At 42.5% G+C, this 72,089-nt stretch overlaps 1 protein-coding gene across 6 annotated transcripts; it reads right to left on the bottom strand.

The window, feature by feature from the left end:
- Positions 1-15,158: 15,158 nt before the first annotated feature.
- On the bottom strand, positions 15,159-55,846 carry LOC147628717 (kinesin-like protein KIN-4A). 6 transcript variants are annotated; one of them, XM_086813948.1, is made up of 29 exons: positions 54,909-55,345; positions 54,616-54,802; positions 53,495-53,641; positions 50,903-51,055; positions 50,523-50,782; positions 50,146-50,333; positions 49,836-49,960; positions 49,710-49,746; positions 49,456-49,547; positions 49,241-49,354; positions 45,059-45,172; positions 44,857-44,961; positions 44,499-44,727; positions 44,308-44,405; positions 44,020-44,118; positions 43,807-43,920; positions 43,529-43,645; positions 43,187-43,267; positions 43,030-43,101; positions 42,826-42,925; positions 42,708-42,739; positions 42,412-42,509; positions 39,206-39,283; positions 38,830-39,066; positions 38,468-38,630; positions 38,236-38,388; positions 36,203-36,568; positions 15,596-15,744; positions 15,159-15,498 (listed from the first exon to the last, which is right to left on the bottom strand). In XM_086813948.1, exons 2-27 carry the CDS (start codon positions 54,796-54,798, stop codon positions 36,356-36,358), a joined length of 3,402 nt encoding a protein of 1,133 aa, XP_086670074.1. In that variant the 5' UTR covers positions 54,799-54,802; positions 54,909-55,345; the 3' UTR covers positions 15,159-15,498; positions 15,596-15,744; positions 36,203-36,355. The 6 variants fall into 6 exon arrangements, with proteins under 6 accessions (XP_086670074.1, XP_086670077.1, XP_086670078.1 ...); XM_086813951.1 differs by having other exon boundaries at positions 44,499-44,718; XM_086813952.1 differs by having other exon boundaries at positions 15,596-15,717; positions 44,499-44,718.
- Positions 55,847-72,089: the final 16,243 nt, after the last annotated feature.

Genomic DNA, 72,089 nt, shown 5'->3' with positions numbered 1-72,089 from the left:
ATGATCTCTATGAACCAAGTGCAAGTCCCTTCCTTGATTCGGCCATGTGACCTACGGGTTCAGTCGAAATAGAAAGGATAATTAAGGCTCTTGATCCCATTAGATAAATTTTCATTAGAAGATTTTCCTTGAGGAATCGCCTGTGCTTTTTAGGCGAGGAAAGTTTTTCTGGTCTCGGTTTCAGAAGAACTGTTGGACTAGTCCCTTGCCTAGACATCCATGGGTGAGGCCCCGAGTAGGAAGCTAAAGGCCCAGACATCCACGGGTGAGGCCCCAAGGTGGGTACTTCCATTGCTAGCACTCCTGAGTTTGATACACAGAGAGGGCAGGGGTCTCACAGCTGGTATCAGAGCTTTGTTGAAATCTCAAGAAACAAAGATGATTTTTGTCAAAAATTTAAAATAAAATCTTAGAAAGGTGCATTCATATGTTGTATTCTCATTCAAATTAAGCTTCATTGATGAAAAATTATAATTGATAAATTGGATTTTATAGATGGACACCCCTTACTTATCTCGTATTCCCGACCTTACCCAAAATCAGGATATGACTACCTTTGCTTTCGAGCATATCCTCTCCTTCGCCCCTAGGACTCGAATGAGCAGGGTGAGTCTTGCTAATCATTTCCAGGAGTTATATTTTTCACACCCAGTGGAAAGACGACTACATATGTGGTACTTAGCGCAATATGTCCACGCTTGTTACAATCAACGACATAGAGGCTGAGTCAGAAAATCTCTTTAGCTATGGTTCTGTTGAGGATAGGTGTAGTTCGGGGTGTTATACTTTATCACCCCTCACCTCAAGATTTTAGAATCACTTGTCATATTTTTAGACTTCTCAACCGTTTTATTTCGAGGAGTAGGATTGTAGCACCAAAGGCAGCGTGGTAAGGGCACATGTTCACAGCACAGTATCGCCACTTCATGCATATGCAATTGAGGCATTGACTTTTAGGAGCCATGTTGCTCTATGTATATATTATAAACCTTATGTAAATAAAGAATGTTTTGTAAAAATTCTAGTTGTCTAAGTGATTATAAACACCATATATTGAGTTTAAAGGAATAAGTTCTGTTTTCCTAGGACATACGTCGTGGATCTATAGTAGAACGATCACCTTGTTGAATGAATTAATTTTGAACTTCTTAAGTCTTAGAATCTTGAGTCAAGTCAAATAGAAAATTTAAGGATATATCATTTTGGCAGAATCATGAGACGTGCGAATCATGGGTAGACATTCAAATCCTCACACAGATGAGGATGAGCTTGCCCTTGACGTTTGCAAAGCTCTACACAGGTCTCAGCCAGGTCCCTTCAACAAGGGTGAAGGGGAACACTTAGGCAAGGCTATAGAAAAGTGGATCAAAGCTATGGATGAGTACTTTGATGTCACAGGGTACAACGAAAAAAGTAAGGTGGCTTGCCAGGCTAAAGATTGTAGAAACACCCATAGTAGCGTGGCGGAACCACTGCGAGACAAACCACTCGGATAGGAGCACATTTTTTGGAACTTCGGCTCTTTCCAGGATGCAAAAAAAAGAGCTTCGAAGTGAGAACAGGTGTTTTGGCTGTCAAGGTTTTGGACACTAGCTCAAGAATTGCCCAACTCCTTCTATGACAATGGTCCAGGGAAGCTAAGGTCCTAGAATGCTAAGACCAACTCCTTCGCATCAACCTAATCAAGGTTCCTCTTGCCAAAATCAAGGCAACCCCAAGAAGAATGCTAGCTCAGCCTGCAGCCTCAATGCAAATTAGTCTCAGATCCCCTTCCCAGAATTGGGGAAGCCAGAGAGAGAGAGTTCCACCCCAAACAATAGCAGCTAGAGCCGCCAACAATAGCTCATGTAGTGGAGGAAGAAAGAGGACAGATATATACCGCCATTGAACATCAAGGGGAGAATCGTCAGTTCTCAGTCCTTCAAACTCCTGCAGAGTACAAGGGTAAGCACTTTAAGCTTTTGATTGATTCAGGCAGTACACATTCTTTTATTTTCCCAAGATGCTTGCGTAAGTTAGTCCTAGATCAAAAAACAGGGAAACCCATATGCAAATAGAATTGGCCAGTAGGAAGATTCTTTTCACACACCATGGGATTGACCATATTCAATTTAATCTAGATGGGAATGTAACAGACTGCTGCCAGCTTAGAGTCTTACCCTTGGGAATCTATGACGGAATCCTTGGAATGGATTGGCTCCATAAGAATCAGGCTGACATTCACTGTCACAATGGAACCATCTCTTTCCTCGACCTTCACACGAAAATCAAGTTCAAGGAACTGGAATTTCTGGATCCCTAGTTCTGCAGTTAGTCAAAGCTTCTAAATTGTTGAAGGGACTCTGAAAGATGTAAGTATCTATGTCGTTAAAATGAATCTAGTAGACAGAAAATCCAAGGCTAAGGAACCAGAGTGGCTAAGTGAGTATGCTGATATATTCCCAGAAGAGCTGATTGAGATGCCTCCAACTCGTGAAGTAGATCATGAGATAGAACTAACTCCCGGAGCTCAGCCAATAGCCCAGCGTGCATACAAAATGCCAGTCTCAAAAGCGAGTACCCTATTTCATTGGACCGCTATGTGTCAGAGTGCTTTTGATAAGATAAAGACAGCCTTAATAACCAACCCTTTTCTAAAATTGCTAGATTTTTCCACAGTGGCTTTGCCCTAGGAGGTGCACTTATGCAGGAAGGTCATGCAGTAGCCTATGAATCCAGAAAACTCAGAACGCATGAGAGAAATTATGTCGTCCATGACTTGGAGTTACTTTCAGTAGTTTATGCTCTAAAGCTTTGGAGACATTATCTCTTGGGATAGAGATTCACCTTGATGTGAGGACAGATCATCAAAGTCTGAAGTGGACCTTCACACAAAAGGATCTCAACATGTGTCAAAGAAGGTGGATGCAGACCCTACAGGAATTTGATTTTGAGATTAAGTGCTGACCAAGGAAAGAAATTGTGGTTAGCAAATGCACTCAGTAGGAAAGCCTCCTTTCTTGCAATAACATGGGTATTAAATCCATTGATCAGTGAAGCAAGAGAGAAGATCATTCAGGACAAATTCTTTGTCCCTATTGCTACCCTACTAATGCAGGAAAGCAAGACTCCTCAGGAAATAAGTCGAGTTCTTGGGCACGAATTGGACGAAGGATTCATGTATTACAATATCGACTATGCATTCCCAATGATGAGGAAACAAAGGAAAATGTACTAAGAGAATCCCATGATAGCCCGATAGCTAGACATCCAGGGTACATAAAGACCTACATGTCTGTAAAGAAGAGCTTCTTCTAGCTAGGACTCAAAAAGGATGTACTTGATCATGTGCGTCAGTGTTTAATATGTTAAAGAGTCAAGGAAGAAAGGGTTAAGATGCCAAGAAAACTGCATCCCTTAGACATTCCACAGATGAAGTGGAAATGTGTCAGTATATATTTTGTTACTGGATTACCGTCAGTGCAATCAAGTTACAACTCCATTTTTGTGGTAATTGATAGATTAAGCAAGGTTTTCCATCTAATTCCAGTAAAGGAAACCTACACTGCAATGGATGTTGCCAGAGTCTTCCTCAAGGAGATTTTCAGGCTACATGGCTTACCCAGAAGGATAGTGAGTGACAGAGATCCTAAATTCACGTCAAGGTTTTGGACTGTATTCTTCGAAGCAGTGGGAACTTCTGTAGATCTCAATACAGCTTATCATCCCAAGACAGATTGGCCAAACTGAAAGAGTGAACCAAGTAATAGAAGATATTCTTCGGTCATGATGTGGCAGAGAACCCAAGAAGTGGTTAAGCTACTTACATCATCTAGTGGAGTTTGCTTATAATGCCTCTTATCACCAAAGTATCAAGATGAGCCCTTTCAAAGCTCTATATGGACAAGATTGCCTCACACCATTAATTTGGTCTAACCCATTGATCAGGGTCGAGATTTCCAGACAAATGCTTGATGATATGGAGTAGCAAATGCAGACAATCTGCAAAGATATTAAGGCTGTCCAGGATAGACAAAAGCAGTATGCTGATAAGAAGAGAACGGAGAGAGTGTTTGAAGAATCAAATTGGTCTTCATTCGTGTACAATCGAAGAGAAGTTCCTTATCTCTAGGGAAGTACAAAAACTTATCTCCTAGATAGTGTGGACCATACACCGTTATAAAGAAAATAGGAGATCTAGCCTATGCACTTCTTCTACCTCCCCATCTCAAGGTACATAATGTGTTCCATGTCAGTTTACTTAAAAAGTATGTACCCAGCCAGAGTCATGTGCTAGATGATGAACAGTTGACTTCTCGGACTTAAGGTTAGATGGAACTCCAACCCGAAGAAATCCTAGATGTTCGCGAGAAGGCTCTCAAGAGAACACAATCCTTAGAGAGTTCTTGGTCAAGTGGAAGTTCTACCCTTTAGAGGATGCCACTTGGGAAGATCAACTGATAAAGGACTACCCCCACTTTGCGAGATGAGGACATCTCATGTTTTTCAAGTGGGAGAGGATGTAAGGTTCCTCCTCAGCCCCTAAAAGATGTATAAGTTCTCCTCTCAGTCCCCTGTAATCATCCCCTATTTCATAATGCAAGAAAACTTTGTTTTCTCTTATTTTCATCATAGAGAGAGAAAATATTCTATAGAGAGGTGAGGTAATATAGTTTTGAGATATTTTTGGATATAAATTTATCCCTTTTAAGATGAATTCCCAAAACAGAAGTTTAAAAAGAGTTTTCTAATATCCATTAGAAATTAATTGATTATGTGCATTAGACACCTTAGCCTAAGGGTACCCATTTTCAAAAAATTATGGATTAAGGTCTAAAGAGTGTTCTAAAGGGCCAATGGGGTTAATCCAAGTGTTGGAATAAGAAAAATTTAAGAATAAAAGAAAATCCACCAAAAATGAGTAAATTCTCACATAAGATGAAGAGTTGACAGCTCATGAAGGAGGCGCCTAGAATCTCATCATTACCCCCAATTTTTAATTCAAAAAATGAGAGATTTCATCACTCCTCTCTCCTCTTTCAAACTAGATAAGAAAAGTGGACCTAACTGGTCCAAAACTTATCCAAATTGGATCAAACTGAAGCTGGAAGCCTCTAGATCCCACTTGGACTTGGTTGGTGGCCTCCTTCTCCTATAAATAGAACCCCATTCCTTTGTATTTTCATCTTAGTATATTTACATGCTAGTGTAATTTTCAATTTAGTGTAAATCCATTATCCCTCTACCTTGCCTCTCCATTGTGAAGCTTTGGAGCTTCACTAATCCTCTTGTTCTCTTGGAGATTACCCTCTTCTTCTTGGTGGCCAAGCTTCTTCTTTGATGAGGGCTACACATCTCCCTAAATAATCAAGCCAAAAACAAGGGGTAAGCATAAAACAATGGTGTTTTACTCTCTTCTTGAATGGTAATCTTCTTCCCAACCTCTCTACATGCTTGGGAAGCATTCTAATCCATGGTTTCTTCTTAAAACCATGCCCTTATTGATTTATGTTGTTTAAATGAATTAATGTTAATCTCTTATACTTATATGTAAATTTTTTATTTGTAAATCTCTCTTTTTGAAAGAATACTCACTCATATGGTTAAACCCTTCTTGGAAGGATAGATCTTAGTTCTAATCTCATTTTCTTATCCAAACCTCTAGGCCAAATAAGCTAGAGATGTAGATTAAATATTTTTTATGATTTTTAATCTATTTAAAAATGAGATTAATTCATTTAAGCTTGTTTTGATGTTAAGAAAATTCATATTTATTCATTTTAAGATGTAAGAGAGCTTAGGATAATATTCACATATTTATTTCCATACTGACGAGATTACACTCATCAATACATATAGGCTATAGATAAAAGAAGTTTATCTAGAGAATGCCCACACTATAACTTCTAGTGAATTTAGAAAATGAGATTGTCATTGAATGTTGAGGTCAACATGCTAAGTGATGTAAGCAAAGCAATAATCTTGAGCCCAAATTATCCCATAAGATAATATATGTGAGGAATCACTAGCGTCCCATACCACCATGATACCACCCATACATACCTTAACAATTTGAAACTCCCTAGTATGCCATCTAGGAAAAATGAATAAAATCCTATATAAAAGGAATAAGATGGCCTTATCCTAGACTTTCACATACTAAAATCTATCTCTATATACCTGAGACTACATCAACGAATAACCCTTATATCGAGTACATCATTAGAAAAGAATTTTGAATTATTGGTGCCTTTCTGATAACTATCCAAAACACAATAAAGTTAGGGTAGAAAAATAACTCACCTAGATACATAAGCAACTAGGTATCCGAGTTGGAATATGTACAAAAGTAAAAGGAACATAGTCCAAAATTACGTGCAAAAAACGAAGGCAAATGCTACCCCTCAAAGCACATGATATTATCCAAAAGATCAAAAGATCCTTATAAAACCATGGATAAAAGCATAAAAGCTCCTCGAATCCATGAAAATCATAGTTGATCATAAAAATTAGTGCATGCCATCTAATGGTCATTAATCATGCCAAAAGAAGCATTAAAATTGGTGGCCAACTCATCAATCCGGAGTATATGAACGTGGTGTCGTTCAAGCAAAACTCCAAAGTAAGCAAGTGAAACACGTGTGTAACACTCATTAAAAAAATCCCTAGACACAAGTGATCTAGGCAGAACATGATGAGTCCAAAAAAAATTCTATCATGGGTTTGTTTTGATGTGATAGAATTTGTCTTAGGCTTAAGAAATTAAGCACAGATCACACTTAAACAAGTGCAAAATAAATTATCATGATAAAGTGTCAAAGGTGAGACACACTTTGAACGCAGATTCTAGCCATCAAAAGTATGGAACATGTCCAAAAAGAATGGCTAAACAATGGCAAAAAATCATGAAAATATCGTTTAGAATTAATCCAAACAAAAATAACTACTAATACTACAAGGTACAATCGTATTCATAATATGTGAATAACCCATATTTATCTAACGTCAGCACGAGAAAACGTACTTCAACATTAAATAACCCTCGAAAATATTAAATTCTTAAGAGAAAGAATTATCATGATTTTTTCTAATTTTTTCTAATTTTATATGGCCTCAAAATACGATAAATTTGAATTCCACCAAACCTATCTTATGGGATTCCAAATATTTTTTCGGAAAACTTTTTAGCAATTTAATTTACCAAAATACCATTGATAATTTTAAAAAAAACCAATTTCTAATATTTCTAAAAATAATTCCTAGAATATTCCTTATTTTTCCTGACAATCTCGTCGTTCATGAAATTTCCAATTCGCCCAACAATTCTCAAATCCAATGAAAATTTATAATTTTAATGGATTTTCTAATTTTTTGGGTCAAAAAATATATTTTAAAAAGAATTTGAATGGTCATGGGCGCCCGAATGGACACACCACATGCCAAACACCAACCCCACATTTTTCAAAAATTTAAAATAACCTTAGTTTAATTTTTAAGATTTTTTTGAAATTTTTAATTTACCCCAAACTCATTTAGAATACGAACGGTCGTAAAATTCAGAATCCCAACAGTTTTCTGGGAATACGGAAAGCCAACAGTTTCAGGAAAATGAAAAGACAAAAATCGGAATGTGAAAGGTCAAAAGTTTTTCCGGAATTTGAAAGGTCAAAAGATTTTCCGGCATTCGAAAAGCCAAAAAGTTTCGGGAAAGAGAAAGCCAAAAGGTTTCCCGGAAGATGAAAAGCCAAAAGGCACCAAGAAAAAATTTCTATTTTTTTTAGAATTTTTTTCCTCATATTTTAATTTTTCTCTAATTTTTAGGCTTTTTCCAAGCTTTTTTTGAAACAATTTCAAAAGCTTTTTTTGTAAATATCAAAACTCATTTTTTTTAAAACAACATTAATAAGCTTAGTTAAAAGCTTATAAAGTGATTTTTTAGAGAGAGGGATCTCTCTCTTCCCTCCTTCCCTCTCCATTCTCCTCTCTCCCTTCACACCATTTCCATGGCTCCTCTCCACCCCCTCCTTCTCTGATATAAGAGAGGAGGTTGATCAGGCTTTAATTAAACTAATTAATCTTTTTAATTAAACTAATCCTAATCATAATTAAATATTAATTATGATTAATATTTAATTTAAAAATCTCTTTTAACTTCACACCGGGGAGAGGAAAAAAGAAAGAAAAATCAGAATTGAGAGGCGGTAAGGGTCCCACGCACACGAGAGAGCATTTCATGCATCAACATGCTGTCCCCCTACTGCATTTCAATAGAAAGTCGGTAGAAATTTGATTGCGTACCCGTGGAAAAACCCGCAAAAATGTATTAAAAATACATTTTTAACCATAAAAATGCTCAAAATATTTCTAAAAATTTAGAAAAAAATTTCTAAAAAATTTTAGAAATTTAGGAAATCCATTCTACCAAAAATATCCACAATAAAAATATGTGGTGTTTTTGTAAAAATTTCTATTAATACTTATTTTAAACCATAAAAAATAGAAAAAAATAGCATTAAACTCATGGAATTCCCCTGCAACGTCGATTCGACCATTGAATAGTAGTAACACACATTCCAATCGCCATATCAATGATCCACGTGTAAATCATCAACACAAATCAGTAAAATAATATTTTTTATTTAGTAAATATTAAAATTTACTTCAAAAAATGCTAAAAATTACAATAAGAAAGAAAAATCAACAACAATCAACTAGAGATTGCTCTGATACCACTGTTAAAACCCTAAGATCTCTCTAGATAATTGTTATGCATAAACATGCATAAATCAAGCATAAACTTATCCACCCAACCACCCCCGAGCCTAAGGGATGCACACATGAGTTATAAATGAAATACATCATACCTCTACCTTGATATCCCATACCATCAAGAGGTATAACTCCAATCCAATAGCATGTAGCTATAGTGTGAAATGGTAGGTGAGTAGATATGATTCTCTACACAAGAGAGCATAACATAGCCTTGGCCTCAAGCCCAAGCCTCCCAGCCCTCAAGCTCCCCTTGAGTGTGCCCCATGCCCCTATTATATAGGAGGGCCCTCAAGTGACTCTTGACTCTCCATTTCCCATGTGTGACCCTTGGATGCCTGACCCTAACCTTAACCCTTAAGGTTAGTCCTAACCCATGCTCCACTAGAGCTTGTTCCCATGCTCCCATGCTCACAAGCCTAATGTGGGTTAGCCTCCTAGTATATGCACACATAATGTGCATATAACAAACAACAATGGTAGCTCTCTTTTTGCGCTTTTTTGTAATGATGTTATTTGTTAATTAATTTTAATTGTGAATGTCTATAATGGATAGATTTTGGGTGCTTGAACAATGGCCATGTGTGAACAAACTATGGTTCTATCCACCTTTCAAATCATAAATAGCCACTTTGGGGTTCAGCTTTCTCAACTCGATCTCTAAAGCTCCTAGCACACCTTTTTCAAACAAAACACCAAAGCTCCTAGCACACCTTTCTCAAATAGCACATTAGGGCTCCTAGCACACCTTTCTCAATAGCACACTAGGGCTCCTAGCACACCTTTCTCAAAACAACTCTAGATTTCCTAGCGACATGGAAAAATATAATGCTTTTATGCATTTCCTTGCCCACTACCAAGACTACCCCGAGTGAAGTGAATGTTTCTATATGTTCAACCACTCCATTGATCTTGCCAAGAGGATTAGTCTTATGCACAAAGACTATTAGCAAACCATCGAGTACATGGAGTGGTACTTAGTGTCCCAATCCATCACATTACCTCAAACAAGGTGAAGTGGGTGCCTTGTAACCTTCTCTGCTACATCAATAAATTTAAGCACCCCTTTATTCAGAGGCTTGAACATTATGGGAAGGTTGCTAAATATTTGGGTAGCTCTGCAACTTGTCAATAGAGGAGAGAGTAAATATCTTAATATTATCTTTTATCTCTCTCTTATCTACATAGAAGAGAGAGAAAGCTCCTAGATGGCCCTTTTTTAATGTAAATTTTGCCTAATGATGAGACCATCACAAACACCAAGGGGAGGCTTCCATAGGTCCCACACAACATTTTTTTACAGTATAGAAATAAAAAATATGGCTAGCCAGAAGAGTGCAAGTTTTGGCAAAACAAAACCATTATTTTGCCAAAACTTGCACCCTTCTCGTAGCCCTTTCTTTTTCATTTATACTGCAAAACAATATTATGGGGGGGCTCACGGAATCCCCCTATAGTTTCTTGTCCCTTTCATTGGTGTTTTAGAGGCTTAAAAAATTCAATATTGTCCATGAAAACATGATAAAATACCACAAGGAGACATGTGGAGTCCCCCTATAACATTTTTTACATCAAAACACAAAAAAGGGCTACTAGAAGGAGGTGAGTTTTGGTAGAACAAAGACACAAAACATTAAAAAAAAGGCTACTAGAAAGGCGAGAGTTTTGGCAAAATAGTGTCTTTGTTTTACCAAAACACTTACCCTTCCTTTTTTTGTGTTTTGATGGCAAAAAAAAAAATGTTGCATGGGGACTCCAATTCCTCCGCATGGTGTTTAATCAGGTTTTCAGGGTTCTTTTTATTGCAGGGCCACATGATGGTTAGTTTTCAATCGTTTTTATCATTATGAGCATTTATGTGAAGAATATTTTTCGACCCTTCCTTTAATGAGAACCTTGTTGCAAGATAAGAGAGAATGAGAGGAGAATGCAAGGGTCATACCGGTTTGCACCTCAAGCTGAGTAACTCTCTCTTTTGGAGAGCTAGGGTCCTCAACCTTTTCTCCTTTGTTGTCACCACAAAGAAGCTTTGCAAATAAGTGGGGAGAAAAGAAAGCGAGAGCTATGGAAGCTCAAAATCTACTTCAATGCCATGGTGAGTGAGAGCATGAGCGTAGAGACAAGAGAAGGGGAGAGAGAGAGAGAGAGAGAGAGAGAGAGAGAGAGAGAGAGAGAGCATACATCAACACCATCACTTACTCCGCACAATCCCTAATCATGCATGCATGCAAAAAGGAAGAAGAGAAAAGCATACAAGCGACTGTAATCATAAGAGTAAGAAGACTCAAACTTTATTATGAGGATGGGATTATCCGTTTTCTCATTAGTCAAAATATCTTATATACAAGGACTCATTTAGATAATGCCCGGATGCCCCAACTAATGTCCGGGGGGGGCCCAATGCATTAGTCTAGGCTAATCTCCCAAGCTAATCTCCCAGTCTAAATGTACCATCGCCGCCGGCAACAAGTCGTAAGCTATCTTTTGGCATTACATAAGTCGTAAGCTCGGAGATTTCCCATAATCATTTTACATGAAGCACATTGCACGGTACAAAAATGTGGCTTGAAGAAGTTGCCACATGAGTAATAATAGCCAATGTGGTTTAACACTTATATAGTAAGTACATTTTATACATTAAGATTATGGTAAGGCCAGCTTGTATGTTCAATGTTGTTTTAGAAAAGATAGGTGCCCAGGTAAGATAGAAAATCTCCTTAACGGTAGGACGGGTAGGCAAAACCATGTAACTGAAGCCTAGATGTTGTTAATCCATGCGCTTCCTCATCTTAGAAAGAAGTCTACACTCTTAATCAATTTAATTAAACTTGAGAGAGGCCTTAAACCCTCTTGAAATACAATGGAACCTACCATGGATCTAAAAATAGTCACTTTATCAATCCATGTTAATCTCAAAAAAAGAAGCCTCAACACTACTAATCTTTCTATTGTTGAACTGGAGAGACGCCTTAAGCCCTCCTTAATTAAAACGGAACTATCATGGATCTCAAAATAGTGTGAACATCTAAAAAGATAGCTGTCACAAGAGCTAAGAAATTTTGCAAGACTGTGATGATTGTTGCTCACCTTTGATTATTATAAAGTTCAGGTATGCAAAGATTATCTATAAAAATAGGTGATTATAAAAGAGAAAAGGTATGCAAAGGTTGTTTGTAAAAAAGTTATCGTAAAAGAGCAAAGGGTATGCTCACGTTGTTTGTAAATAGGTTATTGTAAAAGAGAAAAGAATGCAGGAGTTGTGGTTTGTTAGGCTTGATCTTGGAGCACTCATTTTTGTATGGTGTATGTATAGCTTGAATATTCAAATTTGAATTCTTTACAAGTAATGCCCAATCATGGCATGTGATGGACATTTGGAGAGCTTATGATGCTCCTAAGTCTAGGCAAAGTGTTTCTCTTGCCTTAAGTGTCAATGATCCTTATCACATTGTGGTCCTAACTAGCAAGCAAGAGAGCCATCATGCATAGATCGTGTCCTTTGCAAAGGGAACTTGAGAAACAACCTAATGCCGTATGGATCTCATATGCATTATGCACCATTAGGGAAAAGTTGCAAGACCCTTTTGAGCAACGTCTAGATGTAACATGTTCTTCTTTGCTACCCACACAATAGATTCCTCCAAGGAAGAAGAATCTTTGATAACATATTTTCCTTTAGGAGGCGGTAGAGTGGACCAAGGTAAGTAAACAACCCATGGCAATCTTGCTACTAAATTTTCAAAAAGCCAATGGCAGAGTGGATTCGGACTTCTTAGATGGTACTCGTGCATGCATGGGATTTTCACAAGATTGGATTAGACGCATCTCTTGCCTTTATTAAGGGGCTCACATCATTGTACTTGCTTGTAAAGCTTGAGGTAAGTGCTCTTGCAAATCGCACTCCATATGGTAGAGTTGCCCCTTAGCTCCACCATTGTTGCAAAAACTTTGAGCGCTTTTCTTTGCTCCAGTGCCACAGTTTCTAGATTGAGATTGCCACTACACAGAGAGGAAACACTACCAGCTATCTTGGATGCCAAGTTGGGAAATAGATGTTACACCTACCCAAGCAGCTTGCCCATGTGCTCATGAGCATAAAGAAAAAGCTCCTTCATTGGAGTTCCAAGAAGCTCAATCTAGTGTCTAGAGCCCTGGTGGTAAATTAGGTGTTGCTTGCCACAGCTTGGTATGTCACTTCTTATTCATGTTATGATCGTAGATGTATAAGACAATTGCATAAAGTGATCCACAACTTCCTATGGTCAAGGCTTGATGGCACATCATATACCATGGCCTTCGCAAGTTGGTGTTTAGAGTATTCCTTCCTAGTATCGAGCCCTGAAGGGATTCCTTATTATTAGATGTGTCATTGAACGCAAGGTAACTAGAGGCACATCACATGTTTTATTTTCTAAGGCAAATTACTATCCTTCGTCCTCCCCACTAGTTTCGTCCATCATCCGGGCTTGGAGCCCCAAAAGGATATTTATACGTCATAGGTTCCCAAGCTCAATAGATAAGGTTGACAAATAGCTCATTATGTGGATTAACCTTATCATAGATAACCTTGGAAGACCCCTAATGTAGCAAGGTATATGCACTAGCCACGCTATGACATAGTACTTGGGCCTGGAAGAATTTTAAGTGTCTTCCAGATAATCAAAGAGAGATATCTGCCCAACATCTCACAGTGAGTCACAACAAATGGATTGCATAGATTCATGCAGCTTACCTAACCACTGGATGAGTAACATCACTTATTGTTTGGGGTTTTTTCTAGGATAGGAGTGGAGTGTCCCTTTGAGTATTGGGATTCTTGAAGCCACGGGAGGAAGAGAGTGTTGTGTTATATTCCATTCAGTCTGGAGGATGGTGGATGGAGAGACCTTACTCATGCTTTGTGGTGCCTATGACTATATGGTGAGTGCCCTATCAAATATCTACATTGGGACCCTCGTGAATGGGAATGGACTAACTTGAGTAACCCCACGAGGAGCATGCCTCACACTATGCGTAACGTATGCTTGGGCAGACCTAGAGAGTTCCCACTCTTAGGCCTCACTAGAAGGCGTCTGGCAAAACATCCCCCATTTAGAGGAGACTCTAGCAAAGACTTTGGCACTCACATAGGAATATGAGCCAAATACCCTACTTTTATATATATATATATATATATACCTAGATGAATCCAAGAACATGCCCAAATTCATCTTTTAGGAAAGTGCATGTTATATACTCATGGTAGTCAACCCACAAGACTATATAACTATCAACTCCATTATGCATAGTATGGACTAGATACTACGACATCCCCACTAACGTCATCAGTGCCCAATAGTGGGTGTAGAGCTCTGTGTCAAGATATACTCTCTCACACACACACACACACACACACACACACACACACACACACACACACACACAAGAGCATATATTTACACAAAGGCCTTCGTACTGAGTTTCTGTCAAACCTCTGGAGATGCAAGGCAAACTCAGCCATAATGAAGCTTAGCACTAAAGGATGTGGCAAATAGAAAGAACTAGTACAACAAATAAGTAGTTGATAGGGCAAATGCACCGCTAAAGATAGAAAGAATAAGCACAATATCAACTGGCTGCAACTCGGACGAAAAATTCACAATGTGAAATCTACATGTCCTACTTATGGTTGTTTCTACACGATGGGTTGCCCACAACCAATTGGAAGATGTATGACATTACACCCCTATTTACAGGACTTTGGCACTCACACGAGAGTACGAGCTAAATATCCTATTTCTTATGGTTGTTTCTACACGATGGGTTGCCCACCGACCAATTGGAGATCTATTTTTAGCATGGACCCCCCTTGTGCTATTTTCTACACAGTGGGTTGCCCACCAACCAAGGGAGATCTATTTTTAGCATGGACCCCTCTTGTCCTAGACACCCAACTCCGTCCAAGATGATGTACATGAGAATAGAGGATCTCAGTATCTGTCGAGTGGGGTTTGGGTTTCTTGTCACGTGAAAGGTTGTAGGACCTTAGACTCGTTACTTAGCGCCGGCGCTAATTTGAGCAACCTTAACGAAATCGGGGGAAATGCATGCACCCATTACATCATATTTTATCGGGTTTAAGCCATAGTTTGTATTCTTTACTTAGAGACCTCTTCAAATAATTCGCTTAAAATTCAAAAATCAATCTCTCTCTCTCTCTCTCTCTCTCTCTCTCTCACACACACACACAGAGTGAGTGAGTGAGTGAGTGAGTGAGTGAGAGAGAGAGAGAGAGAGAGAGACAGAGAGACAGAGAGAGAGAGTGTGTGTGTGTGTGTGTGTGTGTGAGAGAGAGAGAGAGAGAGAGAGAGAGTGTGTATGTGTGTAGCGTGCGCGGCTGGCTTTTTCAAGAGCCAAAAACTACAAAGAAGAGAGTGAATGTCATTATACCAGGAAAAAATTTGGTATAGTCCATCTTTGGAATTACAGTGAAGTGCTGATGTAATTAAGGTATTGACAAGCTTTTTGAATGGCGACCAATGATGGTATTGTGGCCACATAAACAATTATTATTTACAAACTGACTTTAGTTGACTAACAAACAAAAAATGATGGTATTGTGGTCACCTGTATGATCTACACATCTCATTGTTTATTCACATTATAACGTTATGCTGGCAGTTTTAGATAGCAGAACCTTAATATAAGGCTGCATGCGTGCTTTGAGGACCTCATACATGCAGGCGCCACCTCTAGTTCTGGTTGACATGCCTGCAGCACCAATACAGATAACCAGTAAGTACAAAAAGACTAACAATAATTCACATTTGAACTGATTTTTGACTACACAAATGCAGCAGGCCCTCACTTGACAACATCCTCTCGCGGTTCCATTCAAGGCACTGTAAGGGAGAGTCCACAAAATGGCAGCAGTTAATGTTGATCATCAGCAGAGTTGCCTTGATTGGCACACCTCAGGAAATCCATCATCTTCATCAGAACCAAATACAAACACAACTGCCAGGACATTATGCACCATCAACAAAGCACAAAAATATCATCCGCCATGTCATTCATTGACAAAAATCACATGTCATTCATTGACAAAAATCACGATGAAATCCACTTTCATGTTGCCTTTCTGAAAGTGTAACTAACTTAATGTAATGATTTTTAGATAAGTCGTACACATGAATACATAAATAGGTTAGGTCATCTCTTTATCTAATGTGTATCTTGCATGAGGGAGAAGTAACTCTGATTAGGTGTTAATCTTTAGATTTATCACGATAAACTAATCCTAAAAGGCTTCCGAGTGTAAGGCCTCCATTACAGAGAACGCAAGGGAAGGTGGAGAAACATCAACACCCACAAGCTTAGCCTTGTAGGTACAGGAGCTGAAAGATAACAGTGTCAAGCTTCAAAAAACCTGGAACAAGCCACGACAGAAAATGCCGGCTTCTGGATAGATATTGAAGCAACCACTCAATGGGTAGAAAGTGCGAAAGACATAGCACTACCCAATGGGTGGAAGTGGCACGTAAACAACGCCCAAATGTAGACCAAAATGCCATCATGCAAGGGACATCAGAAGAGGAAAAACGCCGACAAACTCGTGCATTGAATGTAATGAGTGATTGGGATTCCCGCCAGAGCTTCCCCCAAACTTCAAAGTAGATGTGGAACAACTATCTAGGCGGATGGACGTGGATGGCATGCCATTCATTGCTGTGTGGCGGGCAGGGAGAGGCCTCTTTTACTTAAATTCAGGGATGCTCTTGCTTGTTAGGCTTTTATGACCTCACCCCTTGGCGAGTGGAGCACAGGAAGGCTGGAATGATACATGTTCACAAGGCACACAAAGCAGGGAAATGGACTGTCTATCATGATGGTCAGGTCATCATAACGGACAGAGAGAGGATGCAGTCTATGAGACAAAGGATATGCTTCACCTAGCCGCACGGAATTGCAATGGGACTTGATGGTCTGAAAGTAGCTTTGCTGAGACTTGCACTAGGAGTGCCAGAAGGAAGCAGGCTTGTTTCATGTGGATGCATATAGCTAAGCCAGACTCCCAAATATTACACATTGCAGTATGTTATTTTCCACCACCCATGACTGACTGCCAATGTATGGGATTTATTTATTTATTTATTTTTACTAGCCTTAGGCCCACGATCCTCCCATAATTATTGTTTTTTCACCGCCTGTAGGCGCAGGCTCATAGGTTCTTTTTATATCTACCCGCAGGCGATGCCACCACAAGGAAGCACCTTGTGGGATTTTGAACCCAAGACCTCCTGGTCCTAGTCAAGCACCTTCACCACTTGAGTTATCACCTCATTGGCATGCATGGGATTTGTTGCTGCTTGGACAGTCGCCGTGCCATTTTCCCCTTTATTTGCAAGGAGTTCGCCCAACATGGAGATATCCTCCTGTTGGGTAACTTCAATGCACGGGCAGCCGAGATGCACACAGACAACTGTGATGCAAGTGCATATGTATGACTTTCATGCAGACCCAATTATGCTTGCATACATAGACCCTATGGAGCTAGGGCTACAATGGTCATTTAGGAAACTAGGAACATCACTAGCTGGCATGAGTTTCTTGGGCATGGGAGCCATGCATGAGCTGTTGATCTACAATGGGATGTCCCGTTGGCCAACCTCAGATGCCCTGTCCTGCTTCCCCCATGTTGGGTTTCAGCGTCTTTACGTGTGTACCCGCTTTTGTCCGTGTGTGAACAACCCTTGTATGTATGTAAGAACACTCACACACATACAAGGTCTGTTGATCTACAATGGGATATCCCGTTGGCCAACCTCAGATGCCCTGTCTTGCTTCCCCCATGTTGGGTTTCGGAGTCTTTATGTGTGTGTACCCGCTTGTGTCTGTGTGTGAACAGCCCTTGTATGTGTGTGAGAACACTCACTGTAAGTGAGTGAGTGTGGGTGAAGGCTTTGAAGCCTATATAAAAGCATATACTTGGTATGAGCTTTAGTAATCAATCAATATCATCATTCAGTCGTGCAACACCTCTCTCTTGAGTATTGTCTCTCTCTCTCTCTCTCTCTCTCTCTCTCTCTCTCTCTCACCATCTACGCACAAGTGACAACATGGTTCTCAAGCATCAACCACCTTAGGTGCTCCTGGCTAACCCTAAAGTAACAAATGATTCAATGATATCAGATCAAGATTGTAGCCTACTGCCTCGAGCTTCTCGCCTGGGAGACCACCGTCGACAGCAGCTATCAGTCCCCATGGAGTATATTGCCGCCATGGTCTGCAGCTGCTGACACGTCAAAAAGCAACCTGGTCCCAGTCAGTTCTGTTTCTGCCGCCGTCTCCTTCCGACTCGCCGCCAGTAGCAGCATCCCCATCTCCTTCAAACAGTCATACTGTAGCTGCCTGGCCCCTTCTGTGGGACTGCTGCAAGTTGCACCAACTGACACCTGTACTGCCACCCTCGACTGCATCAGGTTGCCACCACCCTCAACAGATGCGAGTGCTGCTGCTCGTCACCTCAAACGATAACAGCCCACGACCTGCAGCCCTCGTTGCCACAGCCGAAAACCTGCAGCCCTCTGCACCATCATTCACTGCTGGGCAGCTCGTCTCCTCCCCGCTTGCTGGTACACGTGCAGTGCTCTCTATTGGAGAATGCACAAGCGGAAGCATAAATTGAACAAGAGAGAGAGTAGAGAGAGCTTGTGGACAAGATCACCTTTTATATTAGCATGACTCCTTATATAGTGTATGTGAACAGGCCGACAGGTCCACGACCAACTAAACAAGGAAAAATACCTATAAAATAGGTACAGCCCAAATACACTGAGATGCACTAATTCTAACACCCCCTCTGCATCTCATAGTGTGCAAGAGTCTAAAGAAGATAAGCTGATGAAGATGCAACCATGGACCCTCTAGCACCGCAAATACTGGAATCATCTTGGAGAGAGTTTCCCCGAAACAAAATGCCACCACGAACAAGGAGGAACTTCGCTTGGCTACAAATTCCCACACAAATGTGCAATGAACTCCAAGAATAGATGATGGGCTATTGGACACACCGCGCCCATAATCCCCAATAGTGGACAGAAAACACACCACGTCCCAAAAGCCTCTAATAATGAACTCGGAACAAATCTAGCTCATAATCTCTGCTACACAAAAGATAACCATGTCCTGCCAGATGTCTAATGCTTGGAACTCCGAATCACAGTCCCCAGGCACCAATAAGTGGAGCTGCAATCAGCCCCCTCTTCCGCCCACAAGCCTCCTCTAGGTAGAAGCACACATGGGGGAAACTGCATGTATACTAGAGAAGTACACCATCTAGGTCCTCCTGAGCCGGAAGCGCCTTGGGAGCCCTAGAAGTGGTACTAGAAGAATCTCTATCACTATTGTGTCGTGTCTTTGCCCTTTCTGTGAGATGAAGCCTTGCCCTTGGTCTTGTCCTTCTTCTTGGACAAACAATCTTTGGACACGTCCTCTTTTCTCGCAAGAGAAGCAGCGACTTCGACCCTTCTTCTAAACTGAGGAAAGTGCCTGGCCAGAACTGTTGACAGACACCTTCAACTTACCCTATGAAACGAGAACGGACTCTTCCTCCAAGAGTAGGAAGCTAAGATCATCAAAATCCAACTGAGTGGAAGTGACCTGACACCTCAGAGATCGAGAAATCACATCATAGTCCGGGGGAAGCTTGGTGAGGATAAGTGCAGCCAGCTGAGCAGGGGACAAAGCAACACCCATAGCCAGTAATTGGTCATGAATAAACTTGGACTTCATGAGGAACGACTTCATGGAATTGCCTACAGCAGGGAGTAACAAACCGTAGAGTTGCCCTTGCAAGGTAACTACCCTCATCGACGAATCTCGAGCAAAGAGATCCTCCAATTTAGACCATACCTTATGAGCACTGGTGAGAGTTTGCACGGCCGGTGAGACCTCCTCTGTGATGATCCACACAAGCACTGAATGCACCTTCGAATGCCGACTCTCCCAGTCTTGTAATTCCACAACAAATTCATCCTCTTGATCTTGAGTCCACCTTGTAGAGTTTTGAGGATGCTTGGGCTTCTTCTCAATGCCCTGAACAATATCCCACAAACCCTTGTGGATGAACCAGATCCACATTTGAAGCTTCCAATGGGCATAGTTGGGTCCTTTCAACTTGTTATCCTTGTTTGTACAAGGGGGGAGCCATATCCACAGCAACAAAGAACACAAATCTCAGCTCTCCAAGACTTCTCTCAAGTGCTTTCCAACGAAGAACTCACCAAAAACCGATGGCAGAGCAGAAAACACAGCCAAAACTCCAACGCCTGCCTCTTTTGTCACGTGCACACCCATCAGGTGAACAAGTGACATGGCATATCTTAGCATCCATAAGCATTAAGCAAGTCATTTAAGCATTAATCCAAGTATTAATCCAAGCATTAATCACATCATAAGCATGTGTTTGGGGCTTGTACAGCACCAACACCAGTTACAAGGCATATAGCGACATTTAGAGCATTCATTATATCAGGTCGGGGCTGTTGTGACCAGCCGACAGCAGTGGATGGCAGCCAACAGCAGTTAATGGCAGCAAACAACCTATTTTAGGCATTTATTGCAGACGTGAGGGGTACAATCCTCTGCCCGACAGCAGTTAGGTACCCGACAAGCGGCAGCTCACCATATATAAGAAGCGCATCAAATCAGCATTGGATATCTCATATTCAGCAGGCGATCTATCTTCTCTTCAATGTTTCCTTCCTAGGGAGCAAGGGAAGTCAACAATCCTTCCTAGGGAGCAAGGGAAGTCAGCAGATCAGCAATACGTTCATATAAACAGTAGCCAGCATATTCAGCACAGCATACAGTTCATCTCTTGCCTCCTACATAGAGGAAAGCCGCATCCAAGGGTGGACCTCAGCATTGGAGAAGGAATCATTCATCATCACTCATCAGCAGTCAGCATACCTCTCTCATTCTGAAAGGATATTCAACATAGATCTATTCATAGATCTCAATTGTAACCATTGCATTTAATATAGTTGCATTGCATTGCATTGACACCATTGTCTATCTCTTAAGCATCATTGAGTGAAGTTTAGTATTAGTCTCAGGTTGTTTACTATGGTCAATTCCCCGCATGTCATATTGGTATCAGAGCTTTACAAGGGTAAGCAACCTGAGCTCAGGTTCATTCCATCGGTCATTCAGTAAGTCAGCATTTTTTAGTCGCTTTCGCTCAGTTAAATCCAGTTCTAAAGATCTTGCAAGCCATCCTTAGGGTCTTTCCCTTAGGGATGCATCAGTAGCCCATCCATTTGCATTCTTGCACAACATATAGGTTTGCACAAGGCTTGCATTAGCAAAGTAGCCATCCTCGCAGTCAGTCTAGCATTTTGCACTTGCAAGGCATACAGGTTTTACCCATGAGTTCTCTGGTGGCGAAGAATGGCATCCATCATCAAAGGAGTAAATGGAGTTTTGGGCTTCAACTGGCAACAAGGGGTTCTCTTCCACAAAAGCTTGCTCCAACATCGCCTTAGGAGGTTCAGAGGTTTAGGAACAATGAAGATGGTGTGTGAAAGGATTCCATAGACAGGTCAGGGGTGACTCAAGTATTTCCAAGCAATTTTAGCAGCATTTGCCATTCAATTCCCACAGTGAAGAAGTCTTTGGCTCAAAGGATTCAACTCCTACAGTCGACCTCAATCCTGACAGAAGAAGGCAGAAGGGGGCAGTGATTTCAGTGGAGGAAGATCAGCAGAGGAGTCGAAAGGTTGCCAAGTGTACCACCCAGCAACAAATTAGCAGAGGGGAATGTCACATGCACACCCATCAGGTGTACAAGTGACATGGCATATCTTAGCATCCATAAGCATTAAGCAAGACATCCAAGCATTAATCCAAGTATTAATCACAGCATAAGCATGTGTTTGGGGCTTGTACAACACCAACAGCAATTACAAGGCATATAGCAACATTTAGAGCATTCATTATATCAGGTCAGGGCTGTTGTGAGCAGCCAACTGCAGTGGAAGGCAGCAGACAGCCTATTTTAGGCATTTATTGCAGTCATGAGGAGTACAGTCCTCTGGCCGACAACAGTTTAGGTACCCGACCAGCAATAGCTCACCATATATAAGAAGTGCATCAAATCAGCATTGGATATCTCATATTCAGCAGGCATAGTCACAGGGGACGGAGGGGACGGAGGCTTGGAACGCCGGGACGGCGAAACGGGACGGCGCAGGGACGGGGACGGACGGACGTCCCACACTGGAAGTTTCTCACAGGGGACGGCGCAGGGACGGGGATGGCGGTCGGGGACGGCCCTGTGCGGGGACGGCAGAGAGCCGTTGCGCCTGCCGTTGCTAACGTTTTTGGCCGTTGCGTCTGCCTGCCCGTTTCTAGCCGTTTATGGCTGTTGGGCCTTGGCTCTTCTAGCCGTTTATGGCTGTTGGGCCTTGGCTCTTTCAGGCTTGGCCCTCTCTCTCTCTCTCTCTCTTGCCCTTGAGGCTTTCCTCTCTCTCTCTTGCGGGCTACAAGCACACACAAGTTCACAACTCTCAAGGCTCAAGCTTTCAACTTTCAAGGCTCAAGCTTCTTGAATCTTCTCTCTTCCAACTTCCAAGTTCCAACCTCTAGGGCCTAGGCTCTCACCTCTCCCTCAAGCCTCTTGAATCTTGACTCTTCCAACTTCCAAGCCTCTAGGCTCTCTCTCTCTCTCTCTCTCTCTCTCTCTCTCTCTCTCATTCCTCAAGGCTCAAGAGTCAAGCCATCTTCAACCATGGCATCCTCCTCACGTGCCGGGGCTTCTCGTAGAAGGACAACGGGATGGACATCGTGGGAGGAGGTTAACTACACCACCTCCGTTCATGGAGGCGGTTCTCGGCCATGGGTATGCAAGCTTTGCCCGTACCGGCAAACGGGTGGCGCCGACAAAGTGCGAGCCCACCTCTTGCATGAGAGTGGGCATGAGGTGAGGTTTTGCATGAATGTCACGCCCCAGAAGAGACGGGAACTTCTTGACAAGCTTAGCGTCTACGAAGCGGTCGAAGCGACAAGAAGGACACCACGAGTGGCCGTGGATCCCGCGACGATGGGGAGAGAAACTTGTTGGGGTAAAGGCATTATGCCCACCCTTGTAGTGTGTACAAGCCCATAAGTTATAGTACATAGTACGCTCAGTACTTTTAATGTACTAAGTGCACTATGTGTACTAGTGCAAATATACATGTGTGATAGGAGAGTCACACACTCTCACTTGTTGAGTTGACTTATCCCCACATATGTCTCTCTCTCTCTCTCTCTCTCTCTCTCTCTCTCTCTCTCTCTCTCCCTTCTTCTCTGTGTATGTCTCCCACATGAAACCCTAACTCAGCTCCCTTCAACTAGTATCAGAGCCCTGGTTTTAGGATTTTGTTCTCAAGGGTGCAGAGCTGGAAATCGACTGTAGAAGAGCTGCAAAACGAGCCTACGTGTGCTGTACGAACCTGTGCGCTACGTGTGCAGAACTGGTCGCTGGTCGCCTGTGCGCACAGCTGTTGAACCACTCGTAGGCAGTGTGAGCAAAGCAAGGCGTTGGTAGCCACAAGGCGTAAAACCACAACGGCGGTGATGAAACAGTCGACTGGCGGAGCTTCGCTCGAGCTGCTGGTGAAAAGGCGGAGGCGGCGTCAGCAAACAGGCCAGCAAGCCGTTGGGCGTCAGACGCCTGGCCACAAGGCGTAACAAAGGAGGAGGTCCCGTCACGTGTAGCGGTGGCCACGGCGGAGGCTGTGCTGGCGCTTCTGCTGACTGCGCCCTACCCTGCCCCCCTACGCCGGCGCCTGGTAGCCCTGGTTGCCTCGCTTCTTCAGCCTGCTCTCGGCATTTTTCCCTTCGCAACCTTCCAACTCCTCGGCATTTCTCGCCCAGCCTCCTCGGCCGCATCCAATATGTAAGTGTCGCCCGACACATCCAACACCAACTTGTACGCCTGCACCTGCCCGACTACAAAGGTTTGCTGCAAGAGCCACAAGAAGCAGCACGAATACAGCTTCAGCACGAGTCTGCACAGCAGCATCAAATTTGACACCCCCCTTTTTCCTGCACAACAGAAATAAAAAATTCAGAGGTATTTGCTTCAAATTTTTTGGGGATTTGCAATTGAGTAGGTACAATCATCAATTGAGCAGGTACAGGTCCAAATTGCTCAATTTTTGAGCAAAATTGGCAAAATTGGGTGACATTGGTCACATTCAGAGTCAATTTGCAAGAAATTGGATGTCAAAATTTGGGGCTTTTGATGTAATTGTGCCATTGGGCATTCATACATGCTGTATGATGTGAGCAATCTCACATTCGGGGCAAAATTGCAGGAAATTGGAGTGCAAATCAAAGGGCTTTTGTGCCGATTGGGTTGATTTGCATGCAGGCACTGGCATTTGATGCTTTGGGCAATGTGTTGATGCCTGTCAAGCACTCAATGTGCCTGTAAATCAAAGGGCTTATATGTATTGGATGTATATGTGGCCAGGGGGAAGCATTGTGAAGACTCTGGATGCCTTCATGTGCGTTAATGTACCATGTATGATCAGAAATTGATCTTGAATCAAGGGGCTTTTCAAGATTTTATGCTTGTTGAGCTTGGCAAAGCAGCAGAGCAGGCAAGACTTTTATGCCTTGAATCCACAAAAATCCACTTGCAGTCAAGGGGCTTTTGCCCAATTTCTGTTCGGGACTGTTGTATGCAGTGGTGGGGACTGTAAAAGTCTGATTTTCACTCATTTGGACAGCCAGGAGAGCATTTATTGCTACTATACCTGCTGGTACAGATTTGGTACAACTTTGTACAAGTTTTGGCATGGCTGTACATTGATTTGAGTGAGGAAAAGGCTCATTTTCAGCTGCTGTACTTGCCGGTACAGGTTTGGTACATCATTGGTGAGCACTTAGTACTGTTGTACAGTACTTTGGAAGGGGAACAGAGCACATCTAAGGTGCTGTCCTAAATCTGCAGCAACCAGATTTTGGTGATTTTATCACATTCAGTGGGAGTAGAGTTGCATTTGTGCTTCCGTAGTGGGAGATAAACTTTGGGAGAACAACTGTGAGCACTTTGTGTGCTTTGGTGCAGTGTTTGCACATCTTGCAGGGAGTCAGGCATTGACAAAGGTTGCATATTGCTATGGCAACCACAGGTGAGAGCTCTTCATTGCTTCACATCAAGAAGCTTGAAGGCTCACATAATTATGACATTTGGCAAACCCAGTGCTATAATGTGTTGCTCCAGAAGAAGCAGCACAAGCCCATCAAAGAAAGGGGTGTAATGCCCGCTTCTCTTACTGCTGAAGAATGGGAAGACATGGATGAGCTGGCAAGATCCACTATCATGTTGTCTGTGTCAGACACTTTACTTTTCAGCATATGTGAAGAGAAGACAGCTTGGGGAATGTGGCAAAGATTGCAGGATTTGTATGCCCAGCAAAGTGCCTCAAGCAAAGTGTATTGGTTAAAGAAACTCATAGGTCTTCAAATGAAGGAAGGGGCGTCTATGACAGCCCATCTAAATGAGTTTAATGGTGTTGTCAGCCAGGCCATCAATCAAAAGTTGGCAATGGACGATGAGTTCAAAGCCACCTTTCTCTTATGCACTTTGCCAGAGAGTTGGGACACATTCAGGACAGCCACTAGCAATTCAAATGCTATGCTGTCATATGCAGATGTGGAGGGTGCTCTTCTTGGGAGATCCCAGCAAAGGGGTAAAAGCCAAGAACGGGGAAGGAGCAAGTCCCGCTCCACAAAGGACTTGGAATGCCATTATTGTGGCAAGAAGGGACACTTCAAAAAGCAATGCTACAAATGGAAGAATGATCAAAAGGAAAAGGACAAAGGAAAGGACAAAGACAAAGATGAAGCCAAAGATGCAAAGCCAAAGGGCAAAAGTGGAGTCAAGATTGAAGAAATCAATGTGTCACATGCAGGTGACAGTGAGAATGAAGTCCTATTCACGTCTTCACTTGATGCCCATTCACTTCTTGCAGGAGATGGTCATGGTATGCACTCATGGATCATTGATTCAGGTGCCTCCTTTCATGTCACAGGTTGCAGAGACTTGTTTGTCAGGTATACTGCTGGCAATGAAGGAGTAGTTTATTTGGGTGACAACCATGCATGCAAGATTCTTGGCAGAGGTGATGTGAGGCTTGTGTTTTCAGATGGCTCACAGCTTATGCTCCATGATGTCAGGCATGTGCCTGAGATCAAGAAGAACCTGCTTTCTACTGGACAGCTTGATGATGCTGATTATGTTACCACATTTGGTCGTGGAAAGTGGAAGATTAGTAAGGGCTCACTGGTTGTTGCCAGAGGCTCTAAGGTGGACACTCTTTACTTCATGCATGCAGGTGTTTGTCAACCGAGCTGCCGGAAATCTCTCTGTGGCATAGCCGGTTGGGACACATGAGTGTCAAAGGAATGGAGCAATTGTCTCGTTTTGGTTACTTGCCTTCTCTAAAGTTCTCAAGTTTTCAGTTTTGTGAGCATTGTATATATGGCACGCAACTCCAATGCCCCCACAAGAAAGCTCTTGGACAGAAAGATGCTCAGTTAGAGCTTGTACATACAGATGTATGTGAGATGCCTTAGCTTTCTTTGGGAGGGGCAAAATATTTTGTCTTTTATTGATGATGCCACACGCAAGGTGTGGGTTTATCCTCTTCGTTTGAAGAGTCATACATTCTCAGTGTTTGAGAAGTTTGTTGCTCTTGTTGAGAATCAAACTGGCAAAACACTGAAGGCTTTGCGTTCCGACAATGGTGGAGAGTATATGTCCAAACAGTTTCAGGCCTTTTGTGATGCTAAAGGCATCAAGAGGGAGCTCTCTACTCCTTATGATCCTCCACAAAAAGGGACAGCAGAGAGGATGAACAGGACCATTCAGGAGAAGGTCCGTTCTATGTTGTCACATGCTACGTTACCTCATGGTTTTTGGGCTGAAGCTGTTATGACAGCCGTTCATCTTATAAACAGGTCACCTAACACGAGGCTTGGTGGGAAAGTGCCAAAGGAAGTATGGACAGGGAAGCCTCCCTCATACAAGCACTTGAGAGTGTTTGGCTGCGTTGCGTACATGCACATACGCAGGGAAATACGCACCAAACTTGATCCGAAGTCTCACAAATGCATATTCCTAGGATATGGTGACAGAGGTGAAATGGGGTATAGATTTGGGATCCAGTGAATAGAAAGATTATACGCAGCAATGATGTCATTTTTTATGAAACATGCATGTATAAGGTGCCTGCAAGGCAACAGGAGCCTGGCAGAGTCATCTTTGATGATGATGGACATCATGGACAACAACCAAGGGCTGTAAATCAGCCATTACAGCAGCAAAACCAGCCCTTAAATGGTGCTGAAAATGGTCCAAATGGACAGCCAGAGATGGCAGAGATATCCCTATGGATATCCCACAGTTAGAGGAGATACCGGGCATGATCTTTCAGCCTTATGGCATGGAACAGGAGCCACCAATAGGTGATATGCAGGCTGGACAGCAACCTGCAAATGATGGTCACTGGGTACGGAGGTCCACAAGACCCTCCAGAGCCCCTGCCAGGTTTGTTCCAGGGGTTGACTACTTGATGCTCACTGACTGTGGGGAGCCCTCATGTTACAAGGAGGCTTTACAGAGGGCAGACAAGGCTCTTTGGGAGCGTGCTATGAAGTCAGAGATGGATTCTCTGCACAAAAATGGAACATGGAAGTTGGTGCATTTGCCTACAGGCAAGAAGGTTTTGCCATACAAGTGGGTTTACAGGCTCAAAGTTGCACCTGATGCAAAGCCAACATACAAAGCCACGTTAGTGGCTAAGGGCTTCAAGCAAGAATATGGTGTGGACTTTGATGAGATCTTCTCTCCAGCGGTCAAAATGACCACACTTAGAGCTGTATTAGCTTTGGTTGCTCATGATGATCTGGATTTGATTCAGATGGATGTGAAGACTGCTTTTCTTCACGGTGATCTCCATGAGGAGATATATATGCAACAGCCAGAGGGTTATGCAGTAAATGGAAAGGAGAAGCTTGTATGCAAGCTGAAAAAGAGTCTTTATGGGCTCAAACAGGCACCAAGGGAATGGTATCATAAATTTGATACATTCATGAAATCCCAGGATTTCAGGAGGAGTGACATAGATCACTGCTTATACACCAAGAAAGCTTTGGATGGCAGTCTATTGATCCTCATCTTGTATGTTGATGATATGTTGATTGCCAGGAAATCTCGTAAAGAGATGGATGCCTTGAAGAAGAGGCTGCATCAGACCTTTGATATGAAGGATTTGGGTGATGCTAATCACATTTTGGGTATGCGGATACTTCGGGACAAAAATCAGCATGTGTTGTATTTGTCTCGGAAGGAATACATTGGCAAAGTTTTGCAGAGGTTCAATATGGATGGGGGGAAGAAGACTAGTACTCCTTTGCCTCCATATGTGAAACTCAGTGCTATGGACAGCCCACAGTCAAATAGTGACAGGGCTGATATGGCCAAGATTCCATATGCTTCAGCTTGTGGCAGTCTCATGTATGCCATGGTTGCTACCAGGCCGGACATTGCATTTGCAGTGGGAGTGGTTTCTAGATACATGGCCAACCCTGGCAAGAACCATTGGGAAGCAATGAAAGGTGTCATGAGATACCTCAAGGGCACACAGGATATGTGCATTTGCTTTGGCAAACAGGATGCATTAGTGCATGGTTACACGGATTCGGATTATGCCGGTCATCCAGATAACCGGAAGTCTACTACCGGTTATGTGTTTACATTCACAGGAGGTGCTGTGTCATGGATATCCAGGATGCAGAAGTGCACTGCCTTATCTACTACAGAGGCCGAGTATATTGCAGCCACAGTGTGACATGTGAGTGCTTATGACCGTAGTAATCACAACCTTAGTCTGACTAAACTGCACTTAATGATGTTTAAGAGATAGACAAATTGGTGTCAATGCAATGCAGCTATATTAGATGAATGAATGCGGTTACAATGAGATCCAAATGGATCTATACTGCTGAATATGCTGCCTCATAAATGCTTATAAAATTGCATAAATGCCTGAATAATGCCTGATGACTCCTGTTGATGCTAATGATGCCATGTCACTGTACACCTGACTGGTGTGCACGTGACATTCCCCGCTGCTAAACTGTTGTTGGGTGGATACCAGGCAACCTTCGACTACTCTGTGATCCTTCTCCTCCGAACCACTGCCCCCTTCTATCTTCTGCTTGGACTGAGGCCGTCTGCAGGAGTGAAATCCTTTGAGCCAAGACTCCATGTACTGCGGGAACTGAATGGCAAATACCTGAGTCACCCCTGACCTGCCTGTGGAAACCTTTCACCTACCATCTCCGTCGTACCTGAAGCTCTGAACCTCCTGAGGCGATGTTGGAGCAAAACTTCCGTCTTCTGTGGAAGAGAAAACCCCCTGCTGCCAGTTGAAGCCCAAAACTTATGTGCTCCTTTGATGATGGATGTCATTCTTTCCTAAGAGTTCATGGGTAACATGTATGCAGGACTGACTGCTAAGATGACTACTATGCAAGCCATGTGCAACCCTATATGCTGTGCAAGAATGCAGATGGATGGGTTACTAATGCAGACCTAAGGGAAAATCCCTAAGCGTGGCTTGCAAAATTTTGAGAACTGGGTTTAACTGTGCGGAAGCGATAAAAATGATGTCTGACTGAATGACTGATGAACTGAACATGCTCTAAGGCTGGTTACCCTGTAACGCTCTGATACCAATGTGACATGTGAGTGCTTATGACCGTAGTAATCACAACCTTAGTCTGACTAAACTGCACTTAATGATGTTTAAGAGATAGACAAATTGGTGTCAATGCAATGCAGCTATATTAGATGAATGAATGCGGTTACAATGAGATCCAAATGGATCTATACTGCTGAATATGCTGCCTCATAAATGCTTATAAAATTGCATAAATGCCTGAATAATGCCTGATGACTCCTGTTGATGCTAATGATGCCATAGAATGATGCCATGTCACTGTACACCTGACTGGTGTGCACGTGACACACAGAGGCTTGCAAGGAGGCATTATGGCTATCTCGGTTAGTGGTTGATTTGGGCTATTCAGGGGATATTCCATTGTTGCATTGTGACAGTCAGAGTGCCATCCAATTGGCAAAGAACCCTGTCTTTCATGCAAAGACGAAGCATGTGGATGTGAAGTATCACTTCATTAGAGAGGTGATAGAGAACAAGCAAATTCAGCTTGTTAAGATTCATATGGATGACAACCCGGCTGATCTGTTGACAAAGAGTTTGCCTCCAGAGCGGTTTGCTCATTGCAGACACTTGATGGGCATTGGATGAGGCCAGTTTCAGCCTTGATATGGCCTTGTATATTATCATGTACATGCTGATTTTTCTTTTCCTTCATTTAAGGGCACTTTGCCTTTAAGTGGGAGGTTGTTGGGATAAAGGCATTATGCCCACCCTTGTAGTGTGTACAAGCCCATAAGTTATAGTACATAGTACACTTAGTACTTTTAATGTACTAAGTGCACTATGTGTACTAGTGCAAATATACATGTGTGATAGGGGAGTCACACACTCTCACTTGTTGAGTTGACTTATCCCCACATATGTCTCTCTCTCTCTCTCTCCCTTCTTCTATGTGAATGTCTCCCACATGAAACCCTAACTCAGCTCCCTTCGGAACTCAAGCCTCTACAATGGAGTCATGTGGTGGATCGGGATCATGCACACCATCACCTTCACCATCAAGTCGGAATGTTACTCCATCCACGACACCGGCACCCTCCATCTCCACGGCCTCTCAATCATTATGTGGCCCACGGCTACAATCTACACTTGGGAAGAATTGGAACCCCAAGTTGAAGGAGGAGGTGGATATGGCGGTGGCGGTGGCCCGCTTCTTCTTCCACCACCACATTGCCTTTCAAGCGGCTAGGTAAGTGCAATCGATCATTGCCAATTCATCATTCATGTTTTCATCATCCTAGTCCACTTCTCATTAGTAAATTGCTTTCTTGAATAGGTCGGAATACTTCAAGGTCATGGTTAAGAAGATTGGGGAGTATGGCTCAACCTATACGCCCCCCTCATCCGAGAGCTTGCGCACTACATTCCTCGACAAGGAGAAGCGCATTGTAGAGCAAGCGGCCGACAACACAAAGCGGCAATGGGAGAGGAACGGAGTCTCCCTCATTGTGGATGGAAGGAGTGACACCCGCAAGAGGAGTATTCACGGCATGGTTGCATATTCCCGCGGAGAGATGTACTTTATCTCATCTCATGATGCATCCGGCACTGGGAAGAGCACGGATGTGCTTGCGGCGGAGTGGGCTACCACCATGGAGATCGTTGGCCCCGAGCATGTAGTGGGCTTTGTTGCGGATGGGGAGCCTTCCAATAGGGCGGCGGGAGCTATTCCCCAAGGTATGTATGGACATGTCACGGTGTCCTTTTGTATGGCTCATTGCCTAAACAACCTCCTCAAGGACATCGGGGCATTACCATGGATCAGCCCGCTCATTGAGGAGGCCAACACCATGGTCTCCTTTATTTCTCAACCACCAAAGACTTCGGCATGGTTCAACAAGAGGTCCTGTCTCTCTCTCCTCAAATACTCCGACACCTGGTTTGCCTATAACTTTCTCATGTTGGGCCGGTTGAAGGATTGTAGCGGTGCTTTGAGGGGGCTTTTCCTTAGCGACTAGTTTGTCGCCATGCAAGAGTCCCATACAAACACTGGCCAACAGTGTAGGCTACGGGCGGATGACGCCTCTTGGTGGGAGCGTGTGAAGACCACAGATGCTATGGTGAGGCCCATAGTCCACCTATTGAGGATTGTAGACGCTATGCAACCATGCATAGGCAAGGTCTACGAGGCCATGGATCGCATGATAAAGAAGTTGAAAGACTTCGTGCCTGACGAAGACAGATACGAGGAGATCCATGCCTTGTGTCTAGGAAGGTGGAATTCCTACTACTCTCCATTGCATGCAGCAGCTTATGTGGTGGACCCAGAATTCCAAGGCAACAAGCAGGAGAGCGACCGGGAGGTGAGCGCTGGATGGAGGATCATCTTGGATCGTCTTGTGCCTGATGCATCGGTTAGGCGCAAGATCAGGGACCAGCTTTCGATGTACAAGTCATTTCATGGCTCCTATGGCTGTCATGATGCACAGGTTGACCGCTCCAAAGTTGGTGCTGCTCTATGGTTCAGATGGACCGGAGCTGCAAGCAGCTTGCCATCCGCATACTTAGCCAGGCCGTCAGCTCCTCTTGCTTGGAGCAACTTTGGAGTACCTACAGCCACATTGCCTCTAGGAAGAGGAACCGACTCGGGGTAGAGCGTGCCAATGACCTTGTCTTCGTCAGCGCGAACTTGCGAATGCTTTGCAAGAGCGTGACCAAGAAGGCAGATTCCTTCACCGAGTGGGAGATGAGTCAACAAGAAGAGCAACAAGAGGATGAGGTGCAGGAGCAGCATGCCAGTGAGGATGAGACTGAGGAATCAGGATGAGCTTGATGCTTCTTTGGCACAAGCTACCCATGACCATGAGGCGAGCACTTCACGTGGATGATCATTCATGGATCATGATTCATGGGCCTTACTACTTAGCTCTAGCCTCTAGCCTCTAGTCTTCAGCACTTTTTTGTCATTGACTCATTTGAGTCCGTCCATGTATTTTGCCTCCTTAAGGCTTAGTCCTGACTCCTGAGTCAAGACTCTTGAGTCATGACTCATTTTGTATCTACTTAAGTCTTAATTATTAATATGACTCAAAAGCTTACCATTTTTAGTGTAAATTTGTGCTCATTTTGATGTACTTCCAAAGTAGAATAAGTGTAGAGTAGAAAAATTTTAAAAAAAAGTATTTTTTGAGTGCCGTTCCCTCCCCCATCCCCGTTCCCTACTTATGGCCGTCCCCCGTCCCGTCCCCGTCCCCCGTCACCGTCCCTTGTGACTATGTCAGCAGGTGATCTCATATTCTCTTCAGTGTTTCCTTCCTAGGGAGCAAGGGAAGTGAGCAGATCAGCAATACATTCGGCATATAGACAGTAGCCAGTATATTCAGCACAGCATACAGTTCATCTCCTGCCTCCTACATAGAGGAAAGCCGGCATCCAAGGGTGGACCTCAGCATTGGAGAAGGAATCAGTCATCATCATCAGTATGCAGCATATCTCTCTCATTTTGAGAAGGATATTCAGCATAGATCTCAGTTGTAACCATTGCATTTAATATAGTTGCATTGCATTGCATTGACACCATTGTCTATCTCTTAAGCATCATTAAGTGAAGTTTAGTATTAACCTAAGGTTGTTTACTACGGTCAATCCTCTGCATGTCACATCTGTAGAAGAAAAAGCAGCCAAGAACCTTCACAGTTTGCCTCTGTAGAAGAAAACACAGCCAAGCACACTGGCCGACAGCAAACAAAGGCTGGCTGGACTAGAAAACGCAGTAGAGTAGTGAAACACAACTACTGTTAGGGATTGATCCACAGCCAGGAGGAATTATGGAAGAGAACGCAAGGCACCAGAAAGAGATGGCGGGCAGATTTTTACAGAATAGTGGAGCAGCCTGAACCTGAGTGAGTGATACCATGTTGGAGAATGCACAAGCGGAAGCATAAATTGAACGAGAGAGAGAGAGAGTAGAGAGAGCTTGTGGACAAGATCACCTTTTATATGAGCATGAAGGCTTTACAATGGCAATTAGCCAGCAAGGAGTGTTGAACTTGTGCAAGGGATTGAATGAGAAAGTGAGAAATGGGAGGCCTCCTTATATAGTGCATATGTGAATAGGCCGACTGCCTCTAGGACAAGCCGACAGGTCCACAACCAACTAAACAAGGAAATATACATAAAATATCCATAAAATAGGTACAGCCCAAATACATTGAGATGCACTAATTCTAACACTCTCTGCACCATCATTAAGAGGAGACGGGCTGAGATGGTAAAATCATATGTACAGCTCGCGATCACTTTCATTGGCCCACTTTTATCATATGCCCCGACCACCAAGGCAAGTTTGGTGCAGGGATACGCTCACCTCACTTGTTTCGAGAGAGAATGTTTTCACGCTCACTTCCAGGAACCTAGTACCAAATGCTGGTAATTTGATATTTTGGAGTACTACAAGTTATGATGCTCTCATGCATGATCAAGAGTAAGCCATCATTGCCACAAATTCTCTCGCATGATTCGCAGCAAACCATCAATCATTCAAGCAGAGTGCAGGCCCAATGGAGGTGGACGTCTGATAGTCACCTACCTCCACTGCATCAACACGATGAAACCCCACAAATACCCGTGGCTTTCTTTGGAGTCCTCACGACATCGCACACTTGAGGTTGACACTGGAGCATCGTATGCCCAAGTTTCCACCTCGTTCTCAAGAAACAGGCTCCAAATGGACCACTCCCACCTCTTCAGTACAGCCACGACTCCCCTTTTCTCTAGCTTTCCCATGAGAACGTCAACCAGACTGTCCGGTTTAACCTCCTCAGCCTCCACATACATAGCACATTGATTGCACCTTCTGAGCTCCTATCGAAGATACACTTCTACACAGATCATTTCCTCAAGCTCGCATAGGATGGCTTCACATGTTAGATGCCATGCAAATCGCAATCGGCCGCAGCTACAAGTATGCCCCCACGGGTGGAGACAAGGCAGAAAGAGCAAATATTCACAAATGGAGAGCTCATACGGAGATCTCGGGAGAGGAGGATCTGCAGATTACACATCACACGGGTCGAGACACAGTAGCACTATACCTATCACTGCCCAATGTACTATGAGATCCGCGGGAGGTACCATTGTCTCTTCCATTAGGGTTGTGGCCCATTATCCAAGATCATGGACTTCTTGGACCAACGCTGCCTGGGACTCTTCCTACTCGAGCTTCGCAGACACAGAGATACACTCCTAATAGAGTGTCGGCCACAGCCACCACCCCTCCTTCCTTGCCAACCAACCCATCACCACTTTCTTCCCGACCTAGGGAGTGGATATCGATATAGTGGACCCCACGGGTCCACCACGAGATACATCAACTCCGCCACGTCCTGAAGGAGTCACTTTGGAACGGGCTTGCGTGCTTCGACGTACTTGGTGTCCCCAGCCCACGGGGGACAAACCACGATCCTCCCATCAGCTCTAGATCCACTACATGCTCCACCGCCATCACACCACCTTCCCACATACTATGACAAACAGGGACCTCTCGACCATACATAGTAACCCCATGCTCGACATACTTGAGAGAGGTGTACTCTCTGCCGGAGGATGAGGTGCCCAAGGGCCCACATGCTTCATATTGTCATGAACTCCATGATGACAATTTCTTGTACTAGAGCTTATACCCCATGATGATCATTGTATCAGCCTCTACTTTCAAAGAACTATGTTATTTGTACTTGTTTTGTTTTTCTTTTCCACGATGAGACATACCATAGATAGCATTGTATCACTTTGGTCCCATACACCCATTACGTTTATGAAGATGTTTAATATAACTCTCTCTCCCCAGAGTGAAATAGTTTTGTTTTGTTTCTATTTCTATTTTATTTTCCGCTCCATCATGAGATATGCCATGGACATTATTGTATCACTTTGGTCTCATAGACCCATTGGATCTTTTGTAGACGCTTAGTCTCTCTCTTTCTCGCTCGTGCTTCATATTCTCAAGCACTCCATGATGAGATTCTCTTGTACTAGTGCTTATATATCCCATGTACTCCCACATTGTATCAACCTCTACTTTCAGAGTGCTATGTTAGTTGTACTTGTTTTGTTTTCCTTTTCCATAATAAGACATACCATGGACAGCATTGTACCACTAGACCCATCGGGTTTGTAAAAGACGTTTAATATAACTTTCTTTCTTTCTCCACTGAGATAGTTTTGATTTGATTCTATTTTATTTTCTGTTCCACAACGATCATTGTATCAGCCTCTACTTTCAGAGAGCTATGTTCGTTATGCTTGTTTTGTTTTCCTTTTCCATGATGAGACATACCATGGATAGCATTGTATCACTTTGGTCTCATAGACCCATTGGGTCTTTAGAAGATAATTAGAAGATGGATAGCGGCCCATGCGGAATGTATTAGGGTGATATTAGAGCTCTCTGCTCATGTACCTAGATCAGATTTTATAGCTCTAGATTTTTGTTATGTTTCTTTATTACTATTTTGTACCCAAGATGGTGTACCTCATGGCCATGATGTAACCTTTTGGTCTCATAGGTCATTTTGGCCTTTTGAAGACGTTAATACAACTTTCTTTCTTTCTTCTCTCTCTCTCTCTCTCTCCCTCTCTCTCTCTCTCTCTCACACACACACACACATGCACACACATTGATGAATGCAAAGGGGCATGTACAACACCTCATTGATTAACAATAAACTAACCTTATCCTCTTCTAAGCAATTCCAATATCCATGGCTGTAAAATGGATCTCATAGGCCTCTTTGATTGGGCTTCTAATGTTCACTGTTGCGTGTGAAGGATCCTCCTCAAGCTCTGCCTTTCATGCGTCTCCTCCTAGATTGGATCTTGTCATATTATCTGATTTCTAGTGTACTTGCAAACCTAGATGGCCTTGCCCTAGTTAAGGATTCATCACCATGCCTTATCCATTCTGATAAGCGCCAAGGCTTTTGCCACCTCCACTTGAACTGTAAAAGCCACCGTTCATGGCTCCTTTTCCACCTCAACAGCTTGCCTACTTGTGGATGACTTTGTTTTGCGCCAATGCGTGTCCCTCTAGGGACAACCTGCATCAACAATGATGGTTAGAAATACTGATGCCACTTTGGAGATTGAATTGTGTTTCACATAGCAAACAGCATTGCATGAAAAGGATGCACAAATAACAAATGCCTACCTGTACGGCTATGTATTCGAGACAGTGATCACACTCATGCATAAGCACACTTTCTCTTTAAGTTAGCTACCAACTATGAGGGGTTTAGGAAACAAAATATATAACATGTATAAACACAACTTCTACCAAAAACAGGACAAAAGCATGCAACAATATTGATCCCAAGTGGAAAGATTGTACTGAAGCCAACGACTCATGGGAGATTGTCGAGTCTCTTAAAGATGATTCTCGCACTTTATATCTAGCAACTTTTCTATTGGTTGAGAAGGGGGCCTAGCTTAAAGGTGGGAGAATGTTATCGCCCCATGGATCATAACAGGTGAAGTATATTTGTGGCTAGGTTTATGCCTAGGGAAGCCAATGTGTAGGTTGGCATACATTATTAGTGACTTAAGGGCACTTATAAACATAAGATGGTGTGAAAGCCTATAACTGTTAATAAGTGAGCTTTTAGTCTATTATTAGATCCCCAGGACTATATAAGTGATTTGAGAACTCATAAGTGATTATCCCTCGGAGGGGGATCACAATCCAAGCAAGGCCTACACTTTTATTCTAGCCGACACCTTGGAGGGGTGGATTGCAGTGGTATGGGACACCATAGGACATGGTCTCGGCATCGGCTAGCCTCATGGCTCGTGCGAGCTATATTTGGGAGGTGAGCTGCCAGTAACTATGCGCGCGTTCTTGTGTTTGGGTACAAGGATGCTCGAGAGATCAAGTGGCTGTTTTCAGGTGGAAACAAGTTCCAGACACTCCTCACAAGGTCTTCCATCGCATCAGTCAGTCAGCCGGAGACAATCCCCTTCAAAAAGAGCTTGTATGGAGACACATCTTTTTTCACCAAGAAAAGATCCTTCAATTAGTAAAAAGAAAGTATCTGCTTGAGAAGAAACTACAACCCTCTGAGGAGGTAGCATATACAAAACTTCAAAAGAGAGCTTGTACCAAGGCCATTTTCTAAGAGTGCCTGCAGAAGGGTTTATCTACATGCTAGAATACCCAGGGATTGATATGTCACAAGCACTTACGCTTTTATAATTTCCATGTGCAGAATTACAGTGTCACCACTCAGGCTCCACATTGAGGCTGGGAGAGAGGTGGCGCCAATATGCAGGAATCAAGAGTTACAAGTATGCAGGGTATGTGACAAGCATAAGGTTGAGACTGAGGAGCACACCATCCTCACAAGATCAGAGGCCTGCTTCCACTGCCTACTAAGAGAGGCATTCGGTCCTCTTTTCCAAGTTATGGAGTATTGATGAGAACCAGGCACTCTATTTGCATGAGAAAATGCCACAAAGAAGACTCATGAGGGACAAAGAAGGTGAGAGGACACTCCATTTGTTTTTCCAGAATGTGAATTCCAACAGAGCTAGAGAGCCAGATGAGGAGGAGACACACAACTGGAAGTCCCATTTGCATGGCAAAAAACGTATTTTTATGTTTTTTTATGACACCTCTAGTTTTTCATGATGATAAGCTGTACGTAGAAATGCCAGTTCATTTACAATCAACGTCTCATAAAAAAGACCCAAAAAAAAAGTCTGAACATGCCTTTTTTAATTCATACAGAGATCCCACACTTGCAGTGGAAAACAAGTCGGAGTGGTTGGGTGCTGAGTATTCTTGAGAATCAAGGCCTCGTAAATGCGATAGATTCATTGAAACCTCCTCAATCCCTCGTGCCCTTGAAATTTCTGAACCAACCTGAAAGTATTTTGAATAAACTGTCAGCAGAGGCTTCTAACCAAACGGAACTGCAACAAATGGTTTCACCATTCCTGACCTGAGTGGATGTTGCAATGGCTCTTGCAATGGCCTGCTCTGTAAGGCGTTGCTGTCGGTGAACTTCTCTTCTGTGAGCCTCACTCTGCTTCAGCATCTCTGTTAGTTTGCCAATATTTTCCTTCAACTCTTTATTCTCCATATCCTTGTCCCAAAGTTGGCATCTGGAAAAAAATATTCATTGTTTAAAGAACTGCCATGCTGAAAAGATGTTTATCTAGGAGAAATAAGTAGAGACACAGACACAGGCATAGCCAAACACACACACACATTCAGATGCATGCCTATACATATTCATGCAGCCCCAAGTTGATTCACAACAAAGGCACACAGAATTTAATGAATAGTGAAATTCAATATAACCTGGCATCTACGGCTGTACTGAAGACATAGTGAAGCAAGCCTTTTGTGTCCCCCATAGTTCGCAACTGTTGCCAGCGACCTCGGCCAGTAAAAACCCGTTCGCGTTCCTCTGCCTCCGAAAGCTCTGAAGCCATTGCAACCAATGCATTTGAAGAACTATCTAGCATACTCTTCAGCAGTTCAGCTCTTGCCCGTCTAGCATCAGTATTGGTAAATGAATTGGCTGAAGCTGAGGGGCTGTGATCAAAGAAAGGATGAAAGAGTAGACCATGTAATATCAGTACCTTTGTGAGCATCAACGCAGGCAAACAATACTTTCAGAGAAGCATGCACATGAAACAAAAACATCATTATTCACTACTCATTAAACTTATACCTGCTGGATTCTAGCATGTTTTGGTGTATTTCCTCCTCTTGCCTCAACTTCTCAAGTTCTCTAGCCAAAGAAGCCCTCCTGTCACATTTCCAGAATAAATAGGTTAGTCCAATATTTTAAGAGCTGTATTGAATCAATTACCTGATTAGACCAGCCTATATCTCTTCAACTGTTGGTAACTACAATTGCAAGTAGCTAAACATTCAAAAACTGGTCATGGAGGACGGTTTCATAGAGAAACCAGGATATTTCTATAGACACATACTACAATTGCAAGTAGCTTAGCATTCAAAAACTGGTCATGGAGGATGGTTTCATTGAGAAACCAAGATATTTATATAGACACGTCCCATGCCACGAGGATTGCTATTGGTCAATTGAGGGTATCTTATCACCAATGGAGACAGAGAGAGCAGAGGGCATACCACAAGAGGCATGGCTCTACAGTTTATGCAAAGTCGGTCGAGATGGAGAAGCAGTGCCTGTTCAGATGCCCACTGTACTATGAGATATGATGGAGGTCTCTTCAAGGAGGGGATTGGCCCCCGCACACAGGTGGTGCGCTACAGAGATCAGAGATGTTTGGGCCTCTATTTACTAGAGCTATGCCATCACCAAGAGGTCCTAGGGAGGCTACAGACAAGGCGTCAAGGTCAGCAGGATACCACTCACTCATCCATCACTGACTTCTTTGGACCCCACACATGGTTATGATAGATTCTCAGCCCAGCCGACATCCGAGGGGACTGAGAGACCACAGATAAAACACCTGCAACCACCAAGATAGTGCCCCCTGAACTCGAGACCTGCTACCACCTCGCACACATGGAGTTATCCTTGGAGTTGTCCTTGAATGAGCAGAGTCATTCTGAGAGTCAGATGCCTCATCCTCCAAGATCTATGCCCTCTTGCCGTCAGATCCAGATTGATCCAAATTTGAGATATCTTCCAATGACAGAATGGCTCCACCTCTAGCAGTGAACACTGCCTCCATGTAAATTGCCATAGAGGAAGATGACATAGGATGAGCAGCACCGCCGTACAACTCACCATTCACTCTACATGTAGTACCTGCATAGTACACGGGTCTATTTTCCTTACAGCACCTTTTATCTCCACATTGCGATCTTTCGTTTACACATGAAGCTTATGTAACACTTTTTGGTCTCATAGACCCATTGAGGTCTTTAGTAGAGATTAATGAAATATTTCTTTCTCCCCCTTAGAGATCCAAGTCATCCTCTCGACAGCTTCAGATCTGGAATATAATCCAGCACCATAGAGCGGGCACCGCTGTAGGAGGTGGATATTGACAATATGTACCCTGAGAGGGCAGGATTACACATGATGAGGTTTTCGTGATTAGTTTTGCATACAGGACCCACATAGTACGTGGGCCTGTGTCATTTGATAGAAAGTTACTCACCGCCATGAACTCAATGGTTTTTTGGCTCTAGAGCATAGAGTGTGGATGATTGTTGTGAGCTGTGAGGTGAGGGTGGTGAGGGGTGCAGATGGGTCTATATCCAAGAGACAATGGTAGAGCTAATTTGCATAAATAAGATCACAATCATGGGTGAAATGGATTTGGGTGTAGCGTGAGATGGGTGGTGCCTGTGCTGGGCTAGGTGGTGTGTAGATGAGAGTGAAGGCGAGGTGGTTGTGGTCAGTACCAAGTGGGTATGGTGGGATGGCAAACTTAGGTATCAACAAGGCTAGTTCCGGCGATCCCATAAGATAATCGACTATGCTCGTGCCCCCCTTGTATGGAAAACTAGTAAGCCCTCCTGATGCTGCAAGCCACCGTGCCATCCCATTATAGATAGCAAGGTTGTGGCATGAGCCAAGCAGTGGGAGGCATCTCCCATAAAAAGTGATGGCTCCATGGTCCTGTGAGATCCGATGTAGCCCTGTGCCATCCTGGTCTATTACTTGCAACGTGACAGGGTCCTCAAAATCATACATCTATATCTGCTCACTCTTGGTCCTACCATTGAAGTCCCCAAGTAAGAGGGGACCTTGCCTAGTCCCAAGAAGCCAGTGATATTGTGACCGCTCCCTACAGGAGGCCTAGAGATCGGAACACAATATAGACATATTTAGAACACCTAATTTAACTCATATTAAACAATGGAAACAACATCAGCAACATAAATACTGGAAATACTGGAAATACAAATGACACTAGCACTGGGGCCGGAAAGGGCCGCCCCCCCCCTCCCCCCGGCGAATACTTATTTATTGTACTTCTTGTGTAGACAAAGATCGTAGACAGATCATCTTTGAAGAAGGTGACAAAGTGCTTTTAAAGGTTCCCGAACACTGAATCTTTGAAAATGGGGAGAAGTCCGAAGCTATCTCCAAGTTATTGTGGTCCATTCACAATACTTATAAAAGTAGGTCGTGTTGCTTATAAGCTAGCTTTGCCAGAAAGCTCTAAAGTTCATCCAGTTTTTCACGTGAGTAGACTGAAAAAGAAATTGGGAGATGCCAATAATCTCGGTCAGTCAAGAGATCCTAGTAGAACTTATCAAACCCCCATCCTTACCACATGAACTAGAAAAAGTCTTGGTAGTCCATGACCCTAGAAAGTGGACCAAATCCATCACAGAAGAGAGAATGAAATCTACCCCTGATCTCGTAGTATACCAAACACCTACATATGTAATGCTCCTCTATCTCAGCCTCTGTGTGACACAGCTCACATCCGATGTGCTACTGTAATCTATCCGCAGCTGATGGGAGGATGTACGGATCTGGTCAATCGCACACCTCAGTCCAAAAGATAGGTGTGTATGCAAGTATCTCCGCCATGTGATGAATTGAGAGAGAGAGAGAGAGAGAGAGAGAGAGAGAGAGAGAGAGAGAGAGAGAGTTATATTAACGTCTACGGAAGACCCCAAGGGTCTATGAGACCAGAAGTAATACAATGGTACCATGGATATACTGAGCCATGGAAAACTGAAAGAAAAAGTAAAATGAAAACATCTGACAGTACATGCGATCAACAGATGATCCTGTGTAGAGTGAGATATGCTGTGATCAGCTAATGACGATACCCGCCTCGAGCGAATGTCAAGCCTTTGTGATGGAAGTGTGTCATGTCGGCGGAGAACCTCACGAATCCGTCTCTGTGTGGTGGAGAGTCCTGATGCTCTGAAGATTATCAACTGAAGATTGAAATGAAGTGAAGAGGAAATACTTACAATTCAGTTTGCTTTTCATAATTGCTGCGAACTTCATGAATATGTACTGCAACCTCCAGCTCCTGGTCCACAGATTGCTGTAATGGTTTTTGATGCGTCTATAATTATGGTAAACCAAAAATTAGCAACTTTTGCAAACGTCTCAAAAGAATAATAGCAACAGCATTCCCGAAGCATCTAGAAGCTACTTGTGTTGATACAAGCGTGAGTTGAATGTAGTATAGGACACACAAGTAGGCTGTGTCTTCTTTTTAAATATCAGAAAATAATTTGAAGTCAAAGATAAGAGCTTATACTTGTTTAGCTGATCCATTGGCAAAATTCGGCCCTGTAAGTCAAAACATGCTACCCTTTAGAAAGGTACTCACCATTCCTCCCCTCTCACCTTTAAAAAACAAGAGTCTCAATTATTACCGGTACTAGCACTTTCTCGGGCAGACGATTTGCGAGCTTCGAGGAGATCTTTCAAACGACGGGTAGCCAATGCAGCCTCTTCTGTTTTGCGCTGCAAAACCTGTTGGCAAAAGCCGCATCACTCACTGTTTCAATCAAGTCATCTTTCTCAAGCCATACACCATCATAGCAGCAGAAAGAGGGTGGAAACACAGACAATCATACCATTTTCTGACGTTGATTGAGAGCCTGGAGCTTGAGCATCTCATGTTCATTCTTGCGCCCCTCCTTCCTGAGCTGTTTACATGTATTTCACAGTGATTCACACCCAACAATACACTAAATTTGTCTTGCTCATAACGAGAAAGGCCATGCATGTCACCTGCAAGAGCTCCTTTTCACGGGAAGCTTTCCAATATCTAACATACTCTGATTCTTGCTTGATTCTATGTTGCAGCTGAACCTAAAGTTTAACAGATAAGCATGCCACAGTATGTCATCCTGGTAAACTCTCTGCTAGTCATTGTTTTGCATTAGTACAGTTGACTGCCACCCAGGAAAAGACTAAATACAAAAGGTGTGCATGTGCATGTGCATGAGCATGCTTGCAAGCAGGTGTGTGTGCATGCTTAGCAGGTGGGTGTACAGGCATGTGTATGCGTCCATGCACCGGCGATGCACATGCATAGCATTGGTTCAGCAACTAGTTGCATGGACCTTGTACCTTTTGTGATTTGATGCGCTGGATCTCCTCCTGCAAGTGATTTTCCGCATCATCAGTACGGAGCTTTTGCTTGAGAAGCTGGGCTTGATTGTCTTGCTTTTGTTTCAGCTCTGCAAGCTATTAGCAAATCAACCAATAGTCTTTTAGAGGATATGCATCACCTCATTCTACACAAAGACAGGAAGGACACACAATGTCTTAAATCAACTCCTCATTTTTTATTATCCCAGTGAGGAGTGTAAGCTTGTTGGGACTCCTAGCCAGTGGCCACACCTTACCTGGGACTCTAAATCCTTCAACTTCTCAACATACGCATCTTGCATTTTCTGAGTCTGCTCATCTGAAACACAAGCAAGATTCTCGATTTCCAAAAGCAACTTATCCCTTTCCATCTGACCAAAAGATGAAAAACCATTGGGGTCAGCATTTGGTCCTTCAGCTGTGAGTTCCATCCAAAACAATCCATTATCAAGAGACTGTCAGATAGATACCTGCAAAGTTTTCTTTTCCTCCTCGAGTTCCAACAGCTTCTTCTCAAACTGTTGCTTCAACACGATGTTATCGAGCTTGACAATCGTCTTCATTTCAGCCTGAAAGTATTACGAGCATCATGAAACTATAATCTCCATCATTACCACACCACAAATAACCTATAATATCCCTATTGCTTTGAATGCAAAAGAAATCTTGCAAGCATGTTGCTCATTATTTTTTACATTCTTAAGACTGAATTTGTAAGAAAGCTTGCAAGCTTATGAATTTGTTGACATCAAACATACCTCTTTTTGTTCCAGTCTTTCATTCAATTCCTGAAGCTCTTTGTCCATAGATACTTGTAAACGCGTGTGCTCCAACTCTTTCACAGCTGCTTCATCTTCTGCTATTCCCATGTTATGGAAGTCTAATCAAAATTCAGGCAGTCACCACATGCATGCATTTGCCAACATAAAATAGAACCAGCATTGACAACCTTCTTCAGGTGTACTGGAAATCATATGTCCTAAATCTTTCGAGTGAACTTCATGCAGCTTCAAATAGTCCCCATTGTGCACAACTGAGCCATTTATGCGCGTAATGAATGGCCGTGGCAAGGATGATGTGAAAGTCTCTGATTTGGCATTCTCAATCTGATGTATGTTGGATTCCAACTCCTGAATCTTTGTTGTGCATGCATGCAGCAATTCTACACTCTGTACAGACTTCCCAAAACCATAATATTACTATGCTGATCTCAAGTTTTTTGAAGGTTCAGTTTGACATTTATAGGACCAAATGCTGAAGAGATTTTTGTACTAGTATAGAAATAAATCTATTCAAAACATTCTCACATCATTTAAATAGCATGCCTGATATCCATCATTGCCATTTATCTCATCCCAAGTCTTGCCACTGCGTAGCAGGTCAAGTTTATGGCGCAAATCATCTCTTTCAATCTACACAGAATTTATCAAGGCAACTTAATAGGAACTCAAGGGTACAAATCAATAACGCATAAGAACCTTTTGAATATGATAGAGATAGATGACTTACCAGGGCATCCAGGACGCGCTGTGCACAAAATTGCAAGCCATCACGTGCCTGTTGAAGTTCTTGCCGGAGTTCTGCGTTATTAGCTTCAAGCCATGCAATCTTTTGTTTCAGCATCTGTGCAATTACAAGAATCAGTCTTTTTCCAACCATTAGGACACTACGTATTTAACTTACCCTATTTGCGAATATTAAAAATTGGTTTCAGTTTCAATAAAGCAGAATGCAACAGGCATAGCAATGTCTCATAATATATGAACAAAGCTGCAGCATCTCACAACAAGTAGCATGGTCCAAGTAGGCATCTACTATGAGAGCAAACCAGGACATAATGCACTCAGTTTCCTCCTTTTGGACTAAATGTCCCCTTCACTTTGGGGACACAATGAAAGGTGGCAGGGAGTGTGATTGCATGAGAGCTTCATCTCCAGCCCCATTAGTAGCCAGCTTGTAAAACCTTCTACCCTTGCTCCTAGCCATCAAGCAAGTATTCCAAAGAGGCAAGGTGGAAGAAAGCATCCAGCCAGTCACAGAAAACTGCCATTTTCTAGCCTAAAAACCTGGAAACTTTACCAGCTAAAAGTCCATATTGCCCATTTCCTAATCTAAACTAGAGACCTGACTCACTAGTTTTTCCCAATATTGCCCACTATGCTTTAATCTTCCCCAAACTTCTCATAGCCTCCAATCTGCTTTACGTTCCTTCTCTGTTCACCTCATTTTATCCCTATTTTCCTAGCCCTTTCTGTCTTCTGTATTCAGAACGTTCCTGTTTCTCAAACAGCAACTGTTTCTGTTCCATGTGACTATGCATGATACAGAAAAGAGTATAAGACCATCATAAAGGCTAACTTGAGACATTGTGAATTGCCCAATGAGTTGTAAAGTCATTGGCAGGACGTGGATTCACAAGGCTAAGTACAGTTCCACCAACAGCTTGGACAAGTGCAAAGCTGCTTGTTGCCAAGGTGTTTACTTAGTTGAAAAAGTTGTTCTTCTGAGTGTTTTACCAAATAGACTTTTTAACAGAGATAGAAGAGCAGTTAACCACATTTTCTGTCATTAGGAGCCAGGCTATCGGCTTTTCTAGCCAGACCTGATCGATGGGTTGAATGGAGCTCGAGGCCTTTGAAGCGGAAGCCCACGAGGTGCATTTATTTTCTTCCATCTCAGCTTTGATGCCGAGAGAGGATATTCACGTATATCCACTATGGCATGGTTCACCCCAATGAGACCTGATCCCACGAGAGCACAGAGTTGCAACTTCCTATCAATACGCAGCCACACTCAGCTTGAACAATTGCGGCCTCACATGGATTGTGATTACTCCTTTCCAAAGCTGCTCTCATGTTCCTAGGAGAGGCCTTCCAGGACCCGCAACCTCTTTTCTTAGTCATGCAGATCCCCTCATGGAACGGGCAGCACCTATAGTATTTGGTGCGAGATAGTAGTGTGGGAAGAACTTCAATGAGCCCTCATTAGAAACGACTTGGACATTCTCACAATTCAGGAACGTCACTTGACAGCAGGCAAGACAATGCACTGCAGGAAGCTTCTCCCAGCGGGCTGCAGTCATAATTTCTCATACCCCAGATTTGGTCCTCAAGAAAACCAAGCAGCGGCTTGCATCTCTGACAGAAACCCGCTCCTTACACAGGTGGCGGACTCCAGCACCATCATTCCAGGCAGAGCCCACTGCCCAATGGGTGTTGCTTTCTCTTGGGGAGGACCGGGATTGTCTTCTTCACATCTATGCCCCAAAACAGGCAAGAGACCAGATTGACTTTTGGATACATGTGCATCAGGGCCTTCCCCAGGTGGACTCCGGTGTGTGGGTCACGGCTTTGGAGGACTGTAGCGGTGGCAGCACCAACAACACAGTGGCTGGGGCAAAGAGAGCTAGAGGAGCCTGTGTTGTAGCCTAGACTCACTTCAGTGCCTCTAGGAGCAGACACCAGACAGTGCTTGGGTGGATGCACAGATGGAGGCTGCCCGTACGACTCTAGAGGCCTTAGAGGTGTAAAGAGTGGAGTACCGCTACCATGCACAAGCATCCTTTTGAACCCCAAAACCGCAGGGACGGAGTGCACCGTCTTCGCAGGCCAATGGGGTGGTGGCATCAGATCTCCCTCGGGTGCAGGCCATCACCACCGACTGCTACTCCCAGCTGATCTTGGCTGACCCACCCTTAGATCTTCAAGATCAGGCTCGTCAAAGGGTTCAGCAGCCTCGTTGTTGCGTACCTGATACATTGCTTCCAATGTGTCCCATGCAAGCTTCGATGTCTTGCAAGACTAAATGTGCCGAATAATAGTCCTTTTCACTAAAAGGACTATCAAGGACATGGCCTGTGCATCCCTAGAGTCCCATCTTTTCTGCTCTTGTGTGGGAGCAAGTTCTACCTCGGGAGCTCTTTGAGCATCTTTCCTTTGAGGCGTTGCTGGCTGTATGGTAAGTGGGCATGTGTCATCACCACACACGATGCCCCAAAGCCCTTTGGCTACCAACAAATTACGAATCATGAAACTCTAGAGGGAGTAGTTAGATCCATCCAACTTGTCCTCCTGGGTGAGCACACCAAATACATCTATAGCATTTTGAGCCATGTCAACAAAATATACCTCCAAGCAAACCAAGCACCAATGTGCACTGCCAGGCAATCAAATGTCCTGTGCAAATTTTTGTCTGCAAGCTGAAGCAAGTGTAAACCTGCACCAAATTGTCCAATTACACACAATGTGTATACATATGCGACAAATCACTGCTTTAATCTCCAATTACATGCTCCAATCTGAAAAGCCCTAATTTTTATGCACTGCAATTGCTTCAATGTGCAGTTAATTGGCCAATTTTCACAAAAGCCCCAAATTTTTGCAACCATGGAAGGCTTAATTTGCTAATTTTGACCTCAATTTGAAAACCCCCCAAATTCCAACCCAAACAGCATGTATGGCACCACCTGCAATTTTTCTGGCAAAGGGGAATTTTGGCAGACCCCTAAAAGTTGTTGAACCTGCCCTGCCCTAAAATGGTTGCAAATTTTATTTTATTTTTTTCTTAAAATAAAAATCTAAATTAAAGGTACCTACAAGCGAGGACAGTACGGATGGTACAGGTATCAGTCGGGCAGTACATAGGGCGCCAGCCAGGCACACGCGAGCTCGTCGGCGCAAGTACAGACGTGCAGCAGGCGCAGACAGCGGTGTCAGGCTGCAGGCCGGCGTGGGATCTGCAGGTATACGCGCTGGAATGGAGTGACGGGCTGGACTTGCAAGTACGCGCGCTGGACGAGGTCCTGTTACCCACAAGGAGCGGCGTCCGGAGGTGCAGGCAAGGGCGGAAATGTGCAGTCGGCAGCGAGAACCATGCAGACAAGCGGTGCAGCCAGGTGGCAAGGCAGCGGTGTGGCAGGGCGGACTCTTGCGCACTAACGCTGCTGAGTATGGAGGCAGGATTGGGCGACGGGTGCCTGTGAGCTGACCGGCGGGATGCCGGGCCGAGTGCCGCCGGTATGGGCGGCGCAGTCAGGCCAAGGTGGGCGGAGCTGAACTGCTAGACGGAAGTCGACGACGGCCGGATGGACTGGGCGGCGGAACTTGTTCAACCGACAGAAAAGCACAGTCGGGCGGAATTTCGCAGGCAACGGATGGACTGGCCTTCGCGACGGAAATCCAAATGCCCTGCTGAGACTGAACTTGCAGAAACCTGAGAGTCAACCTCCAAAGCTCTGATACCAATTGTTGGTGTTGGACTCACACACACAGAAACCTGCACATTAGGGTTAAGTGCAGGAAGAAGAAGCTCACACAGAAATGATAAGAACGTTGTTTTAATGTCGTAGGAACAATCCCAAGAGACCTAAGAAGATCTATCCGACAGGAGTGAGATTCGAACACAAGACGTGTTGAATAACAACTCCAAAAGAGAGAGAGAGAGAGAGAGAGAGAGAGAGCCAAAAGTGTGGTAGCCACAAAATGCAAGTCAACCCTTGCATGTGTGTCACATCCATATAATATAGAAATACAAAATATTATATGTAGAGTGTCCTTTCACACTTGATATCCAAGGGAAAAAACCACATGGGAAAAAAGTACCCTTGGTTAAGCCCTGTTCACACATAGCACTACCATACTACACAAAATGTGCTAAAAGTTAAAACATATGGCAAAAAAGTACAGAAATTACATGAGTATCTTCCAATGCTCCACCTCCAGCATGAATACACATGAGCTCAGCTTGCAGTAGCTCCAGCTGTTGTCGCATTCGTTGCATCTCAGCTGCCATGGGATCACGATTTACCTAGAAAAGTAACAACCATGTTGCTTAATTCCAACACGATCAACACACTTGCCAGATTCCTATGAGTTCATATGAAGGCAGTTCTAGCTGTAAAATCTTACTATTGGTTTATTCTGTATGTTTCGAGCTCTATTGGCATACTTCAAGGTATTGAGAGTCTCCTCTGCATTTGAATCTGCCGGGCTGATACAAGCTGCAGTCACAAATCCACATTCCACATATCCCCTTCTTTTAGACAACATGCGAAGGATCTTCGCGTTTCAAATGCAGTTCTAACAAACTTATTTGATCCAATTGACGTATACACTAATGGAAACCATTTGATCTATAATTATATCTGATACATAACACTCACCAATCATTACTGTCCTGCTATTGCCTCCGAGAGAATCCTGGAGGCCATACAAGGCATGCATTACATAAACAAGATGCACATTACAACAAAAGATACAATTCAATGCATCAACGCAACCCACAGTACCTGCAAAAGACGTGTCAATTTGCTATCACGATAAGGGACATGCCCACCATCTTTGCGCTTCTTCTCATCTCCAAGGGCACTTATAACATTGCCGAGAGCCAACAGGCCTTTGTTAATGTGCACACCTGAAAAGCTCAATTAAAGTGAAAAAAAGTGTCACACTGATCAAACATATCCAAAACTAAGAAACGCGGCCTTTGTTAATGTGCACACCTGAAAAGCTCAATTAAAGTGAAAAAAAGTGTCAAATTGATCAAACATATCCAAAAGAAACGCATCCACACCAAAAACAGTAATAGCAATAAAATACCTTCTTTGAAGCGAATCCCATCAGCACCCGTGCGCTTAACCCTCTCAGAACCAGCCAGGTCCACTAAATGTAGCTTTGCACATAAAAAATCATCATGGAAATTCTCTAGTAATGAGGTGTTGCCATTAGCCAGGAGGTCCAATTTCCGGCGCTGTTGCAAAGTAATCGTAAGGATGGCATGCGATCGACTAGAAAACACAACAGATAAAGTTAATGAGGCCAAATGCATCAGTATAATTTTCATTCAAGTACTTAAACATGATACTCATGTGCTAAGAAATGGTATTATACTGACTTGATGCCAGCCTCTTAACTAAAATATGGCATTATAAGTGTGAATTTTTGTCCAAAGGGCTGCTGGGAAACCAAACACAAACCTCGATTGTGAGTTCATATTCGTGCTTGCTGTTGCACGAGAAAGGGATCCCTGCTCTAAGAGTGCCGCCATTTCATGAAGGCTATTAACCTCAATCTCCGTTACACCTGACAGTGTAATTTCTCCACTTGTTGTCTCCCGTATCTGAATAGTGGATTTTACAGGAGTCGTGGGCCTTGTATAGAAACTCACACACAATTCCTGTCGGGCAGTGGTTGGAGAGTTTGAATCCAGCAGATCATGAACTTCTTCATTTAAAATCTGCAAAAGAGATCACCATCGATAAGAAAGAGTGGAACAAATTTAACACAAGTAGCTCAGATAAGCAAGCAATCAGCTGAAAACCTTCCAGTAAGGCTCAAAAGGACTGTTTCCTCTTACCTCAATAAAGGAAACCCGGACTTGATACTCTAGTTTTCCTGTTGAACTTTCCATTTTCTTATAGATCAAATCCATCACTTGAGGAATAACACCATTCGTATTCCCCCCTACAGTATATCCCGTTCCCATCGTGTATGTTTTTCCAGATCCTGTCTGCAAGTGAACCAGAAACATTGAAGGGTAAAGATCTATGCACATGTGCTTACCTACATAAATATATGCATATAGCAAGGACAACTCTACCACATCCTCATGAATTGATAAGAATAGTCCTGGCATGTACGCGGGAACTTACTCATACAACTGTTGGCCCAGGACACAGGTAAAAGACATTGGAGGCATCCCACAGCCCTGCCGAAGCACCCACGGTTTTCTTCTTTGAGTACTATGCCAAACTGGGCCAACATATCTAGCTACACAGAATTGACAGCACACCTGCAACAGCCGTTCATTGATGTGCCCGCTGTATGTCTCCCCTTCTGCCTCTTCCTCACCCACTTCTGAAAGAGGCTCTAGGACAGCTTCTGGCTGATGAAGATTAAAATCTTCCTGTGGTTGGTAGCCTATAAAAGGCTGATCGCTTGCCCTCTGTGATCAGAGTGGCGCCCAGCAACATTGCCTTTACGACAGCCCAAAGGCACAGTAGGTTTAGTGGGTCTCGTGTTCTAATTCACCCATTTTCTCATCACCACTACTGCCGACGCATTCCTAATGGTGGCTTGGACCCCCCAGACCAGTGGTGGAGCTCATCAACAGCATCACACCCTGGCATAATTGGCGGTCTAGTGAGATTATCAAGGGCACTGTCAACCCAACAACGGAGACCATTCACTCTATCTGGAGAGACTTCGTCCACACTCCATGGATGTCTGGAGCGCTTGGCAGAGGACTTGGAGCAGGTCCCCACTGTGGGTGTTCCTCCATCCCACTTTCACAAGGCTTTCCCTCCAAGGACCTTCCCCCGCAGTCTTCTCTCTCTGTCACAAGAATCATGATGCCACTGAGGAGGACCTCAAGACCTGCTGACCCCTTGCAACATGGTCCACACAAAATGACAAGCTTCTATGTAAACTTTGAAGTTCTTGTTTGTTCTAGACCTTACGCCTCATCCATGCAGCCTGCACTCATTATGTGTACATTTAATGCTAATATATCATATTTTAAATTCATACTATTCAAACTAGAAAAGAGTGACGTACTTTGCGTACCTTATCTTATTAGTACTTTCCATACTTGTTTCAAACACATATTGTACATATCATACATAACATTTCTAACCACCTTGGAGGAGACAAGCGCCCTCCACAAACTCCAAAGATCTGTGCAAAACTATTTTACACTGCAGCCAATGAGAGCCTCCGAGGCAGCACCAGCCCTATGCAAGAATGGAGGGAAGCTTTCTTACACATCTGAAGCTGTAGACCCTTCCGATGTGGAGGGGTGTATGGGATCACTACACGCCCCCAATGTCGCTTCCCCCCATCCCCTCACATATACCCTTCCTCTAATAGCTGCCAACCACAGAGGGAGGATAACCACCCCCCCCCCCCCCCCCCGCCCCCCTAGACACATACGTCATCAAAGGGACACTTATCTGTATTTGCAGATGTACATTCCTTCTCTTGGTAAAAAGAAGAGGCTCAAGCACTAGCCAAAGCTTTCTTTTTGCAGCTCAGGCCCCTCCCTATTGCCCGGTGATAAACAACATCAACATGAAGCTCCAATTGCCTCCAGACGGAGGATGCATGATGAAATGAACACCAGTCAAAAAGCATCTTTGAGGCAGAAGTTTTAGTCCCTAGCTAATGCCCTGGAACAGCCAACCACTAAAGCACTTAACACCTTAATTCTGAGCATTCTTTGTGTTAATCTTAACAAGCCCTCTCAGAAGATGCACAAATCATTTCAAAAAACAGGTTAAACCTTTGGAAACATGTAAGCAGTCAAACCCGATACGGAGCCACAAGAGGAAAAGTACAGCACTTGAATGCCAGCCTTAACACAATTTTTTCAGCCAATCGTCTTATTCAACATTAAAAAAATTGTACTGATAAAAGACAAGAAATTGCTCTAGATATGGTGAATAATATAAAACATTGATGAAGAAGCCCGTACATGTGTGATGCATAAAAGGGTTTAACATTCCTCTTTTTTTTAGAGAGGTTTAACAAAAACTTGAAGCTATTTGCTTGATTTTCTCTTTTTGCTTGACTGGATGGGTTGGACAATTTTTGGATTGCCCAAGTTGGCTAAGGTTGGAAAAAAAACACTAAAGTGATGTCTGTGGCTCCAACAGATGACAATGTTGAAAACTTTCACAGCTAGCATGGATAAGAATCCATGAAACAAAACACGACATTTCTAAATTCATCTTTTTATTGTAATCCTAAAGATTTTTTGGCCTGTGTAGGGAAGACTTTGAGTATGAACAGGGTCAGACCATCCCATCTTCAATACCAAAGGCAGCACTAGAAAGTGAACCATTACAGTTGTCTTCTTATTTCATTTTTCATCACTTTATGAAGGGTAACAATAACACAAAAAACTGGAAAAAAGATAACCCTCGTTTTGTGATGAAGTATGTGATTTGACCTGCCCGTAAGCAAGGACTGTTGCGTTGTAGCCATGGAACAAGCCCTCCACAAGTGGTGCAACACATTCTTCAAAAATTGTTGATGATGGAGATGCAGTGCTTCCATAAACATGGTCAAACGTGAAGCTAAAGTTGCCAATTTGCACCTGCCAAAAAAAGAAGGCTCAGCTTTTTAAAGTAAAAGAAAATCAAGTAGATTGTGTTTTCAACAATTAAACAAAATTCTTAAAAGCCTGTGAAACTAAAACAAGCCACAGTATCTAAAGCTTGGTGCTGCTTTGGCATGTCACCCACAGCATTGCCCATCCATACAGTGACTCTACTACTTACTCTATCAAAGTCTTTAAAGGAAAAGAAAGCAGAGAAAGTAAGAATATGTGTGCTCTTTAGATTTTGTCCAACCAGTCCTCGTAGCCCCATAGTCAACCTTGTCTAGCAGCCACTGTAATGTCCAAATCCTGGTCATCCCACAGTCCACTCATGGATTTTGAAACCAAAGGTCTCATCAATTCTTGGTCCTTACCAACCTCTCCTAGGGAACCTTCTTCAACATGAGTGGTTTCACTGTCGCAGCACACGTTGTACATTTCTGTCATGCTCAAGAACAGAATGCACATAAACACAGTGCAAGCTTACAAATTCCATAATATTTGTGTTGAGAGAGGCACTTTGGAAGTAAAATAAAGGAAAACATTTTAGGCCAAACAATCTTCCCTCGATCCATCCATTGCATAGAAGGGAAAGGAAAGGATAATAATACCCATGTTACTGAGGACCAAACACCAAATGGCATCCCAACTCAGGGCATTCAAACAAGAACGATAGTCAAGCTATGGCAAATCTGTAAGTCTAGAGATTGAATCAAACTGCATTGTAATGAGAAGCCCATATGAGGCTTCCTTGTGACTCTAGAGGATGGATTATATTAAACAAAGAAAGAGCAGGGGCTCCAGAGAACACGAGGGACAAAAGGCAAAGCAAAAGGAGTACTTAAAACAGAAGTAGTACCTGTTGCATCCATGGGGCCACTCCAGACACAGATTTCCAAAACATGAAAGCAAACCAAGAAAAAGAAGTCTTATAGTTCACAAAATGAAGAATCGAAGTGAAGGGGAAAAACCTGAGGTTCTCCAGGCACAATGGTGACACAGTCCTTGCAACCCTGAAGTCTTTCGTTGGAGATAAGAGGTCGGACATGGACAGCCACTTTGACAGCTTGAGTGGCTGCTACAGTATCCTTATCCGCCATAGTGTTGCCATCAGCAGCAACGGTGCCCAATGTTGCATGTCCATTGCTGCTCATCTTGCTGCCAAAAATGTGAGGATTAGGGCTAATTCGAGTGAAGTCAAGGTAGACACCATCCAGCTGAAGAAACCATGCAAGGTTGTGACTGTGATGATTCAGGTGAGAACCTGAATGCAGCAGCACTTTTCTGATGTGGAAAACCTACTGGCAGATGATCAAAAAAATTTCACTTCGAAGATAAGCCGTGATGAGATTGCACAAATAGAAACTCCGCTCTTCGCATTGGCAGACACCGTAATTTGCACAGGCAGAAACCGGAGAAATTCGTTTCACTGCTGTGGAAACCCTGGAACAGCTGAGATTGCAGGTCTCCTCGCTGTGAAAACCCTAAGAGAGCAGCGATTGCAGTTGTCTTTACTGTGAAGAACCGAAGGAGCAGGAACTTCTCAGTTGGAAAAACCCAAGAGTGCAGAGAAGGAGATTCAGTAATTGGAGAGAGGCAAGGGGAAGAAACGCCATCCACATGCTTAGAAATGGAGGCCCCGGAAGCTGCAAAGGCACGTTAACTCAGAAGAGGCGTTCTGGTGGAGCAACCTGTGCGATAAAATCTGTGGGAATATTGCCGTTTGCGATAACTGCTCCACACACTCTCTCTCTCTCTCTCTCTCTCTCTCTCTCTCTCTCTGTGCTGTCACTTCTGTTGCTTTTGCAGTTAGTTATGCGTGCGATGCCAACAAACAAAGGGGGGGGGGGGGGGGGGGGCGGGGGGGGAAAGTGTTTTTTTCTCTCTCTTTCCTTTTGGGGCCCTTCCGGCTGTGGCCTTCAGATCTGTAGCCCCCACTTTAGCACCACCACAACCACCAATTTCTCTGTGCATTGGCTCACACAGTGGTGTGGCCTCAGGTCTCCACGTCCAACTTCCAAAAGCATTGAAAAGATTGTTAAAAACCAATTTAATCAATTACTAAGCCAAGTATGCTTGCAAAGCGATCCTTTTCCTTTTGCACTGCACAATTCTCTCTCTGTCTCTCTCTCTGTGATAGTCTGCATGCACATGCGCCACAACTTTTTCCCATGAAAAAACTCTACGCAACCTTCTGTGTGTGTGTAAAACCAAGCAACCAGCAGCCTACTTTCGCTTTTGCTGGCATGGCTTTGGTTTACTCAATCCACCGACGCCTTTCTTCTTCTGGTTGGTAGCCCTCTCTCATTACAATGCAAAGCAATTGCGTACGCTTTGAGTGTGAGTTTGCGTACGCAATCTAAGTAGAGAACCTGGAGTGTGTCCAGTGCCCAAAATTTGATTACAAAAACGGCCCTTTCTTAGAGTAGTGTCGTCGTCTGCTGCTCTGCACAGACAGAGACAGAGACACAGAGAGAGAGAGAGAGAGAGAGAGAGCGAGAGACTTGTTGGGGCAGTAAAAACTACGCCAAAACAAAGGATCATTTTTTCTATTCAGTTTTCTATGCGGCCCCCTCGTCTCCTTTTTTTTTTGGGGGAAGAAACAAAAGAAGATCGTAATTACAAAATGCCCTTTATCGTCTACTTAGATTTGCGAGCTGCCAATGCCCATATGCATCATCTTTTCACATCCACATTTCATACGTGCGTTCTGTGTGTGTGTCAACAACTGCTTCAACAACGATTGAAGAGACTCTCAGCACGGGCGGCTCGTACGTGCGCAGCCAACTCAAAAATGGTCGTCTTATACGTGCTCGCCTATCCAGACTCCAGCCCAGTGCCAGCCAACAACAAAGCTCTGCACTGTACATATACAGGCATTAACCTCTAGGAGGCTAGGCGATGGCGATGCATTGAAGTCTTCTGTGTTTACATGTGGTGCGACTCAAAGTTCAAGAGATTATGCTTCACATGGGGCAACCTCGTACGGCCTGGCATTCAATCGGGCAGGCTCCTCTCGAACGGATTGCCACCCGTTAGACCATGTCTGAAACAAGAGTTTCTTCCCATGCTATATGTAAAGAATTTCTTCCCATCCTCTCTATATATCTCTCTCTCTCTCTCTATCTCTTCTCTTCCCTATATACTCTCCTCTATATATGTATATCTATATATCTATATATTATCTAAAATAAGAGTTTCACGAAGCTTTTATGTGGCAAGAATTTGGAGGTTCGGAAGACAATTTGAATGTGGAGAGGTAGGTTCCTATTACTCTAGGAATTTGAAAAAATCAAGCCGAGAATTATATACGTGCGATGCGAAGCACGGGTTAGCCCACTAGTCTATATGTAAAGAAGAGAAGCACAAATGAGATATAGTTAAAAAGAGACAAAAACATGGGGACTTGGGAGGACGAGAGAGAGTCCTCAAGCAAATATTACATACCACTAGGGCCCAACACCTTGTCCCAAAGAATTTATGGTTTAGAGATATATATATATATTTGTGAAGAAGAACAGATATATGTGAGAGAGAGAGAGAGAAGAAGAAGAAGAAGAAGAAGAAACATGCTAAGGACAACGAGAATAATGTGAACACCAAATTTCTTCAATGAGTCCTTCAGCAAATATTTCATACCACTAAGGCCCACCTTGTTACAAAGGCACTTAATTGCAAATCATGCATTTTAGCTAGATCATCAAATTTTGGTACCCCCAAGAGCAAAGGTTTCTATAAGAACCTATATGTTTTTAGTCATTGAAATTGAAGACTTGGGTTGGTCAAGACCCTATTTGAATAGACAATATAAATCACAAAAACTAGATGCTACTACATGCAAAAGAAGTGCCCATGCCTCACATCATGAAGGTACTGGGTTCGACTGTACCCTAGTGGCATCTAATTTCTATAGCCAATCTTGCTTCTTCTTTTTTAGAACTGGTGGACCAATGAATATGTACACTTAGAACAACACTCGTGGTTAGTCCTTGTGTAGCTATTTATGAATGATTCTTAAGGAGACCTAAGGGAAAGAGGGCAACATAACAGAAGATGTCCTCCTCTCTTGTCAACACACACACACCCCCCTCCCCCCCAAAAAAAAAGAAAAAAACCCCAAAAAAAGTTCAAAATAGAGGGCTAGAAGAAGCATGGTAAAAAGGAATGCTCCAAGAATATCCATGATATGTCGCATGGACATTGGTTGGAATTTAGTGTTCCAAAAGCATTGTTTACCCACTGAATGAGATGTAAATGATTTAAAACTTTGGGAAGATCATCAATGTAGCATCTTGAAGCTGTTCATGACTTCATATTTGTAAAAGAGAACCATCGATTTTGGTAGTGTTCACACATTTCAAGTGGAAGGAGCTTTCCACTGAAAAGTACACCCAAGCTCGTGTGGATGAATCTCCCTTTTCCATCTCCCTACCCATAGAAAAAGCCATCAAGATTTGAAAGATGTGCATAAAAATGGCCCACTTACCCTAAGCATGCTTCACCTAAACACCATCCCTAAGTATGCTTCATCTAAATAGAGCTCAAAACCAAGTAGGACCCCTTGATTCAAACTCAAAAGCGTAGGACCCTTGATTCAAACTCAGAAGTGTACTACACAAAATAGGAACGTAAGGAAAGCAAAATCTTAAATGCATAACATTTTTCACCTACGAAATAAAGGTGCAAGATTAATATGCTACCCATGGTTAGGAATCCTAGCCCACCTCTAAATTAAGATATGTTTCACCTCAAATAGTTTAGGCATATCTAGTTGCATATTCAAAAGGATGTGAGCACTAACCATCATAGCTTTAAATAGATGATCTAAAACGTGAGCTCTCCATTACCCGTGCTCTTCTTACACATCATGGGCACAAGTAGTGAGAAACATTATAGTTCATTGGATAGTCCACGATTATCCTCCCATTTATGTGACTATCTCATCTTCTTCTTTTTTTAGTTTGACGAATTATAAATACACACACCCCATCTTTACAAAGGCACCAAATCTATGACGATCTCATGCATGGACTTCAAACACCCTAACAATTGGTCTATGCGCTTGGCTAGTAAATTTTGTGACTACCTTAAAAGTTTATGCATGTAAATTTTGCATTTTTTTAAGGTGGCAAAAGGTGTTTTATCCATAATTTTTTCTCCCCAAGGTATGCGGCACATATTGTTGTTCCCATGGTTGAAAACCTTTATGGCCATTGTATAAACATTGAGGTTTAGGGAGTTGTTTTCATGGTGTCCCTAGCATTTTTTTGCAAAACTGATTATTTGTTTGTACGCATTCATGTTTGTGGCAATTCAGCACAAACTTTTTAATAATATGTGATATTAAACAATAATATGTTTAAGAGTTTTTCACGAAAGATTTTGTGCACATACATGACAATAGCTAACATCACCACTAAGTGTTCATGATCTCAAGAAGCTTAGTGCACATAAAGTCAAGCATTCCCAAATTATAAACCTTAAAAGATCTTTGGCTACACAAAATATGGAATTATAAAAGAAACATATGAGACTGAGCTAAGTATTATTAATTCTAAACCTTAAAATCTCCCCTTTCACCACATGTAAGCTTGAGACTCACTAGTCCAAAAACAAAAAACTCTCTCCAAGAAAGACCTAGACTAAATGTAAAAATACAACTAGCTTTACCATTAATTTACTATGAATAATAACCTCACCTAAGCCAATGAGTATGTTAACACACCATCTACCATGAAAGCTCTCACTTTGACTTTGTCTAAAACACCAAGAGGGCCTCTTCATGATGATCAAAAGTATGTTCTTGTTTGCCTACCTTTTTTGATGTCATGCAAACTATTCACACTTTATATTTATTAAAGAATGTCCCACACCAATTATGAGATTCCTTAATTGGGTACCTTTTATTTCCTACATAAAGCCTTATTTTTGCATGCCACCTAAATAACTACTTTAACACTATTTAATGTTATTTATCAACTTCCATTTAGTCTTACATAGCCTTAATGAAAAATAATGAAAAATAAATGTAAGTAGATATAAAAAAAGTCGAAGTGGTTACCATCTCAATACCCTACCAAAAGGCTAACAAGTTGTGATGGTTCTATTCAAAGGTGAATTTATAGGTAAGGAAATTCTTATATAGATATTGACTTAGTCATAGTTTAAGCTAGTTGCATGCCATCTTCAATAGCCATGGTCCATGATTCGTTAAAAAGTTCATCTCATGTTAAAATCTAGTGTGTTTGTGGCACTATCAAGTTGTAACAGTATAACCTTGAGTCAATGTTCTTAGGTAACATTAGAATATGTATCTTATTATGTGAAACAAAAGTCTTGTTCTTAGGATCTATATGCCTTTTCCTAAGGCTATAAATTGTACCTCTTCTATGAACAAAAACCACCTTTTCCAACTTGTTGCGCTCTATCAATTTATGAGTTTATGAAATGGCTTATATTTCTTGTGCTTAGTGATCTCACACCTTCATCCACCATGAAATTTTACATGATATCAGAGAAACCTTTTTGAGGCCTATGTGTTTAGCTTCCCTCATTAACAATCTCTAAGCTTGTAGAAAAAAAAAATCTCTTAATATGTATCCTATTATGTGAAACAAGAGTCTCGTTTTAGGATCTAGATGCCTTTCCTAAGGCTATGAATTGTAACTCTTCAATTAAGAAAAACCACCTTTTTCAACCCATTTTATTTTATCAACTTATGAGTTCATGAAATGGCTTATATTTCTTGTGCTTAGTGATCTCACACCTTCATCCACCATTAAATTTTACATGATATCAGAGAAACCTTTTTTAGGCCTATGTGTTTGGCTTCCCTCATCAACAATCTCTAAGCTTGTACAAAAAAAAAAAAGATTTCTCTTGATCTAGGATAGTTCTTTGCAATCTAATGCATGCTATTGCTAAATCTTCTCCACAAATTTTTAGCTTTGAATTCTTAATGGTCAGTGAGAATAAAGCTTCGGCTACTCCAATTTTTGGGTACCAAAAAAAACTGCCCATTGAGCATAACTTGGGAAAAGAAGTTTGTAGAACACATGATATTCTATAGTCCACAAAGTTTTTAGCTTAAACTAAGCGCATATGAAGGAGATATCATCTCTGACAATTTTCAACATTCAAGTGACATCAAGGATACAAATCAATCAAATTTGGAAATGGGGCTGACATTAATCACACTAGTAGGAATTACATGCGAGATATTTAGTTTCTATTATCATGGACAAGTAGTTATTGAGTCCACACATATGTCTAAGTTTAAAACTCTTCATGTTTGGTTCTAGATTGCTCATCAATGTATCCGATTTCATCATAGCATAATGATTCCTATTGGGTTTGCAAAAAATACATCGACCAATGATGCATATGGCTTCTTCAATCTTCAATCTACTCAAAATCAACTTTTTTCAAAAGCATTGATGGTTGATGATTTTGGGGTGATTCGTAATTGGTGATAAGAACCAATTAGTATTTTATTAGTTATTTAAATTATGTTTATTTTTGTAGCATTTATGTTCCACATTTATGTTATACTTATTTAACACCAATCATTGATGGCTTATAAATGTTGAAACTTTTTAATAGTTTGCCCACCGTCAACATTCATTTAAGTGATATTTGGCATCACTTCTTTGACATTGTCATCTTGAAATAGGAGCTTATTTTGAGGTGTGATTGTTGACATCTGATTGGGCCAAGGTGAGAGAAGGCAGAGAAGATAGAAGGCATATAAAGCTACACATATAATTAGCCCTAAACTAAAAAACACAATGCACGAGAGACTACATTTTTGTAAGTACATACTTTACATTATAATATTGGTCCTTTTATAGGAGAGACCCCCCTTTACAAGGTGTGTGTTTATGCCACCACACATGCCACATGTCATAAGTTATGATGCCAAGTGTCCCTAAGACATATCACTTTTACACATCGTTATTTACATAAGATCCTTGTAAGGGGTTATTTCCACACATAAATGAATGTACATAATACGTGCTTGTTCACACACAAGAATTACTTTATTGAAAGCCTAGTTCACACACTTATAGGTGAGGATGAGACCATGAACAAAACTCTCCCATAATTGGAACTTCATAGAAGATTAATGGTGTATGGAGAGGTTGAAGTGGATGACTTTTTACTACATCACAAGTAAGGGAAATGAGATGGAGTAACACAAGAAGTGTGTGTATAGACTAAAGAAACTAGACAAGCCTAAGAGAAGTGTGTGTATAGACTAAAGAAACTAGACAAGCCTAAGACCTAATTGAATCACAAGGGCCTGAGAAGCCTAACCTCAAAAGCACCAACAAGACTAGTGGTAGTACAAGACAAGGATATCTAGCTAAATTTATGAGACCAGTGTACAAGAATGGCAAGATAATGAGGTGGGTGCCCCGTGTTTCACCTCTTGCTCGCTCTTAGCATATGACACACTCACCTTGGGTAGAGTAGCTAGACCAACAATGGGTCTGGTGTTGAACGTAGCGGAAGCAACGGGCCACCTCAAAAACGAAGAAGCTTGAGAGGGTGGATTAGGTTGTGGTAGGCAAGATGATAGGAGTAGAGTGAAGCTAGCCAACAAGCATGCAAAATGGCAAACAAGAAACGATACAAGACATCTCTGATACCATATGTTGACATTTGATTGGCCCATGGGGCAAGAAAAGATAGAAAAGGTAGAAGGCATATAAATCTACACATAAAATCAACCTTAAACTAAAGAGCACGATGCATGAGAGACTACATTTTTACTTTACAATGTAATATTGGTCCTTTTATAGGAAATACAGCCTTTCACAAGAAGGTGGTCTTTACATTATAATATTGGTCCTTTTATAGGAAAGACCCCCCTTTACAAGGTGTATGCATATGCTGCCACCACAACACATGTCACAAGATGTGATGCTAAGTGTCCCTAAGAGGTGTCACCTTTACACATCATTATTTACATAAGATCCTTTTAAGGGGTTTTTCCCACACATAAATAAATCTATACACTAGCGATTGTTCACACACACAACAACCTCTTTATTTAAAGCCTAGTTCACACACTTATACAAAACTCCTTTTACATTGGATTTCCCCAATAGTGACTTCAATCACATACCACCACTTTTTATTGCATGTGGATGGAACACATTTTGCTCTTTAAAAAAAAAAAGGTCAAATAGTTATTAAATTTAAGGTGCAAAGATTAAACATAATATACATGCTTGAACATTGTTGAGGCTTATTCAAAAAATCTTTGTATTGTATGTTCCCATATATTCCAAATTATTGAAGTGAATTGTATGTTCCAAATTATTGAAGTGAATTGTATGTTCCCATAATAATTAAGCTTATTTTAAAACAAGACTAACATCTTTGGAACTAGACCAACTCTCTATTATAGCCTGCTCTAGCTCTCTCTAGAACTCTCTGCTCTCTCTCATTTATAGATAAGACAAGAACAAGACTAAACATACCGCCATGGGACACAACTAACCAACGTGCCTCCCATAATGAATGCAACCCTCTCTTCTTTCAAAGAGCTCTACATTGCTATACTCCTCCCAATCTGTTGTCACACTAGCTTGGTTATTGTCCACTGGATAGCCACACACTCCTCTCTCACACCTAGGATAGCTATACAAGCATAAGGATAGAGAGTAGAGAATTAAGTGCAAGACTCAATTGTATAATGGGAGAGTGTGTTGTATTATGAGAAAAACTTACTTATATACAAGGCCATAAGTGTTTCCACACACTCAATTGCACAATGGGAGAGTATGTTATATTATGAGAGAATCTTACTTATATGTAAGGCATACACTTAAAATGTGGTCAACCAGGCACCCGAGGCTCATAAGTGGGCTATTGCTTATAAAATGCTTAATCTCATAATGCATGTGTGAAGTACATTCACTGGAAATTCATCCTAGCTTGTTACCACATGCTCTTGGAGTGGGAATCACCATAAGTCTTTTGTCATACAATTACACGAGCCCATCCAAGTTGTAGATTTTGACACCATTGCTTTATAGCCTAATCATACATCCTTTTAGTATATGCATATTTTCTTTTTGATATGGATTATTAAAGGCATCGTCTATTAATCTCAGAATGGGTTAACATCCCCTGTTCTTAATGTTGATCACATCTTTGTGATCGATGAGTAAAAGATTTTGTTGTGGGGAGGATTGATAATTCCGCTATGAAAAGATGCAGGGGGGAAGAGAGCTTGAGCTCTTGCAAGCACACACACACACTCACAAAACCCTAATAGAGAACACACAAGGTGAGAGGCCGAAAATCTTCTTCTTCTCTACTCAACACTCAACACACCATATACAAGATAAGAGTACACATAATATGAAAGGTACTCAACCAATACATACACGGGTTCTCTATAGTGTGAACCCGACTAAATGAGCTGGCGCTATAACTATGCCAGTCTCTAGAATGGCTGTCACACAGCCTGTCATCCCACTGGCCGCATATCACCCAAGATCTCACCAACCATGCTAGTGGTGTAAGTGTGGGGCCTATCCCCCAGGCGGGTCATCAGTGGCCACCGCCTCACTAGACGAGCTCGATATCTCAACACTCCCCCTCGAGCTCAACTCCATCTCATGTACACCAAGCGAAGCCCTGAATCTGCGGAGCTTCTCTGTACCCAATGCTTTGGTGAAGATGTCAGCTACCTGATCCTCTGTGCTGACATAAACAAGGTCAAGATCTCCTGCCAAGACCTTCTCTCTGACGAAGTGGTAGTGGACCTCTATGTGCTTCGTACGAGCATGAAAGACTGGGTTCCTGGCCAACTGTATACTGCTAATGTTGTCACAGAAAATGACAACTTGTCTATCCACTGATAGACCCAAATCTGCAAGTAGCTTTCTCAACCAAGCTACCTCACATGCTGCCATAGCAGCTCCTGTGTACTCGACCTCTGTACTCGATAGAGCAACCGTTGGCTGCTTCTTGCTGCTCCAAGTCATAGCAGCACTCCCCAAAGAAAACATGAATCCATCTGAGATACTACCAGCCCAATCAGCATCTGTGTACCCATGTACACATATCTCTGTCCCAGTCTCATAGAATAGTCCACAATGCAAAGTAGACTTCACATACCTCAGTATGCGTCTCACTGCATCCAAATGCGATTTCCGTGGAACCTGCATAAACTGACTCACCAACCCAATAGCATAGCTCAAATCTGGTCTGGTGATCGTCATGTAGATCAAACTTCCTACTATGCGCCTATACATAGTAGGATCCTCCAAGATCTCTCCTGAATCTGCACTCTACTTGCCATTCTGATCCAATGGCACAGAAATAGGCTTACAGCCTGTCATACCATACTTGGACAACATGTCCAAGCCATACTGTCGCTGCAGTAATCCAATACCATGTGGTGACCTAATCACCTCAATGCCCAAGAAATATCTGAGCTCCCCCAGATCCTTCATCTCAAATTTTTGTCTAAGCAGCAAGATCTTTACATCAAAGATCTCTGCATCATGGTCCCCCGTAATGATCAAGTCATCTACATAGATGACAACAAGCACAACTCCTCTATCACCATGTCTCACATATAGCGAGAAATCTGCATTGGCTACATGAAAGCCAATAGTGACAAGATATTCAGAAATCTTGTTAGACCATGCTCTTGGTGCTTGCTTTAAGCCATACAAGGCTTTCTTCAACCTGCAAACATGCTCGGGGTGACCCACATCCTCATAACCAGGTGGCTGCAACATATACACCTCTTCTTGCAAATCCCCATGCAAGAATGCATTCTTTACATCCATCTGATGTAAAGACCATTGCTTTGACGCAGCCACTGCTATCACAACTCTCACCGTTGCCATCTTGGCAACTGGGCTGAAAGTTTCCTCATAATCAATCCCATATGTCTGCGCATATCCTTTGGCTACCAATCTAGCCTTGTACCTGTTTATGCTTCCATCACTGTTATGTTTAACTTTGTACACCCACTTGCATCCAATGGCTTTCTTGCCTTCAAGCAATTGCACTAAATCCCAAGTCTCATTTCCATATAGTGCATCCGTCTCCTCATCCATAGCTCTCTCCCAACACACATTTCCAACAGCCTCATCAATACATGTGGGCTCAACAACCTGCACAACCTTTGCCATATATGCATAGTGATGTGCCACATAACCATCATATGTAAATCTCTGCACAGGGTTCTTCACTCTCCCTGATCAAAACAGCTTTTTATTCATGGCTTCCATAGCCTTCTTTACACCAGGTGTTCTCATAGCTGGGATCCCAAGCTCCCCATCAAGGCTCATATCTGAGCCACTAGACTCTCCATCAACATGAGAATGCCCTGCAGAACTGTCAGGCATACCAAGGGGCTCAACCACTTTCTCTTTTCCTTTACGTGATGTACTAATCACATTTGCAGGACTGGTATTATGACGCAGCCTACCACTCCATGGTCTATCAATAGACCCACTAGATGAGGACTCTCCTGGTCCACTCAAAGACTGTGATTGTTGACCTGCATTCTGTGCAACCACACTTCCACTCACATCAGCCCCAACAGCTTCTTTTTCAGCAGCATACCAGCTACTCATCTCATCAAAGACAACATCCCTGCTTACCCTCAACTCACGTGTAGCAGGGTTATAACACCTGTATCCCTTTTGCTCAAGGGAATATCCAATAAACACACATTTTTCAGCTTTCGGATCCAGCTTAGTTCTCAACTCATCTGGCACATGCACATATGCAATGCATCCAAAGACTTTCAGATGAGACAAATCTGGTTTTCTGCCAGTAAACTTCTCCTTTGGAGTTACATCATGTATGGTTGTAGTTGGAGCCCTGTTCATGATGTATACTGCTGTAGAAACAGCCTCAGCCCAATAGCAATGCGGCATATTCTTCTCTTCCATCAATGCTCGCGCAATCTTAGCAATGTGCCTATTTTTCCGCTCAGCAACTCCATTTTGCTGCGGAGTGTATCTGCATGTAAACTGTCTCCGAATACCATTCTTCTTCAAAAATTCAGAGAACTCATTGGAGAAGTATTCTCCCCCTCCATTTGACCTTAGGCACTTGACATATTTCCCTGTTTGCTTTTCAACCAAAACTCTGAAATTCTGAAAGTGAGTGAACACCTCACTCTTCTCTTTCATGAAATATACCCACACTTTCCTTGTGTGGTCATCAATGAAAGTTACATAATACCTGCAGCCTCCCATAGATATGGTCTTCGTAGGACCCCATATATCTGAATGCACAACATCTAGTGCATTTCTGCTCACATATCTGTTACGTGGAAACACATGATTTGTTTGCTTCCCAAATTGGCATGCTTTACATATTTTCTGCATACCTTCCACTTTAAATTTTGGCAGCCCTGTCACAATTCCTTTTGTCTGCATAGACTTCAATCTCTGCACATTTACATGTCCAATTCTTTTATGCCATATGTCTGTGTCTGCAACAACTCCTGAACCATTTGCAAACATCGCAGCACTCATTTCAGGCATGTCTACATTCAATGTAAACATTCTGCCCACTCTGTTGCCTTTTGCAACCAACCTACACTTGTCTTTAAAAAACATAACACCCATCAGGGTTAAACCGAACCTGCAAACCCTGCTCAATCATCTGGCCATCTGAAACCATATTCTTTGTTATGTTTGGTACATGAAGTACATCTGCAAAGTACTTCACTTTGCCATCCTGCATAGACAATGGCACATCTCCAACATGGGCAATTGGATGAGCAGTGTCATCCCCTGTTTCCACAAAACCTGGTCTTTCCGGGTTTTTCATCTCCTTGAACCACTCCCCATGACTCGTCATGTTGTTCGAAGCGCCTGAATCCACATACCATACATTATCTTTTTGTGCTGCTTCAACATTTTCAGACATGGCATTCATGACATGCTGCATAACAAACAACCTTTCATTATCCTCATTATTTCTGCTTGAGGATGCATAGTTGTTTTGCTGCACTTTCCCATTTTGCATGTCAGCCTGCTTCTTATAACATTCTGCCTGCACATGTCCAAGCTTACCACAATAATAGCATTCACGTGCATCATTATATTGCCTTTGCCAATTTCCACGGCCTCTTTGACTCCCCCTGCCTCTGAATTTGCCTCTTCCACCTGTGTGTTGTTGTTGTTGTTGATTCTGGGACTGTTGTTGTTGTTGCTGCCTGCTGGCCATAATTCTGATTACCTGTTCGGCCACCTCCTTGACCGCGTCCACGGGCTCCTCTACCCCGTCCTCTTCCTGAACTCGTGTAGAAGGCCTGTTGCTTTGAACTGTTTTTGCTTGTGAAGACTGTTGGTCTTCACCCAAGTTCTTCTCTTCGATAATCAGCATAGACACCAAATCTGTAAAGTTGGGAATGTTTTCCCGAGTCTGAATAGACGTCTTGAACACCTTGTATTATGGCCCGAGACCACGTAGGTAGACTTCCACCTTGTCATCATCATCTACTGACACACCAATAGATGCAAGGGATTCCACAATACCCTTTATCTTCAATGTATAGTCATTCACAGACATGCTCTTTTTCTCCACAGTATGAAGTTCATTCTTCAACTGTATCTTACGTGCCTTGGTATTTGTTTCATAGAGCTTTACCAAGGTGTCCCACGCCTCCTTGGTGGACTTGGCATCCTGAATGTGCCCAATCATGGTGTCCTGTATACTAATGGATAGCCAATACATAACCTTCCTGGCTCCTTGGTTCCAGTCTTTAAACTCTTTCACATCTACAGCAGTCGGGTATCTCCGGTGCCTCTTCATGCTCACCTTCTATGTAGTCCCAATAACCTTTTCCCATCAGGAAATTCGTCAACCTGAACCTCCAAGCATGGAAGTTATTCTTATCCAGCTTCTCAGCCACAATCTGTGTTATGCCATCATTAGACATCTTGCCAAACACACAATTTTACCAGAAACTGCACTCTGGTTTTCAGCACAAACTGCTGTATTTTCTGCACAGCGGTACTGTAGTACTCTCAAATGTCACAACCAGTGACTTCAATGTGCATACATACACCCAATGGCAACTGTAGACCTCTTTGCAGCACCCACAGTGTCTACACAGTCAATCTGTCTTCCTGCAGTTCTTAAAACAGAGTTCTGCAGAGAATCGATGACTTACCCGCAGTGCTCAAAATCGCCTGCTTTCTGAAAAACGGAGGTCCAGACGTGCCCGAAACGCGTTTTCGGCCCCAAAATTTCAGTCCGATAGGATTGCATAGTTGCCCTATAGCTTTACTCCCGCGAAGAAAGCTCCTCAATCAGAGATCGTTTGCCAGTGCCTCCCGTAGAGGGTGTAGTCACCAACACAAATAGGGAAGAGTAGTTGAAGCTCTTACCCTCGTACCACTTCCTGTGGTTCTCTTGCTTGCAGCTCAGCCCTTAGCACGAACCAGCCTTGGGATTAAGTGACTCATATATCCATCATATTGATGGGTGTGATACATCACATTAGACTTGGGTACATCTTGAAATTGTGTTTGGTGCACAAGGAAAGTGCTCCAAGTTTAGCTTACTAATAAAGTTTTTTGAGCTAAAAATGAAACCATGGGACTCTCTCTCCTTACATTTAAACTCAATGAAAAGCATGCTAACAAAATTGGCAAGTATCAAAGCTGCCATAGATGAAGAAATCACAATTGCAGGCTTACTCAAAAGTCTTCTAGATGAAGAGTAAGGTAATATTGTTACCACTCTTACAAATCTACCAATGTTAAAATTGGTGGATAGTGAAGTTTCTTTCTTAGAGGAGGAAATAAAGATCAAGCAGAGAAATTCTAGCTCCAACTACAATGGGGGGGAGGGGGGGTTATTTCATGAAGCAGAAGCAAAAGGGCTATACCAACACTAGGAATTTCTCCAAGGGTTTCACCAACAAAACCAATAATGGATGTACATTATGTGGTAAGAAGAATCATAAGGAAGATAAATGCTTTTTGAAGCAAAAGACCAAAGCTTTAATTGTTAAAGATAATCAAGAAGAAGATGATGAAGTGGAGGCCTCACCATAAGAGGCCAATCTTACGGTTAACTTAGATTGGGCTTTTCAGGTTACTCTTGCTACACCAAGGACCTCTTGGCTTGACATTTGACAAGAAACCTCCAACCAAGATTTGTATCAAACCTATGGGTATTAGATCTCTAATGTATCCAGATATGTATCACTTGATAGAACATCTGTGTATCTAGCATTGTATCAATCCATAGGCATTAGAACATTTGTTGTAGGGGGGATGTTGGAGACAACACATGTTCTCTTGTTATTTATCATTGTATGCATTCCAAAGTCAAAGGGTAGCGTGTAGCCATAGTGTGTGAACATTCCTTGTGAGTGTACTAATATGTACTAGTGTGTGTTTGTGTGAGAACAACCTCTTAGGATTAGATATTATGCAAGTGTGTAGGAAGTTTCCTTAGGGAGACTTAGTCTAGTTTTGATTGAGTCAAAAGATAAGGCTAAAAAGCCTATAAAAGCATGTATTTGGTGGAGGTTTTAATAAATGAATAAAATACTCATTGAATCGTGCAAATCCTCTCTCTCTCTCTTCCTTAGGGAGACTTAGTCTAGTTTTGATTGAGTCAAAAGATAAGGCTAAAAAGCCTATAAAAGCATGTATTTGGTGGAGGTTTTAATAAATGAATAAAATACTCATTGAATCGTGCAAATCTCTCTCTCTCTCTCTCTCTCTCTCTCTCTCTCTCTCTCTCTCTCTCTCTCTCTCTCTGTCTCTCTACGCTTCAACCATGGCTATCTTTAAGCCACCATAGCTGTGCCTTAACCATAATTTGCACACATTATTTGTCTTATGTGATTTTTTTAAAATATTAAGTCTATTTAAGTGCTCTTACAAATAGATATATAATGAATTGCATGAAAGTGAGTCATTCAGACTATTTGAGAGTGGAATGTGGTTATATAGTGAAGATATTTTGTCGAGGTGTTTTGTTGATGGTGCGGTTAGGTTGTTGAGGTAGAGGAAACTTGTTGAGGTAGAAAGTAGTGATAATAGTAAAGGAAACTTGTTGTGCTTGCACCTTTCAAGGGAATTTCAGGCAAGGTTGGGTTATCAAGTTAGAGTAGAAAGTAGTGATTTTTTAGTGAAAACTAGATGCACATGTTATCAACAATCAATGTATTCCCTAGTCAGGGTACAAAGTATACTAATTTGGACTCAAAAAAGTAGGATCCATTAACTTCTATCTTTTAATAAGAGTTGGGACTATTGTGGGTGCTTCAGAAAATCAAAGTCATCAACAAGCTCAAATAACAAATCATCACCAAAAGGGAAGTGCATTAGAAAATGATTAAGGAAAAAGCGTTATCAGGATAGAAAGAATAGCATGGTTATATAGTAGATGCCTAGGGACAAAAATGTGTCGAGGATACAAAGGTGCATGAGGAGTTCTCCAAGAATGGGGGAGAGGAACTGGAAAAAGTCACTATCCTTGGTAAGGCACAAGAGAGACCCCAATCTTTAGAGAAGGTTGAGTCATGGCTTTCTAGAGATCGGAAAGATGCAAGAGAAATAGAGCCTTTGCAAAGGCTGAATGAGAAGCCAAGAGGGTTTTTCCCCAAATCAAGGTGAAAGAAGATGATGTAAATGGACCTAAGATGAGTCACTACACACTATAAATTATACACAATGGGTGACCAAACATTTGTTCACCTTTGAGCTCAATGATCTAAGGAGGGTCAACAATGCATTTTATATGACAGACTTGCAGAAGTCAAGGAAATGGACTTTGTCAAGCCTGGGGAGGAGGAGCCCAAACCAGTGTTCATTGCTAAGGATCTAACTTCGAACGAGGAAAGGGAGTTGGTGGATCTATTAAAAGAGTTTACGGATTGGTTTACTTGGAAATACACATACAAGAAGGGAGTACCACTTGAGGTTATACATCACTCAATACTTATTATAGAAGGATTAAGACCAATAAGGAAAATACCTTAGCAAATGAATCCAAACCATTCATCCAATTGTATAAGAAGAGATTGAAAAACTTATTGTTGCTGTAGGATTTGTATTTACAATTGAGCTAAATGTAACTAAACCAATAAGCTAAATTAGGGCTAGTAAACTGAAAGTGAAACTGGATAATAATCTTTTTGCATGACTGCATTGACCTTTTTTAAGTCCAAACACACTCGTAGCTTTACATTCTTTTTTGGCACAATGATTCTAGAAAGAGTTGTTGCTAGTGAGGAATCCTATAGCTTCTTGAGACAGTTTCTTTGGCTATACCCACACCTGAAGACTAGCATAGACCGCATTCATCAATCACCACGATGGATGGCATGTTTTCCTCTGTCAAGTTATGTCCTTTTGAATTAACCAATTCCCCCATAACAGTTTAGTAGCTTTTGTGCACAACTTTCAAGGACTATATACATAAGTGG

Source organism: Cibotium barometz, chromosome 19, assembly GCF_041138505.1.
Source record: "Cibotium barometz isolate CiBa-2024 chromosome 19, ASM4113850v1, whole genome shotgun sequence".
NCBI lineage: Eukaryota > Viridiplantae > Streptophyta > Polypodiopsida > Cyatheales > Cibotiaceae > Cibotium > Cibotium barometz.
The sequence above is the reverse complement of the archived record's forward strand: the minus strand, read 5'-3'. Positions and strand labels throughout refer to the sequence as shown.

Excerpts from the sequence above, each read along its gene's own strand:
- LOC147628717 (XM_086813949.1), bottom strand. The coding sequence starts at position 54,798 with ATGAGCAGCAATGGACATGCAACATTGGGCACCGTTGCTGCTGATGGC. Across the intron at positions 49,548-49,709 it reads TAGCAGGACAGTAATGATTG|CTTGTATCAGCCCGGCAGAT; the intron begins GTGAGTGTTATG and ends TTGTGACTGCAG. Across the intron at positions 38,389-38,467 it reads CCATTGCAACATCCACTCAG|GTTGGTTCAGAAATTTCAAG; the intron begins GTCAGGAATGGT and ends AAATACTTTCAG.